Source organism: Neomonachus schauinslandi, chromosome 2, assembly GCF_002201575.2.
Source record: "Neomonachus schauinslandi chromosome 2, ASM220157v2, whole genome shotgun sequence".
NCBI classification, from domain to species: Eukaryota; Metazoa; Chordata; class Mammalia; order Carnivora; family Phocidae; genus Neomonachus; species Neomonachus schauinslandi.
Window position 1 is genome coordinate 77,626,919 of NC_058404.1, and position 72,089 is coordinate 77,699,007.

Below are 72,089 nucleotides of genomic sequence, written 5' to 3' on the forward strand. Positions count from 1 at the left end.
GAAATGGTCCAGTTTCATTCTTCTGCATGTGGCTATCCAATTTTCCCAACACCATTTGTTGAAGAGACTGTCTTTGTTCCATTGGACATTCTTTCCTGCTTTGTCAAAGATGAGTTGACCATAGAGTTGAGGGTCCATTTCTGGGCTCTCTATTCTGTTCCATTGATCTATGTGTCTGTTTTTGTGCCAGTACCATGCTGTCTTGATGATGACAGCTTTGTAATAGAGCTGGAAGTCCGGAATTGTGATGCCGCCGGCTTTGCTTTTCTTTTTCAACATTCCTCTGGCTATGCGGGGTCTTTTCTGGTTCCATAGAAATTTTAGGATTATTTGTTCCATTTCTTTGAAAAAAGTGGATGGTATTTTGATGGGGATTGCACTGAATGTGTAGATTGCTCTAGGTAGCATTGACATCTTCACAATATTTGTTCTTCCAATCCATGAGCATAGAACGTTTTTCCATTTCTTTGTGTCTTCCTCAATTTCTTTCATGAGTATTTTATAGTTTTCTGAGTACAGATCCTTTGTCTCTTTGGTTAGATTTATTCCTAGGTATCTTATGGTTTTGGGTGCAATTGTATATGGGATCGACTCCTTAATTTCTCTTTCTTCTGTCTTGTTGTTGGTGTATAGGAATGCCACTGACTTCTGTGCATTGATTTTATATCCTGCCACTTTACTGAATTCCTGTATGAGTTCTAGCAGTTTTGGGGTGGAATCTTTGGGGTTTTCCACATAAAGTATCATATCATCTGCAAACAGTGAGAGTTTGACTTCTTCTTTGCCGATTTGGATGCCTTTTATTTCTTTTTGTTGTCTGATTGCTGTGGCTAGGACTTCTAATACTATGTTGAATAGCAGTGGTGATAGTGGACATCCTGCCGCGTTCCTGACCTTAGGGGGAAAGCACTCAGTTTTTCCCCATTCAGAATGATATTTGCTGTGGGTTTTTCATAGATGGCTTTTATGATATTGAGGTATGTACCCTCTATCCCTACACTCTGAAGAGTTTTGATCAAGAAAGGATGCTATACTTTGTCAAAAGCTTTTCCTACATCTATTGAGAGGATCATATGATTCTTTTCTTTCTTTTGTTAATGTATTGTATCACATTGATTGATTTGCTGTTGTTGAACCAACCTTGCAGCCCAGGGATAAATCCCACTTGGTCGTGGTGCCTTTTAATGTACTGTTGGATCCTATTGGCACGTATTTTGGTGAGAATTTTTGCGTCCATGTTCATCAGGGATATTGGTCTGTAATTCTCCTTTTTGATGGGGTCTTTGTCTGGTTTTGGGATCAAGGTAATGCTGGCCTCATAAAATGAGTTTGGAAGTTCTCCTTCCATTTCTATTTTCGGGAACAGTTTCAGAAGAATAGGTATTAATTCTTCTTTAAATGTTTGGTAGAATTCCCCTGGGAAGCTACCTCGCCCTGGGCTTTTGTTTTTTGGGAGATTTTTGATGACTGCTTCAATTTCCTTAGTGGTTATAGGTCTGTTCAGGTTTTCTATTTCCTTCTGGTTCAGTTTTGGTAGTTGATACATCTCTAGGAATGCATCCATTTCTTCCAGGTTATCTGATTTGCTGGCACAGAGTTGCTCATAATATGTTCTTATAATTGTTTGTATTTCTTTGGTGTTGGTTGTGATCTCTCCTCTTTCATTCATGATTTTGTTGATTTGGGTCATTTCTCTTCTCTTTTTGATAAGTCTGGCCAGGGGTTTATCAATCTTTTTAATTCTTTCAAAGAACCAGCTCCTAGTTTCGTTGATCTGTTCTACTGTTCTTTTGGTTTCTATTTCATTGATTTCTGCTCTAATCTTTATTATTTCTCTTCTCCTGCTGGGTTTAGGCTTTATTTGCTGTTCTTTCTCCAGCTCCTTTAGGTGTAGGGTTAGGTTGTGTATTTGAGACCTTTCTTGTTTCTTGAGAAAGGCTTGTATTGCTATATACTTTCCTCTTAGGACTGCCTTTGCTGCATCCCAAAGATTTTGAATAGTTGTGTTTTCATTTTCATTGGTTTCCATGTATTTTTTTAATTCTTCTTTAATTTCCTGGTTGACCCATTCATTCTTCAGTAGGATGCTCTTTAGCCTCCATGTATTTGAGTTCTTTCTGACTTTCCTCTTGTGATTGAGTTCTAGTGTCAAAGCATTGTGGTCTGAAAATAGGCAGGGAATGATCCCAATCTTTTGGTACCAGTGGAGACCTGATTTGTGACCTAGGATGTGATCGATTCTGGAGAATATTCCATGGGCACTAGAGAAGAATGTGTATTCCGTTGCTTTGGGGTGGAATGTTCTGAATATGTCTGTGAAGTCCATTTGGTCCAGTGTGTCATTTAAAGTCTTTATTTCCTTGTTGATCTTTTGCTTAGACGATCTGTCCATTTCAGTGAGGGGGGTGTTAAAGTCCCCCACTATTATTGTATTGTTGTCAATGTGTTTCTTTGTTTTTGTTATTAATTGCCTTATATAATTGGCTGCTCCCATGTTAGGGGCATAGATATTTACAATTGTTAGATCTTCTTGTTGGATAGACCCTTTAAGTATGATGTAGTGTCCTTCCTCATCTCTTATTATAGTCTTTGGTTTAAAATCTAATTTGTCTGTTATAAGGATTGCCACGCCAGCTTTCTTTTGGTGTCCATTAGCATGGTAAATGGTTTTCCACACCCTCACTTTCAATCTGGGGGTGTCTTTGGTTCTAAAATGAGTCTCTTGCAGGCAGCATATTGATGGGTCTTGTTTTTTAATCCAGTCTGATAGCCTGTGTCTTTTGATTGGGGCATTTAGCCCATTTACATTCAGGGTAACTATTGAAAGATAGGAATTTAGTGCCATTGTATTGCCTGTAAGGTGACTGTTACCGTATATTGTCTGTGTTCCTTTCTGGTCTATGTTGCTTTTAGGCTCTCTCTTTGCTTAGAGGAGCCCTTTCAAGATTTCCTATAGGACTGGTTTTGTGTTTGCAAATTCCTTTAGTTTTTGTTTGTCCTGGAAGCTTTTTATCTCTCCTTCAATTTTCAATGACAGCCTAGCTGGATATAGTATTCTTGGCTGCATATTTTTCTCATTTAGTGCTCTGACTATATCCTGCCAGTCCTTTCTGGCCTGCCAGGTCTCTGTGGATAGGTCTGTTGCCAATCTAATGTTTCTACCATTGTAGGTTACATATCTCTTCTCCCGAGCTGCTTTCAGGATTTTCTCTTTGTCTATGAGACTCATAAGTTTTATTATTCGATGTCGGGGTGTTAACCTATTTTTATTGATTTTGAGAGGGGTTCTCTGTGCTTCCTGGATTTTGATGACTGTTTCCTTCCCCAAATTAGGGAAGTTCTCTGCTATAATTTGCTCCATTATACCTTCTGCCCCTCTCTCTCTTTCTTCTTCTTCTGGGATCCCAATTATTCTAATGTTGTTTCGTCTTATGGTATCGCTTATCTCTCGAATTCTGCCCTTGTGATCCAGTAGTTGTTTATCTCTCTTTTTCTCAGCATCTTTATTTTCCATCATTTGGTCTTCTATATCACTGATTCTCTCTTCTGCCTCATTTATTCTAGCAGTTAGCGCCCCCATTTTTGATTGCACCTCATCAATAGCCTTTTTGATTTCTACTTGGTTGGATTTTAGTTCTTTTACTTCTCCGGAAAGGGTTTCTCTAATAACTTCCATATTTTTTTCAAGCCCAGCTAGTATCTTTAAAGTGATGATTCTGAACTCTAGATCTGACATCGTACTAATGTCTGTATTGAGTAGGTCCCTGGCAGTCGGTACTACCTCTTGTTCTTTTGTTGAGGTGATTTTTTCCGTCTTGTCATTTTGTGCAGAGGAGAATAGATTAATGAGAGAACAAAATGCTAGCAGAGTAAGAATGTCCCCAGAAAATATACTCTAAACAAATCAAAAAAGCCCTGAAATAGTGGGAAAAGAAAGGGAAAGAGAGAAAAAAGAAAAAGAAAAAAAAAGAAAAAGAAAAAGATTAAGATAAAAACAGAAACAAACAAAACAAAACAACAACAACAACAAAAAACCAGAATGTGATCAAATATGATCAGGCTGGTATATAGATCAGTGCCACACACTAGATTTGGTGTGTATTTTGGTCTTTTAGAAGAAAGTCCCTCCCAAAATTTTAAAGAAAGAAAAACTTATATATGTACAAAAATAAGGGTTGATATGATGAAGGGATGGAATATGACTGTAAGATGGAAAGTATAAAAAAGTTTATAAAAGGAATTGATAAGAAGTTGTTTGAAAAAAGAAAGAAGAGGATTTAAAAAAAGAAAAAAGAAAAAAAAAGGGAGAGGATGTGATCAGTCAGGGGAATAGAAAACACCATATACTAGAGATTTAGGGTATATTTTAATCTGTTAGGAGAAACTATCTCAAAATTTTAAAGAGAGAACAACTTATATATATAAGCCAAAAATACGGGTAACTACTATGAAGGGATAGAATATGACTCTAAAAATGAAAAATAAAAATGTTTTTTTTTAAAAAAAGGGATTGATAAGATGTTGGTTGAAAAAGGGAAAAAGAAAAATTCAAAAAGAAAAAAAAAGAAAAAAAGACAGTTAAAAAAAAAATAACTTTGAAAGACTAAAGAATCATGGTAAAAAAGCTATGAATTCTATGTGCAGTATTCCCCTAGCGCTGGAGTTCTGCCGTTCTCATTGATCCATAAACTTGGTCTTGGCTGGCTGTTTTCGCTGGTGTTCTGGGGAGGGGCCTGTTGCCGTGGTTTCCAAATGTCTCTGCCGGAGGCGGAATTGCCCCGCCCTTACCCCCTCCCGGGTAAGTAATCTGCTCGGGTTTGCTCTGCGGGGCTTTTGTTCCCTGCGAGCTTTCCGTACAGCTTTGGAGGCAGAGAGTGAAAATGGCGGCCTCCCAATCTCCGCCCCGGAGGAACCGAGAACTCGGGGCCCCGCCTCTCAGTGAGCCCCCAGTGAAAAGCAGTCAGTCACTCCCGTCTCCCCGGTCTCCAGCCACACTCCGTGCTCACCCGGCCTGTGACCGCGCGTTTCTATCTCTGGCACCTGACCCCGGGTGGAGTCTCCAAACCCAGCAGATCCCTGCGGTGCACTCCCGTGCAGCTCCTCCCGGGGGAGGAAGGTGAGTCTCCCCGGATCTGCTGCTTGTTGGGTCCCTGCTGGAGGAGCAGTGGCCCGACTGTGCCGTGGATCACGGTTTAGGACAACCCCGAGCTGAGAGCCCGCGCCTGGGCTCCGCCTCTGCAGCCGGCTTCCCTGCTCCATTACCTGGGAGCTCTGCCACACTCAGGCACCCCCGGTCTTTCTGTGACCCTGAGGGTCCTGAGACCACACTGTCCCAGTGAGGGTTCCACCCCTGCTTAGCCACCAGAGTGACGTCCCTCGGTGGAGCAGACTTTTAAAAGTTCCGATTTTGTGCTCCGCGGCTCTATGACTTGCCAGAAGTGGCCGCCGGAGGCCCCTCCCCCGCCATCTATCCTCCCGAATATCGCCTCGGATTCACTTCTCCGCACGTCCTAACTTCCAGAAAGTGGTCGCTTTTCTGATGAGAGAGTTGTTGCTCTTCTTTTCTTCGATCTCCTGTTGAGTTTGTAGGTGTTCAGAATGGTTTGATCCCTATCCAGCTGAATTCCTGAGAGGAGACGAAATCCAGGTCTCCTACTCCTCCGCCATCTTGCTCCACCCCCTCCTTTAGGATTTTGATGGACTCCTGTCTCACATTTAGGTCTTTCAGCCCTTTTGAGTCTATTTTTGTGTGTGGTGTACAGAAATGGTCCAGTTTCATTCTTCTGCATGTGGCTGTCCAATTTTCCCAAAACCATTTGTTGAAGAGACTGTCTTTTTTCCATTGGACATTCTTTCCTGCTTTGTCAAAGATGAGTTGACCATAGAGTTGAGGGTCCATTTCTGGGCTCTCTATTCTGTTCCATTGATCTATGTGTCCGTTTTTGTGCCAGTACCATACTGTCTTGATGATGACAGCTTTGTAATAGAGCTGGAAGTCCGGAATTGTGATGCCGCCGGCTTTGCTTTTCTTTTTCAACATTCCTCTGGCTATGCGGGGTCTTTTCTGGTTCCATAGAAATTTTAGGCTTATTTGTTCCATTTCTTTGAAAAAAAGTTGATAGTATTTTGATAGGGATTACACTGAATGTGTAGATTGCTCTAGGTAGCATTGACATCTTCACAATATTTGTTCTTCCAATCCATGAGCATGGAATGTTTTTCCATTTCTTTGTGTCTTCCTCAATTTCTTTCATGAGTATTTTATAGTTTTCTGAGTAGAGATTCTTTGCCTCTTTGGTTAGATTTATTCCTAGGTATCTTATGGTTTGGGGTGCAATTGTAAATGGGATTGACTCTTTGATTTCTTTTTCTTCTGTCTTGTTGGTGTATAGGAATGCCACTGATTTCGGTGCATTGATTTTATATCCTGCCACTTTACTGAATTCCTGTATGAGTTCTAGCAGTTTTGGGGTGGAATCTTTGGGGTTTTCCACATAAAGTATCATATCATCTGCAAACAGTGAGAGTTTGACTTCTTCTTTGCCGATTTGGATGCCTTTTATTTCTTTTTGTTGTCTGATTGCTGTGGCTAGGACTTCTAATACTATGTTGAATAGCAGTGGTGATAGTGGGCATCCCTGCCACGTTCCTGACCTTAGGGGGAAAGCACTCAGTTTTTCCCCATTGAGAATGATATTTGCTGTGGGTTTTTCATAGATGGCTTTTATGATATTGAGGTATGTACCCTCTATCCCTACACTCTGAAGAGTTTTGATCAAGAAAGGATGCTGTACTTCGTCAAAAGCTTTTTCTGCATCTATTGAGAGGATCATATGGTTCTTGTTCTTTCTTTTATTAATGTATTGGATCACATTGATTGATTTGCTGTTGTTGAACCAACCTTGTAGCCCAGGAATAAATCCCACTTGGTTGTGGTGAATAATCCTTTTAATGTACTGTTGGATCCTATTGGTTAGCATTTTGGTGAGAATTTTTGCATCCATGTTCATCAAGGATATTGGTCTGTAGTTCTCCTTTTTGATGAGGTCTTTGTCTGGTTTGGGATCAAGGTAATGGTGGCCTCATAAAACGAGTTTGGAAGTTTTCCTTCCATTTCTATTTTTTGGAACAGTTTCAGAAGAATAGGTATTAATTCTTCTTTAAATGTTTGGTAGAATTCCCCTGGGAAGCCATCTGGCCCTGGGCTCTTGTTTGTTGGGAGATTTTTGACTACCTCTTCAATTTCCTTAGTGGTTATAGGTCTATTCAGGTTTTCTATTTCTTCCTGGTTCAGTTTTGGTCGTTGATATATCTCTAGGAATGTATCCATTTCTTCCAGATTATCTAATTTGCTGGCATAGAGTTGCTCATAGTATGTTCTTATAATTGTTTGTATTTCTTTGGTGTTGGTTGTGATCTCTCCTCTTTCATTCATGATTTTATTTATTTGGGTCATTTCTCTTTTCTTTTTGATAAGTCTGGCCAGGGGTTTATCAATCTTTTTAATTCTTTCAAAGAGCCAGCTCATAGTTTTGTTGATCTGTTCTACTGTTCTTTTTGTTGTTTGGTGTTTTAAATAGCACCTTAGTCATCTGAAAGTGTTAATGTACCCTTTAAAGATGACTAACTTACATTCAGGAAAAGCTTATACACTGAAAATATGAAATTTAGAATGGTATAAGATATAAAATCTACACAGTCTACCTGATTTCTCATTTTTGTATAACTGCTTTGTCCAATCTGAAATTATTACTATAACTTTATCATTATAATTAATATAAATGCAATTATTTGAGAAATTAAAAAAAGCATGGTGTAAGTGGACTGAGTAGCCTTTTATTGGAAAGATTAATTTCAATGTAACACATGTTTATTAAGCAATTAAGCATGTGGATGTGCCATCCACGGTTCTAGGCATCTGGAATGCACAAGAGAGCCAAAGACAGTGCTCCCTACTATTGTATAGGTTATGTTACAATAAGAGCAAACAGGCAATTAAAAATATACATAAAAGTGAACTTTAGAGTGTTAAAAAATAATATATACTATTGACCAAAATAAAATTGTAGCCCATAAGGTAGATTGTGGTGGGGATAGTGCTCACTTGGGTGATCAGGTAGGCCTCATTTAGAAGGTGATATTAAGCATAATTGAAAAAGGTTTAAAAAGGTAAGATGTTTCTGCAGACATTTAGGTGGAGGGAACAGGTAGTTCAAAGGCCTGAGGTCAGGAGCATGCTACCATAGGTGGGTGTGGTGAGGATGCCTGCAGGTCTTGAGTGGAATGAAAGGGAGCAGTAGGTGACGGGGGATGGAGGCAGAATCAAGGAAGGACCAATGAGAATTTGACCCTTTACTCCTAGTGAAAGTGGAACCATTACAGGACATTGAGCAGAACAATGACATGGCCTGCCTCACATTTTAAGGGGATCACCCGTGTGGAGCATGGACTTTAAGGAGATGAGGGCCGAGGCAGTGAGACAAGCAAGGTAGGAGGCTGCCACATCCCTCAGATGAGAGCCTCCAGTAGTAGCAAGGAGTGGTCGAAGTCATCAGATTCTAATAGACTTACTAATGAGAACTGCATTGCCCTATGAGGGACAATTTAGCAGGACATTATAATTTTGTGAAAACAAGAGGTAAACATAATAATATAAAAAAAGACAATATAACTAATGTTGAAACATGAAATGGCACTAGTTTTTTGGGGTGCATGTATGGTGGGGTGGGGAGTAAGTAAACAAACATTTAATGTCCACTGGACACACTGTCCCAGCTGTGTCATTAACCAGCTGATTTTGGGCAAATTATTTAAATTCTTTGGGCCTCCTTTTCTCACCGTATAAAATATTGGGCTTAGATCTAAGGTCACTCAGTTTTGCCACTGACTCTCCTAGGTTACCAATACAAGGACTTCTAGTGAAGGATTAGTGGAACAAACTACATTCTGTCCTGCTGCAGTTGGCCCTGAGACTAACCGATATTTGTATTTATCATTTTTCTCCTTCACCACCCATTTTATTATCTCTTATCCATGGCTAGCTTTTCTGCTAATCTATCTGATTTGCCAAGTAGGGCAAGCAAAACCTTTAGGGCGTCTGAACTCATGATTAAAGCTCCAAGGGTCAGGAATGCTACAATTCCTGGTCACAGGAATGGGAGACACAAGAGCACTAAAAGGGTCACAGTGAACAGATTTCCCAGGCTCTAGATATACTTTCTAGATACACCACTTTCCAGACACATTATATATTAGCAGCCCTGTCTTACATGGTAATTAGAAAGGATGCCACTGGCAGTCCAATAACTTCCTTCTACACTTGCGTAGTCTCTTGGCATTAGAAGCCCAAAAGGGGTTAGTAGAGTCCTTAATGCGTCACCTGTGGAAATATCCTCCTTCTGAGAACCAGACCCAATCTCTGCTAGTGGGTCATGGTGTGGTGATGATGACAAGAGTCGCTCTCATTTCCACCCTGTTTCCCAGACCAAATGCTCTGTCTTTCAAGGACACAGTACCATATAATGGCTACATGAAAATATAGGCCACATCTTGAAAGACAGGACCCCAACCTTCCAGGATGTTATCTGTATGCTGGCATTTTAGCTGTACCTTTAGGTACATTTCAATGTTTTTGTATTTGGCTGTTTTAGGATGATGTGGTCATGGTAGGAATAAAGGATTCCACAGTCATCTTCCCACTATCACACATTCTTCCTCACAAAACTGGTATAAGATAATGTTGCACAGCATTCTTTGATGATAAATCAGATACTTCGTGAAAACTTGTATAGTAGGGCTGACTGAGACAGTGAATGTAAGAAAGACAAACTCATACTCAGAGACTAAGTTAATTTTAACAATTCTGAATCTCTATCCCTTCCAAGAAGGAAGTGGTTCAAAGTAGTCAACTTTCCACCAAGTGATTCTTTGGTTTCTTTGAGGGATACGCCATATTGAGGGCTCAGTGTCTGCCTTGGTCACTGACAGATGGGCTGTTCAGCTGCTCAGTAGCTAGGTTAGTTTTGGTGAAGGGCAGTCCATGTTACTGGGTCTATTCATGGAGTCAAGTTCTGCCACTATGGCTACTCTGTTCATAGATCCATTGTGCAGACACTGAAGTGGCCAACAGCAGAGGCTGGTTGACTTCCGTAGGAAAAGTCAGTCTGCCCATCTGGTTGCTTAGTGCCTTTTCTTCAGAGAAGTTTGGCAGGCATTGTTGTGAAACACAAAGAACTGCAAATTCTGTGTGTATTCCCCTAGGTTCATTCACACACTTCTTCCTTAGACTTCTTTGTCTCTGATTTTCCAATCTTTCTCCTTACAGGCCTTCTTTTTTTTTTTTTAAGATTTTATTTATTTATTTGAGACAGAGAGAATGAGAGAGACAGAGAGCACATGAGAGGGGGAAGGGTCAGAGGGAGAAGCAGGCTCCCTGCCGAGCAGGGAGCCCGATGCGGGACTCGATCCCGGGACTCCAGGATCATGACCTGAGCCGAAGGCAGTTGCTTAACCAACTGAGCCACCCAGGCGCCCCAGGCCTTCTGATGAAGCAACCAACCAAGCCATTCACTGCTGCCCAAGCTTATCCACAACTCACAAAGCTGATGACTAGGTGTACTTCTTGAAGCTCTGCCCACTGGAATACTGTCTCTCACCATTGTTATTCAGGACCACTGCTGAGTAGGGCTCTATGTAGTGCATTTATGGTCCAGTTTTGGTTCTCACAGTCATATTAAGCCAACCCATCTGTGAAACAAACTGTTTTTTTTTTTTTTTCCTTCTCTTCTATTAACCGGTCATAGGGAATCCTCAACAAAGCCATGAGTGTGAGATAAGAGAAAGAAAGTTAGGTGCAACTGAGGTAGGTGACATGATAGAGTGGGCACCTGTTCACATACTGACTTTTGTCTTCCCTATGTGCTTAAATCCAATCCCAAATAGACATTTCCATTGCATGATGGGTTGCTGCTGTGCCCATCAACCTGATAGGTCTGGCTCATATGGGAGGCTCCAATTCCATAGTCACTCTACTGAGGCATAATACATGCTAAGGTCACTTTTTAAACATTGAATAGTTCTTCTGTATAGGCAATATGGATTTGCTCCAGAAATCTTGGGGAGTGCATCATGACTTTGCTATCAGGGCTTGCTAGCGGATCCCCACGGCATCCTTATCCACCATGGATACTCCCTCTAATAATGTGGAATCTTCCGTGTCTTGTGGCCAAGGAGAAGTGTTGTGTGTATTGCAGTCTGTATCTGCTGCAGAACCTTCTTTTGCTCTGGGCCCCATATAGTATCAAACTTCCAAATCACTTGATAAATGGATCAGGGCAACATTCCCAAGTGTTTTATGAGCTACATCCAAAATCACATTCTGCACAGCAACTACATTGGTGGCTACTATTTAGTTATGTTTTCAGCCTTTAGCTGTTTGCCATGATCCATCTGGTTTTCCAAAGCACCAAATTGTTGAATTCAATGCGGATATGATGGGGACCACTACTTCTACATTATTTAAAATCTTTGAAGGAGGCAATGATCTCTGACACTTCACTGAAGATGTGTTTTGCTTCTCATTTGAGATTTCAGCTGGGTCTGGGGCTATTTCAGGGACTGTCACCTGGCTGCTTTTCTACCTGCTGCTATGGTTCTTAATTTACAGATTAGAGAACCAGTGTGAGGGTTCTGCAAGCTGTTAATTATATCCATCCTGATTGTGCACTCAGATGCCAGGAAAATAACCCTCTAGTAGGTTCATGGACATTATTTTTCACCAGGCCTCCCTAGACCCAGCTCTAATAAGGAGTCCTGAGGATCTTTTGAATCCTCTTGTTCCCAGTATTAGCTCATACACTTTATTCAACAATCCTTGAAATATATGGGAACAATTCCTCTGGGAAATGTCTATATGTCTTTTTTGGGGGTAAGGAGGAGGATTGGAGAATAGATATTGTATATATTTATTCTGGCATTACAGGATCATTCCTGAAGGAGAACCTGCCTCCTCTTCAGTCAATGTTCATTGGGTCTGATTCATGTTTGGTGGCTGGTAAGATGGTTTTCTATTCTGTTGGCTAACACAGACTTTGCTCACCTGCTCTTGATATATCTTGGCTTTGAAAGTTAAGCAACACCCTTTTAGAGGCCTCTCACCTCTCAAAACATCATGGTCTATTTGCCATAACTACAGGTATCTCCTGCGTATTATGGTAATATATCCACTTTGCCTCCAACAATTAAATAATATTACTTGACCTCCATTATCACAGAGTCCTATCACCATCATTGGTAACTTAAGGTCCAGTTACTTAGCTGTCCTACAAAGGACAGCCTCCATTGGATTTCTTAATGATACCAGTGCCATCCCTCCATTAACCCAGGCCTTATCATTTGAGTAAAGGGATACTCCCTTCAGCTGTCCTGCAAAAAACAGTCATCTCTGTCTTATAGGATAAGTCCACTCTAGCATACATTCCTCTTTGACCCTTTTGGCCCCTTCCTCAATACTGTGGCAGAGCAGTTCTGATAACCTTACCTCAATTACCACCATTTCTTCTGTGCTTGGAAGAATCAACCCATCAGTCTATTAGAACTGGCCACAGGTGACCTTGCCTGGTCAGTAAATCTTGAGTCATGATAAAGTGCCCCACATCAATGAACTCTCTCTTATTCAACCTTTTATTCTGCACCCACTGGGCCATCACTCACAATATCTATTCTCAGGCATAGTCTCCTATCCACCTCCCCCCTCCCCCCAGGATGTTTTGGTCAGATCCCAAAGCTATTTTGGTGATAATCCTTTTCCTCCCATAGCAAGGACTACCCCCCCACCCCAATCTGGCCATGCTGAGCCTTAATTCTAGTTATTGGTTCAGAAGTACTGAGAAGAGGGGGTAGATTTCACAGGGGCAGGCATCATCTTGTGAGGCAACTCCATCAGGTGAGACATTTACATGTCCTCTAATGAAAGGAGATTGGTGTTCTCTAGCAAGGGGATGGGGTCCTTTTCTGTCAGTGTAGTGACTTAGGAGTCTGCAGGTTCATGCATCTCAAACATATTCATCCAAATGTTCTGATTTCAACAACTTTACCAGGAACTCTAACTCTGACTTTGGCATGGGAAACTGGTCAGGGCTGGAGTTTCAATCTATTGCACTTAGTAACAGTCCACCTACTTTAAAATTCTTTTTTTTTTTTTTTAAGATTTTTATTTATTTGTGAGAGAGAGAATGAGAGACAGAGAGCATGAGAGGGAGGAGGGTCAGAGGGAGAAGCAGACTCCCTGCCGAGCAGGGAGCCCGATGCGGGACTCGATCCCGAGACTCCAGGATCATGACCTGAGCCGAAGGCAGTCGCTTAACCAACTGAGCCACCCAGGCGCCCTACTTTAAAATTCTTATAATTACCCATCTGTTAAGCTTAGAGACATTGTATAAGCCAGTGTCTTCCCTTCTATCTGTATCCGTCCCAATTCACCTCACACAAGAACCCAGTGATTATAGTGTGGCAGCAATATCAGGAATTATACCCATGTCATGACCAGCAATGGTATCCTTAATTGCTGTCTGATTGATAAATGACTGAGTTTCAGAATACCGTGTTGAGAGATGGCTTTCTGAGACAAATTCTCTTACCAGCTATCTTAGTTTTAGTTCCTTCAGAAGCAGATCCTGAGCAAGGAATTAAGTGCAAGGAGTTAATTTTGCAGGTGATTTCAGAAAACGCAGGTGGAGGAGGGATGAAGTGAGGCAGAGAGGGAAGCAATGAAGGGTGAGTTAGCAAGTGTGTTGCCACCATGGACAGCCAAGGCTTAATTCCCCAGGGACCTCTGGGACACCTCAGACTGCTAAAAAGGCACAAGAGGACTGGAGCATTTACCCACCAGTTTCCTATGTATCATCGGATGATGGACTTTTTTGGATGCACATTACCTCTTTGACACCTTGGAGTTGCCTGCATACAGGCCCAGGGGCGGGAGAAGCTCTCACGGAGAGAGTTGCAGGTCTCAAATAATTACTATTATTGAGGCACTTTCGTGTCTTGGCTTCTATGATCACACACTCTACTGGCTTGAGGTACTACCGACTCCCAAGTTTATTCTTCTAATGTAGACTTCTCTCATGTTCCTTAGACCCTCTGCCTGTTAGATATTATTACTCAGAGGGCTTACATGCATCTGAAACCCAGCATATCCAAGACTCAACTCCCACCTTCCTACTTTCTAAAATGGTTTCTCTTTCTGGATCCCCTGAATATATGATTGGCACCTTCCTACTGGTTGCCTAAATCAGAAAACCAGGGTTATTCTAGCCTTGCCTCTTTCACTTTCTCTCTCTCCACATTCACCACTCAAAAATGCCATTATGTCTTCTAAATACCTTTTACATTTTCTTTTTTCCCTCCACCCACACTGCCATAGTGCAGACCATTATTATTTTTACTTGAATTCCTGTTACAAAAGCTTAATTGATCTCTCTGCTTTCCACTCAATCCATTCTCCACAGTGCAGTCCCTGTAATATTTCCAAGGATAAGTTTGATAAATTGTTCCTATACTTAAAATAGTTTCTCGTTGATCTTAAAATGAAGACCAGTTCCATTAAGGCAGTGATTCAGGTCCTTTAGATCCAGCCTCTGCTTCTCCCTATCCTCAATTCTTTTCATTTCCACTCTTAAAGGCTAGACTCCGGGGTACTAAACTTTTTTCAGATCCTTCCTTTTCTGGATTTTCACACATGGCTTCTCTGCCTGTAATACTCCCTTTCCACTCTCCACTTTTCCTTAACCTTGTAACTGCTTATAATTCTTTACGTCCCAACTTAGACATTTCTTCCTGGAGGTCTTTACTCCTTGATTCCCTTGAGTGGTTTGGTTGGCCAGTGATGTGCTCCTACTAGTAGTAATCTTCACCTCCTTGTCAGAATTTATTATATTTCATTGCAATTATTTTTAACTGATTTCCTCTTAAGTTATACTATATGATCTGTGGGGGCAACAATCATGCCTTTCTTATGCACTTTTAAATTTTCAGCAACTAGCCATAGTTTCTAGTACATATTAGGTCCTTAATAAATGTCTGCTTATAGACAGATTATTTATTACCTTTAGCTCTTTAAAACATACTGTATTTCATAGATGTTTTACTTGATCATCTCTGTTTCTTCAGTGCCTAGTACAGTGCTCGGTAAGTAGAGGCATTTGTTAACTATTAGTTAACTTAAGAAATAAAGATCTTATGATATGGCTTAGTAATAGAAACAAGCACATTACCGATACCAGATGAAAATACCTAATGAGAATCACTAGTACAATCATGTTTATGCTCAGGATGTATAAGTCATTTTCAGTTTACTAGTGTTATCCCTCTTCATAATTACATATGCAGTGATACCAAGCAAATGTTATTTCTAAATTAATTCAGAATGAAGGAATACTTGTTAAATAGTATCTGTGAATATTCCCCTAGTTATTCTGGGGTAATAAATAATTCACATACTCAAACTTGAAAAAAAATTGACAAATCCCCATAAAAGTAATGAAAATCATTACCATTCCAAGATTCAGTGGTGTATTTTAAGATAAGAATTGAAGAGGCATCCTCAGGGAATTACCTTAGCAGGGAAGCCAAAGAATTTCCCCTATAAACTTTTCGCTCCACAGAACTAAATGTTAAATAGCTTCATGGTTAGAAAATGTATTCTCCCTTCCACTAGCTAAATATTTCTCTGTGGCTTGGATTATCATTTCCTAAATCTGTTATGACACGCTCCTTCAGAGTGCAGCTCAAAGACACTTCTGCAGCTTTCCTTCATCCTTGTGAGGTATGTCTAATAACTTCCCACCAAATCCTTCATGTCTTTGTTTTCCATCCTGGAAAACATATGGTCTATTTTATCCAAATAGAGTTCCTGTCAGGCAATTGGGAGACCAGGATATCCTGTTTTAAATTGGGGTTATCTGGAGGGAAATGTCACTTTTTGAAAGTATCTATTATTCTGTGTCTTGTCATGGAGATATTAATAAAATTTGATGGAATATGGTAATGCAAGTTTGTTTGTTATTCTTCACCATGCTGTGGTAACCCCGGTCTTTCTCTCTCCAAAAGAAAGAAAAACAAATGACTCTCTGGAAGGTTTCTAAAATAGTACTAAACAAAAATATTTCAACATGATTGATAAAGTCTTAAGACTTGGATATTGGTGATTGGAATGGCTGAGAGGAGTCAGTGCTCCTGAACTAGTCTTTTAATAAAGTGGGCACATATTGGAAAGATATATTTTTGACATTTTTCATAAGGCAAAAAATCAGCAAGCTTGACTGAGCAAGATTGTCTGCTGTTAGATACAGTGTAGTTCTTTCATTAACACTAGATTGAATTCTGGACATGGTCCAAGCTTGATGGAGATCTACATGAAAACCTGATTTACATTTGTTGAGTTTTCCATGCATTTCTGAAAAGCTGCCAGATCTGGTATCAATGGAAGTACTGTATATTAAAAGAAAACACAACCAACTATCTTCCATTGAGTTGGATCATCCTGATTACCTTGATATTTTTGTCCAATTGTATCAGATACTCTGAGAAAAGCAAAACAGTATCCTTTTGTATGTTGAACTTATTATATTAATTTTCTTCATGCAAACTAATGGAATTGTAGAATTTCTGTGGGGTCCACATAGGGTATTTTCAAATGAAATCACCTTATCTTAAAAGCTGTTTAAGGTAACATACTATGTAGAGAGAATGATTTTATATGAAAAAGTAAATGTCAATACGCTGGCAAAAAAATAAAAGGTTTCACATGGTGGTACTTTTAAGAAAGTTTTAGTTTGATTTTAAATTTGTATTTGATTTTAAATTCCTATAACCTGCAGCTTTTTATATTATCATGATTACATTGTTCTTACATTCAGAGTTCTACTGCCCTCCAAAAGCACCTGGGCATATATCCAGTTTGTGGATTACCTTGAATTTGGTAAGTTAATATTTTTAGAGAGCTTCAGAGAGTCTAATTCACTTCCTGATGTAATATAATATCAATTGCTAATGAGAGATAATTACTGTTTTAAGCAGAGCTGTGATGTTAGCTTTTTCTTTTCTGTTGCTCTTATTCTTTTTTTTAGTGTATGCCTTTCAAAATACCAATACCTTTTATTTTTTCACTGTGAAATTGAAATGTGTCCACTGATATACATTAAACTTTAAATTCTACTAATTCATATAGGTGTGAGCAATGTAGTCATAAGTCAAATTTCCATATGACCCTTCCACCTCAAACAAAACATAAATGTCATTGTGTTTTTATGCTAATGTAAATTGAGATGTGATAAACTCTTCCCTTTTTTTCCCATTTTCTTTTTCTAATTTTAACAGCAACACCTGCTCACTTATTCACATACTCACATATCTCTGGCATCGCATTTAAAGTGTATATGTTGCAGATTGAAATTCAGTATATAATAGGGGAGGAGAAATAGTTGGGTGACAGAGATTGGAGAGGTATCTTATAATTTACTAAGAAAGTTATATCAGCACCACAGCTCTCTTTCTTCAATGTAAAACCATTGCTAATGAGCATAATTTTTTTTTCTTCTAAGATACATCCACTAATTCTTAACAATGCTCAGATAATTCAGTATATGTTATTGGTTAATAACATGAATAGAAACATTTTTGATAATTTAAAGATATGCATGCTAAAGATTTCTGTCTTCAAATATATAATTAGCTTGCCATAGGGAAAATTTTGGTTAGCACATTGATTATATAGGATTATAATAGATATAATTTTTTTGATGTCCTCTAAAGTCATCTATTAAACTTAAGAGATTCACACTGGCATTTATGTGCTGTATTTAATAAATTTGTTGTCAACTTGAAGATACCAAGTTTAAAATTTTCCTCTATTTCCAAATTTATTCCGTAGGAAAGTTATTGAGGAAAATATCTCACATCAACAATGTAGACTAAAACTATCATGTTATTTACTTTCAAGGGAGATAGAAGAATGGATGAATGTTTTCAGAACTCTTTCAAGTATCTGAGAATCATGCTTGGTTCAGAATATTTATTTGAATTCAGACAGAACAAAGAGGTGATATTTATTTACTTCTATAGCATATGTATATGTCAATGAAAACTATAGTATAATATACAAAGAGAAATTCTGAGGGAAAAAGTACCTCAATTTCTGTATTGTCATACTTTTTGACTTTAAAGAGGTGATTCATTCCTTTAAATTTCATATAAGAAAGATGTTCAGCGTCTCAAACAGCTATCCTTGTTGATCAGTTAAAATTCATACCATAATTACAATTAAAATCGATGACATATTTATTTCTTGTGGGGCTTATGTGGTAGACACATACCTTGAACTTCTTTCCTCACGTAATATTTTAGAGTATTACAGCACAGTCTAGGAATGCTATTCATTTCAATAGGAGCATCCTAACAAGCTTGACCTCAGAATGATCCTGAAGTTTACAATCTAGATTAAGTAATTATATTCTAATCTTGGGACTAGGACCAAAACTATATAGAGGTACAGAGGAAGATTGTAGTTTCTTAGAAAATACTAGGCACACATAAAGTTAGATTTCAGTTGTGCTCACAGCTATTGCTATTTGACCTTGGAATTACAGTCTATGACTGAATTTCAGCGTAGGGGGTACTAGAGAGTTCATCTCAGTATGGTTGGAATGCTATTCAATTTTACCTCATTCTGTGTTCTTTAGGCTAATAGTAAAAGAGTACCTGAGAGATGTTTTTCCCCTCCTGACATCAAATATATGCTTTTTTTTTTTCTCAATACCATTTCTTTAAGTCTCTGACACCAACTAGGTGTCCAACAAGTCAGTTCAATTCTGACACTAATTACCTGGAATTAGACCCCATAGCCTAGGGGCTCAGTCCTTCAAGACTGCCCCCACTTCAGATGTCAGTCACAAGTCTTGAGCCACCCGTACTTCTGACTGGGCTGGCTCAGGTTTAATAACTTGCCGAAACAGCTCACAAAACTCAGGAAGACACTTTGCTTACATTTACCAGTTTATTATAAAGAATACGAATAGGGCGCCTGGGTGGCTCAGTTGGTTAAGCGACTGCCTTCGGCTCAGGTCATGATCCTGGAGTCCCGGGATCGAGTCCCGCATCGGGCTCCCTGCTCGGCAGGGAGCCTGCTTCTCCCTCGGACCCTCACCCCTCTCATGTGCTCTCTCTCTCTCATTCTCTCTGTCTCAAATAAATAAATAAAAAAATCTTTAAAAAAAAAAAAAAAAAGAATACGAATAAACCAGAGGAAGAGGTACAAAAGGTGATGTCTTGGAGGCTCTAGAGCACAGCACCTTGTGGGTGTACCACCAGCCCTGCACATGGATGCATTCATCAACCCAAAAGCCCTCCAAACCCTGTCACATAGGGATTTTTATGGAGATTTCATTAGGTAAACATGGTTGATTAAATCATTGGCCATTGACGATTAACTCAATCTCCAGCCCCTCTCCTGTTTGCAGAGGCTGGGGAATAGGGTTGCAAGTTCCAAGCTTTTAATCAAGGATTAGTCTTTCTGGTAACTAGCACCCATCCTGAAGCTGTCTAGAGGCCAGGCAAGGGCAGACTCATTAGAGCTTAAGACAATTCTGTTACTCTTATCATTCAGGAAATTCCAAGAGTTTTAGGAGCTGGGAACAAAGGAACTGGGGACAGAGACCACATATCTTTCTATAATATCACAATACCTATTATAAACCAAATGAGTCAGTCATAGGTAAAAGGGAATTAATTGAAATTGCTTTTAGCTTTCTATATGATTATGGTTTTAAGTCACTAATATTGAATACTGATTTTGTATATTGCAGACACTGTAGTATTTTAAATGCCAGGGCCTCTGGGCATCAGGGAGTTTCCACCCTCCTCAAAATGAGACTAAATTGACAGATGCTTCTTATGTGTCATTTTGTCAGTTGACTCCTATGACATTAGCCGTTACCCTCTGCTTCCCGTAAGGCTTTATGTATCTAGTCCCAAGTCTCTCCAAGTCTCACAGGCCTCTTCTGTGTTCCCTGGACCCATCCTTCCGGAGTTACCAGCTTTTCTTCATATCTCAATCATTTCTCTGTGTGCTTCCTTCTCCTTATGCCTCACCAAAGCCTGCCTTGGCCCTAAGGACCTAGTTTCTGCTGGTGGCATCTCAAGAGGTAGCACTTTATTCTCTCATTTCCCATATCCTTTGGTCACAAGAGGTGGGGTTTCATTTCCTATTGTTCCTCTTTGCCACTTCCAAACCATTACCCCTCCACTCTCGCTAACATTTGTGTGTTACTCCTCTTCTAGCTCTTCCCTTTCATACTCAGGTCTACTTATCTTTATTCATTACAGACATGAGCAAACAGTTACATTCTTCTCCAAATAAAATTCAGCTAGAATCCTGTGAGGTTGCAGCATACCACTGGGACTGGTCACCAGAATAGTGAAATTTCCAGTCCACTGATGCCACTTTCTCTCATTCAAATCATTGCAATCTCTCCTTCTTCCTGCTCTCTTTTCCTACCATGGTCTTGGTTCTGATAACACTCTTACTTATACCTTAAATGTCCAGTTCTTCTGGTTTAATTTGTTTATTTACATTTGAGAATTTATCAAAGTTGCACAACAATTACATCTTCTACATAGATCACACCATCCATGCATGAAGTTGCAGGAGAGATACTTTTTTTTGCTAAGTACACATTTATCTGATATTAATGTTGTAGCCCTTGCTTTTTTGTGCTTACATTTGCCTATAATATTTTAGAGCCTCCTAAAGTGCTCTAAGGTTCAGTGTAATCACTGTAAAATTTTACCCATTCATATATACTGTTTGGAGAACACAAGAAAGAGGAATTTTTAAAAGGCTGAATACTTAGCCTTGTCCATCAAAGTGTTTAGTGATTTTAATATGAGAACAAAATATATTACTCTTTTCATACTTTAAAAAGTGAGATTACATTGTGATAATCTTCTATACTTCTTTCTCAGAAGCAATTTACACTAAGAAAAACAGGGTCCAGGGCTGAATCTCTTCTGTCTTTCATGCCTAAGTGTAACTCAGTTGGATGACTAAAAAAGAAATCCCTGGTTTAAATAAACTATCGTTGGAAGGGGAAGACCTAGAGATTAGATCTGGTCCTAAGAGAAAAAATGACAGTAGCAGAAAGAATCTTCTAGGGGAAAGAGATGATCAAGCATCAGGGGAGGGGCTTGATTGGGGTCCGGGAACCTTCCTATCATCCCTTCTCCACACTGTTCTCTCCAACCCTCCTTCCATGGGCTTCTCCCATCCTCCTTAAAGCCCTTTGGGGTCTTCCAAATATAGAAGAATTCCAAAATGGCCTCACAAAGAAACAGAAGGAGACAATAAGTATAATACGCTCAACCTCATTGATAAGGCAAGTACTTGGAATAAAAACAGTAAGATGCCCTGGAAGTGTTTTAAACAATGAAGAATGTTTTTGAAGGAATATACTTTTGTTTCCAGTTGAAAACTTAATGTAACATATAATTCTCTAGAAGAATTTTAATGCAGAAATGATCTAGATTTCAAATTTGTAAAAAAAAAAATATCAAAATAGTATTACAGCAACAAAAACACTGTTATTTTGGTACTTAGTAACACATCAGTATTCTGGCATAATGAAATACCAGAAGCCAGCATTACCCTATCTGCTGGCATGCTATATAGGGCAGAGTTTTTCCCAAACCACAGATTTAAACAGTCTGGTCTATTTAACAGTGTCTCTAGATATTGCAACAATGTCAAATTTTGAGCAACCTAATAGTGGCACTTTTGATCATCCCACTCTGATTTTATCTTGCACCTCGCTCTCAAATGATAACCAATAGTGCTTCAAAATTATTCAAATAAAAGTATTGAAGTTGAATGATAATCTTATCCAATGGATATCTCTTTAAATGTTTAATTATAGCAAAAGCATAGTGTTTAATCAATATCTTTAATAAGATGCAGCACATGTTTATACCAACAAGAGCGATAAAAATACACACGTGGTACACAGTAAGGAGAATCACATGATGAAATTCAGATTTTGTCTAAACAAGGAAGGACAAGGTTCTCAAGTACTCAAGTACATATATATCTAGGGCACACATATAGTAATTCAAAAAGCTTTCTGGTCAATGAGTGCAGAAGCTACAAAAAACTGTCAAACCTGGAAGGGCCAGATACTAGAACAATATCTCAAACCTGGAAAGGGAGGATTTTCCCTAGAAGGATCAAGGTCAATGTTTCTTCGGACTAGCAGAATTGGGGGAAGGAGACCTCCAAGTCAGAATTGATTGGCTACTATTTAAAACGTTTTGTAACACAAAGAAAGCAAACTGACTCCTTTCCGATTTCTATTATAAGCCCATAATGCTGATCTAAAAAAAAGTATAAAAAAGAAAACTAAAGACCAATCTTACTTAGAAATATTGATGCAATTCCTAAATAAAATATTAGCAAATAGAATCCAGCAGTACATTAAAAGAATAACTCACCATGGCCAATTGGGATTAAGTCCAGAAATCCAAACTGATTCAATATTTAAAAATGTATTACTAATATTCAGCACATTAATAAGCCAAAGGAGAAAAAAACAAATGATGGTTTCAACATATGCTGATATGACATTTGAAAAATTTCATTACCCATTGCTGATTCAAGAAGAAAAACTCTTAGAGAAATAGCAATAAATAGAAATTTCGTTCGCATGAAAAAATATGTATGCTAACTAAAAGTGTCATGATAAAGAACAAAGCAGCTGAAGTATTACAATTAAAGTCAGAAATATAACAGTGATACCCACACTAATTGGTAGTGTTTAAGATTAATGAAGAAACAAGTAAAACATTGCTATGAAGGGGAACACATTATTTCATCCATTCTATTCCACAAATATTGATTGAAAGCCAATAGGTGTCAGCCATATAATATGGCTCTTAGGATATGCTGCTATGGAAATATGGATGGGCTGCACTCTTGGAGTTTACATGCAAGGAAGGTAGATTTTTTCGCAAATTATATTATGACTGCATGCCTGGAGGGGAAAAAGCCCAATATCAACTGCATTTTAAAAGTTTAGTTGAGAACTAGTTAAAAATTACTTTACAAATGTCAATAAGCAGGTAGCAAAGATGATTGAGTAAATATATTCCAGTTAAAGAAATAATAATAATAAAACCCCCTAGAAATGTAGAAAAAATACACAGTACCTCTTTTTAAAAAATGATAAACTACAAATGTGAGAAATAATGTCTTTTAAAAGGGGAGACGGTCTTTACTCTTGCATAGGAAAATTTAAGGATATAAATTTCTTCTTAAATTAATCAATAAAGTAAATGAAATCCCAGTGTGAATCATAACATAGCTTTCTTTAAACTTCAAAAATTTCATCTAGATGTATAAATATCTGAACTTAGATGAGAGATTCTGGAAATAGGAGGAAATATTCATATCAGATTTTAAAGTTTTTATGAAGCTACAATAATTAAAATAATGTAGTACCAGTAAAAGAATAGATAATTCAATGATGCAGACTAATGAATAAATAGGTTAAGACCTTTATTGGAATTTACTATGTAAGAAAGATGGCATTGCAAATCCCTGGGAAATGATTATTCTCAATCACTGATGTTTTGAACAGTGACATAGCTATTAAAAAAAAATAGAATTGGATTCCTACCTCAAAGCTTAACACCCAAATGAATTCCAGATGAGTTAAAGTTTTAAATGTCTTTTTAAAAATGCAATCATAGAAATATTGGGATGAGATACAACAGAATATTATGATAATCATAGAAGAATTTCCTAAGCCTGACACAAATTCTAGAAGTCACAATGAAAGGAACGGGTTCACATTTAATACATCCTAATTTAAAACTTCTACATGAACAGAAAAACTCCCAAAATACTAACAAAATATATTCATAGCATATAGCACATAAAATAGGGAACATCCTTCAAATAAAAGGTGCCCGCTCTTATATATCAATGGGATAAAGAAAAAAAACACTTTTTCTAAATGGTCAAAGGGTATGCACAGGCAACTCACAGAACAGGGGATATAAAGGCACAATATCAAATAAAATATGTTCAATTTCATGGAACAAGCACAAATTAAAGTAACCAGGAGATGTAACTTTTTACCTATCCGACTGGCAAAAGACAAAACGACTGGTACTATCCAGTGTGGGTGAGAATGAAGGCACTGGGTACTCTTATACAGTACTCTTTGGATTGTAAATGAGTTCAGTGCAAACTTTCTGGGAGCAATTTGCCAACATATGTCAATATTTTAATTGCTAGTACCCTTTTAACTATGGATTCCAATTTTAGGAATAAGCGCTGTAGAAGAAAACAGCGTATAAAGCATGCTTGCATGCATAGGCACAGTATTTATGTTCTTTTAACTGCATAAATTTGGAAAAAACTAAATTTTCATCTTTAGGGATTGGTTAGATAAGTTTTACTACAATGCATGTACTAGAATATTATGCAGTGGTTGAAATAATGAAGTAGATCTACATATTCTGTTTTAGAAAAATGTCCATGGTATGGGGCTCCTGGGTGGCTCAGTCGTTAAGCATCTGCCTTCGGCTCAGGTCATGATCCCAGGGTCCTGGGATGGAGTCCCACATTGAGCTCTCTGCTCGGCGGGAAGCCTGCTTCTCCCTCTCCCACTCCGCCTGCTTGTGTTCCCTCTCTCTGTCAAATAAATAAATAAATAAATAAATAAATAAATAAATAAATAAATAAATAAAAGAAAGAAAAGGTCCATGGTAAATTACTAAGTGAAAGGGTAATAGAATGTTCTCTGTTGTATAATCTAACTACTGTAATTCGATTGGATATGGGATATATATTTGTAAACTCACATACATTTGCATAAGGCTATACAACAGATTGTTAAAAGTTTTTATCTCTAGAGAATTAAATTCAGAGGAAGAGAGCAGAGGGAAAGGAGAGTAGGACATATTCTGTATATTCTTCTGTATTGTCTCAAATGTTGTTTTATATAGGGAGCATGCATTACTTTTATAATAAAAAATAACTACAAAGATTTAAAAGTTCTTTGCTGAAAATCAATCTGAAAATAGAACTCTATGTTTTCCATGTTTCCTGATTTTCTTTGAGAAAAAGTTCTTTCATTTATACTGGCATACTGGATTTCTAGCAAAAGTTAACTTTATGAACAAGTTAATAATCTATGTTTTGAATTATTTATATGCACTTTGAAGCTTTAAGGCAGAGAGGGCAAGCTCCATATTTTCCTCCCCTGCAGATCATAATCCTCCCTCTGACACCACGGTCTTGTCCATATTGATGAGGTGCAGAGAGCGGAAAGAATGTTAGATTTCAGATGGAAGCTGTGCTATGCCTTCTTATCTGTTACCTTCCACCAGATAACCATGAAGGGCAAAGAAGTGAATTCAGCTGACAAATGTTTAGCCATTCTGGGGCTTAGTGGTGATGCAGCATAGAAAAGTAAATTTATAGGTATTTGTAGGAGGGATTCTTGATTAAGGATTTTTTTTCCTGCTTTGGCATAGGTTGAAGGATATGCTTCACCTCCAACCCACCTCCACCCACCAGCCTTAGGTTTGGTCCTTGGGGAAATCTGGGATTTGATTCTAAGTCCTGAAGAGGTCTGTCTTTGGTCCTGATTCCTACTCAGTCTAGAAGTCCATTTCGAATTTAAAGTCACACGAGAGGAATTTGTGTGTTGCAAGAAGAAAATACAGGATTTATTTTGGCCAGTTCCTGCAGAGTTAGATCCAAAGAGCACTCGTACGGATTCAGTCCTCTGATGTGATTTTTGTTTCCCTGGATTTCTTACAAGAGACCTGGAATTGAGTGTCACGTCAGACCAGAAGTGCAGCCCACACAGGCCCAGAATCCCATAGGTACCATAGGTACCCAAGAAAGAATGTACCTGTACTTCTGTCTGTTGTGATACTAATATTTGCCACCAATTTTTAGAGTATGTATTTCGGATGTATAGAGTATTGAGGAGAGTAGCTTTATGACTTTCTTTTTCCTAAACTGTGGCTCTAATCTATCAAGTTTTGTTTTGTCTGTGTGCTGAGCAGTTCTCAAAATAACGCAGTTTTTAATATTTTCTGAACATTCTCATTGTTCATTCATCACTATTCTGTCAAATATTTGGCACATTCCTTGACCAAAAATCTGGCAGGTGTGAATGGCATTGGTTTGAGTTATTTCCCCTATAATCCCTTGCCAGAGCTCTGATACTGTAAGGACCATTACACCATGTCTCATCTGTTCCCTGTATTTCTAAAACTCATTCTTCTAGGAGAATGACCAAGTTCTTCCGAGGCTGGAAAAAGAATTCAATGCTTCATTTCAGACATGATCGGGAAACAATAAAGACACTAGTAGAAAACAGGAGAACCAAAAAGGCTTTATCTGGCATGGCTTAGCATTTTGCCATGCATATTCTGTCCTTAATTTGGAGACTAACCTGCTGGAGGGGCTGTGTGCTTCCAGGATGAAGGAGAAAAGACGCATAGACAGGAAGGAACAAATTCTATTTCAGCAATACACTTTGTTACTGTGGTCACATAGCAGATGCAGTCCTCTTCGCCAACACTTTCCTAGATTCCAATAAGCATTTAAATATAGAAAAGACACCTAAGATTTTATCTCTGGCAATCTGAGAGCCTTGAGCCACAGGAAAGTCATATAAAATAACACTTTTTGGATCAAATTTCCTTTTTATTTTTTTCCCTTTCCTTATCTGAAAACCCTTAACAGTTGATTTAGTGCAGAAATCATTTGATGGATTTATCTTGAAGAAAGAATAATGTAGCAAAGGTTTATATATTTTCTTTCTGATTTCTGAAGATCCTGGAAAACTCTCAAACTTTTATGCTGAGATGAAATCTTCCTGGAAATGAGAACAGTCCTCTTATAAGAGTAGCATAATCATATTTAAGGAGAGGGACACATGACCACAGCATAAGGTTTAAGGTGGTGTATGAGTCTATTCAGGCTGCCATAACAAAATACCATTGACTAGGTGCCTTAAACGACAGAAATGTATTTCTTCACAGCTCTGGAGCCCAGAAGTCCAAGATGAAGGTGTTGGCAGGTTTGGTTTTTCTCTTGAGGTCTCTCTTCTCGGCTTGACAATGGCGGCCTTCTCCCTATGTCCTCTGAACATGCACATCCTTGATGTCTTCCCCTCTTCCTATAAGGACATCAGTCATATTGGATTAAGGTTCCACCCTAAGGACCTCATTTTAACCTAATCACCTCTTTAAAGAGCTTATCTCTAAATATGGTTACATTGAGGTACAGAGGGTTAGGACTTTGACATAGGAAGAGTGGGAGCACAATTCAGCCCATAACAGGGTGTGAGAGAGCATGCTCCAATAAAAGGTCTATAAACAGAAGGAATATGCCATGATGTATAGCAACATTCACAGACACTATGGGGAAACTATAATGACTGATTAGAGCCAGTGACCTGTAGAAGGAAATTCCCGGGTTTCTCCGATGGTAATACTGGCTTTCCTACTAGCTAGGATCCTTGGGAATCCCTTAACCTCCCCAGAGTCATACTAGAGCCTTCATCTATCTGAAAAGTAAAATAAACATGACCACTCACATGAACCATCATGTGAGGTTCAAATAAAATCTACAGGAGTATTTTTTCTTAATGCAATCTATAAACGTAAAATATTTTTATAACCAAGGATTCTCTAGGAAATTCCTTGGTGAAGGTGAGTGTGAAAGACCATTTTGAAGAGAGGAGAAATCTGCAGAAGGAAGAATACATTTTCCATGGGAGGATGATCCATGTTCATAAGTATTTTTTTTAAAGATTTCACTTATTTATTTATTAGAAAGAGAGAGCATGAGCAGTAGGAGGGGCAGAGGGGGAGGGAGAAGGAAAGGGAGAGAACCTCAAGCAGACTCCTTGCTGGGGCTCCAAGGGGCTCAATCCCATGACCCTGAGATCAGGGCCTGAGCCAACACTAAGAGTCAGACACTTAACCAACTGAGCCACCCAGGTGCCCCACTTCATAAGTATTTTTTAAGTGAAGGATGATTTAGAAGATCCAATTCTGACCAGCTCAAACAGAACAAATAGTGTAAGATAGACTTTACATCTCTTCCCTGGACCTTATAGTTTTAATTTTTTGGGTTTTTTTGGTTATTTTTTGTTTGTTTGTTTTTCTAATTTGGGGGGTTGGACCTATAACTGGCTATATGGCCTTAGTCACTTCCATATACTTTATGGTGCCTTAGTTTCCACATGTGTAGAAGGGCGAGAATAACATCTGCTTAGCCAATTCTCAGAGACTCAATTCAATAACAGATGAGAAACTTCTTTGACATGGTTAAGAAGACACTATTCAGTTAGAAATTGATGATATTTTATATAACAAACTAGTTTTTTCTAGCACCTAGCGCATGACAGGAGCTGAATTAAGGGCCATTGCCTGACAATGATAGTTCTAAACAAAACACTAAATTGTTCAGGAGAGTATAATTCCAAGATGATACTTTTGGAATTCAGTTCTCAGTATTGCTGTAGGAAGGAGAAATGACAGAAGCAAGGTGGCCGACTGAGATGCATACCAGGTATGATTTGATGAGGGTCTGTCCCCGAGTGTGAAATGGAGGGGGAAGGGATAACACACTCTAAAAATTGGTGGCATCAGCAGATATGTACAGAATGGGAGGAGGTGAAACACACACAGTATATAAAGCAAGTTCTTCCTTGTGGAATTAAAAAGTCTGGTTTTACAGGCTTTCTTTAAGTGCTTATGCAATGCACAGTACATTGCTTAGTCTGCAAGATTATTCTATAGAATAATAATCTTTACTCTTAGAACTTGCATAGAATTCTGCCCAAGTTTTCTTTTTCTCAATTTCACTCTCCATTACTCCTAGTTATACCCTATGTAACTACACAATGGAGATCAAAGTGCTGTTTATTTTCCTTAGCACTCAGCTTTTTTTTTTCCATCTCTTTCTGTCACCACCAACAAAAGTGTCCCTTTTTGTATATTTAGATATTTTCCCATACATTTTCTTATTTTTGCCTCCAAATCTTTATGATCTCTTTTTTGTGCTGAAAACTAACAGAGTAGCTTTCTGGGTCTCATAAAATGGGTATGGTAGATTGCTTGAAAAACTGGCTATATTATGCTTCTTCCTATAAACATACCCTTACCATGTTGCTTAGCAGTTCTTCCCATCAAGAGATGGATTCTACTCCCCTACACCTTCAATCTGGGCTGATGATTGCTCTGGCCGATAGACTTGCTCTGGCCAAGAGCCTGTGGCATAAGTGACAGTGTACAAATTCCAATTCTAGGCTTCAAGAGAATCGCAATTATCTGCTTTGTTGCTGTTGCAAAATTCTGACTATCCAGTGTGTGGGCTAACATGGCTTGGGAATAAGACCTCATGTTGCAGAAATGACTTACCTAGCTGACTGGAGATGCATAAGGCCAGCTGAGCCCAGAAGAACCAGTCATTTGAGCTTAGCCTAAATTGCTGGCCCATAGAATCATAAGCCAAATAAATACATTTTGAGAGGCGGTGGGTTATATAACAAAAACTATTACAATGGGCTACTTAGGAAGTTTGTGAAGTCTCCCTCTCCTTTGATGAGAAATATTCGCAGAAATTTGATACAATCCTCACACCAGCATGTTACTGTATAAAGGATAAACAGTAAAATAGTCGAGGACATTTCAAATTCTTTAACTTTATAATATATATTAACATTAAGATATATTCTTTTTTTCGGATATATTCTTTATTAATGACATTTGGAACATTCCAATATTCTTAAATGTGCCAAAGCAAAAAGTCCAGAAGGTGTACTATTTTCATTTAACTTCACTCTTCTAACATTTCCTGTGATTTCAGATCTGAAGAGGATCTAGCAGTAAGCAGAATCCAGAAAATGTTAATTTTCTTGATGCTGTCAAGGGGAGAACATTGGCTTGGTGCCATTGCTGCTTTGGAGTCATAGCCAACCTGGGAATGAACAGCTGTTGTTATTCAGAAAAATTCAGATAATATTTGGGAAGACATTAATTTAGGGGGAAAAATTAAGAGGAAAATGGGAAAACAACAAGGTAAATAAAAAGAGCATTTTTTAGACTGTAAAAATATCTAATGATTCTAGAAGTGTTTAATATATCTTCCAATACAGTCCAGAGGGGGGTGAAATAAGCAAGATTTGTAATGAACCTAGCAAGGCATTTGAGAGGCAATGTGGCATAATGAAAGCATATGGGATTTGGGGTCAGAGTAGACTAGTTTTTTGGGCAAAGGCAATTTTCACGTGTTCTCATTCATATAGAAACAAATGTCTTTTGGTTCTGTTTATGAATCTACAACACACCCCAGTTTAAAACATATTAATTTGAATCCTTAGATACAAATTTCTTTCTCCTATTCTGTAAAGCAGTAGTTCCCAAAGCATAGTCTGAGATCCTAGAGGCCCCAGAGATAAGAAACTATGGTAAGAATCTTCCATTAAGCTGTACATTAAGAGATTTGGAAATTAAAACAATTCTATTCTTCTGTTTTCTTTGACTTAGAAAATAATTTTTATTAAAACATTATTTGTGTTAATATGTAATGAGTTTGTTGTTATTGTGATTTTAAAATGAGTTAACAAATACTGATATGTGTTCTTCATTTTAATTTTTAATATTATGAATATTAAACATAACCCATATAAATGAAAATCCTTTGGCATTCTTAACACTTTTTAAGAACATTAATGGGAACTGAGACAAAAAAAATTGAGACCCACACTGTCCAGTAAGTTGGATCAGGAATTATTACACCCATTTAATAGATTTGGAACAAAAGAATTAACAATGAATTTACTTGAAGGTGATTTATTGGATGATGATCTAGAATGAAGAATTTTTATCTCAAAATTTCTTTCACATTTTAAGTTTACTTTTTACCAATGAATTTTTCATATTTAGACATTTTTATTGCTCAAATTTAAATGTAATAAAAATACACTTTTTTAGAGTATACAATTATCTGAATTTTAACACAAGTATGGATTTATAGAACCATCATTCCTGAAGGGTACCAGGATATGCCATCCCAAAATATGGCTCTTTGGCATATGGATTATTTTGAGCTAATGGTCATTGAGAACCAGTAGGTACAGGAAAAACTCTAAAAACAGGGCACTACTTTTCCTTTTATAAAGGAAATTTACATTTATGCAGGAAGTTTTCCTTTGTAAAAATGTCTCTCTCTCTCCCATAGCAGGAAGAGGAGGACTTTTAAGTCTCATCAAGGGAAGACTTATCAGAGGAGAACTCTTAGCAATGGAGAAGGCACTGACTTAAATCTGCATAACAAATCTTAACTGAACAACTCCCATTTACCATACTTTTCCTGGACCACCTTCCCATAACTTCTTTCCTTTGCCCAGAAACCCTAAATCCCCTTTCCACTGTTTAGCCTAAAATGCTATTTAAGTCCAAATTCTAACCATCCCTTTGGGTTACTCATCACTGGATGTTCCCAAGTGTACATGTACTATGTACATGTTAATATATTTGCTAATCTGTCTTTGGCCAGTCTACTTTATAGGGCCCTACCTGGAGTTTGGTAGGTAGAGCTGTAGGTAGAGAAAAAGATTTCTTTTCCTCTTCAATACCACCATAAAGGTATAAAACAGTTCTATATCTGTAAAAATTTCATCATGCTATCCTTATGTATGTCAGAACCTCTCCCAGAACTGTAGTTTATCTTTTTGAGAATGTCATATAAATGGAATCATGCTATATGTAACTTTTGATATTGACTTTTTTTTACTCAGCATAATGCCTCTGAAATACCTCTAAGTATTGTGTACTGAGGTTCATGTCTCTTCATTAGGAATAATGTTCCATTGTGTGAATGTTCCACCGTTTGTTTATCCACTCACCTGTTGAAGGACATCTTGGTTGTTTCCAGTTTGGGCCTATAATAAATAGAAGGGCTGTAAACATCTGTATATAGGTTTTTATATGAACATAAATTTTCAGTTGTCTAGGATAAATGCCCAGGAGTGGTATTTATGGGTCAGATTGTAAATGTATGTTTAATCCTACAAGAAAATGGCAAATAATTTTCCAGAACAGCTATATATATATATTTTTTTTTTGGTTAAGTATTGATTCTAGTCTTTTCCCTATTTTTAAATTGGATTGTTTTCTTATTGTTGAGCTTTGAGAATTCTTTACACATTCTGAACTCAAATCATGTTCCAGATATATAATTTCCAAATATTTTCTCCCAGTCTGTAGTTTATCTTTCATTCTCTCAATAGTGTCTCTCTCATACAAATGAAATGGTTTTAATATTGGTGAAATTCTATTTTTCAATATTTTCTTTGATGGATCATGCTTTTGGTGTCATGTCTAAGAACTTGCCTAAAATGATTTTGCCTCATATGATTTTCTTCCATATTTTATCCTAAAAAGACCTTATAGTTTTATGTTTGACATTTAGATCTATAATCTATTATGTACTAATTTTTGTTTAAAGTATAAGGTTTAGGTTCTTTTACTTATTTATTTTTCATTTGATATACAATTCTTCTAACACCATTTATTAAAAAGATGATTCTCTCCTCATTGAATTACATTTATAATTGAGCATACTTATGTTGGTCTGTGTACTCTCCACCCTGTCTCATTGATCTATAGATCTATCCTTTCACTAATAACACATTCCTGATTACTGCCTCTTTATAGTAAGTCTTAAAAATGGAGAGTATGAGTCCCATGATTTCCCCAACTTTACTCTTCTTTTTCAAATTTGCTTTGGTTATTCTAGCTCTTTTGCCTTTCCACATACACATTTTGAATTAAGATACTTGTCTGTTTCTATCAAAAATCCTACTGAGATTTTGATTGGAATCATGTTAAACCTATAGATCAGTTTCAGGAAATTTGGCATCTTTACTATGCCAATTCTTCTTCTTTTTAGAAAATTTTATTTATTTAAGTAATCTCTACACCCAACATGGGGCTCGAACTCATGACCCTGAGATCAAGAGTCGCATGCTCCTCCATCTGAGCCAGCCAGGCGCCCCTATGTCAGTTCTTCTAATCAATGACCACATGACCACCGAATGTCTGTTAATTTAGGTCTTTGTTTTCTGTCATTAGTGTTTTGTAGTTTTTAGCATATAGATAGATACACTACAGTTTCATTAGATTTACATTTAAGTATTCCATTTATTGGAGCTGCATTCCATGGCATTATTTTTTAATTATTTAGTTGTTTACTAAATATAGAAATATGACTGATCTTTGTGTTTGCCTTCTACCTTATGCCTTTGCTAAAGTCATTACTTTTAGGAGGTTAAAAAAAATTCCTTGGGGTTTTCTACCTATACAGTCATATTGTCTGAATATAAAGGCAGTTTTATCTCTTCTTTTTTGATTTGTATGGCTTTAAGGTTTTTTCTTGCCTTATTGAACTAATTAGGACTTCCAGTTTAATATTGATTATGACCAGTGAAAGTAGAAATGCCTTTCTTCTCAGCCTTAGTGGGAGAGCACTCTTTCACCACTAAGTACGAAATTAGCTGTAGGTTTTTTATAGATGCTCTTCATCAAGTTGAAAAGTTCTCATTTATTCCTTGTTCACTGAAAGTTTATATCATGAATGAATTTGGAATTTTGTCAAGTGCTTTTTCTTCATCAATTAAAAATCATGTTGCTTTTCTTCTTAGACTGTAACACGGTGGATTACATCAGTTGCTTTTTGAATATTGAAACTGTCTTGCTCTCCCAGGACAATTTCCACTAGGTTGTGGTGTTTATTCTTTTTAAATATTGCTGGATTGGAATTGCTTATATTTTGTTGAGGATCTTTGTATTTGTTAATGAGGACTATTAGTCTGTAATTATCTTTTCCTGTTGGTCTTCATCTAACTATACCAAGGAGGTGCTGACCTCTTAAATTGGGTTGAGGAGTGTTCTATTGCTTTCTATTTTCTTTTAGAGATGGTGCAGCATTGGTTTTACTTTTTCCTTAAATGTATGGTAAAATTCTCCAGGGAAACTGAGTCCAGAGATTTCCTTTTTGGAAGGTTTTAAAATACAAGTTTAATTTCTTCAATATTTATAGGGTGAGTCTGCTTATCTCTTTCTACTTGGAAAGTTTTGGGAGTTAGTAGTTTTAAAGGATTTGTATTTCTTTTAAGTTTTCAAAGTTATGTGCCTAGATTTTTATAGTATTCTTTCACTGTCGTCTTAATGTCTTCACAGTCTATAGTGATATAACTTCTTTTACTTCTTTATTGGTAATTTTTGTCTTTGCGCTTTGTTAGTCTTGCTGGAGGTATATCAACTTCATTGATTTTTTCAAAGAAACTGCTGTTGTTTCATTGATTTTTTTCTCTATTGCTTTTTGTTTTCAATTACATTGATTTTTCTTCTTTATTTTATTCTTTCTGCTTGATATATTTTGCTCTTTTTCTTAAAGCAGAAGTTTATTATTAAGTTGAAGACTCTCTTCCTTTTCAATGTAAGCCCTGAATGGTATAAATGTACAGCTAAGCATTGATTTAGCTGCCTCTCACAAATTTTGATATGTTCAAATATATAGATATATTTAGATTTCCTCTTTGACCCATGGATTATTTAGAAATATCTTGCTTAATATCCAAATGTTTAAAAATATTTCTGTTAGCTTTCTGTTATCTACTTCTAACCTAATTCTATTATGGTTAGAGAACATACTCTTTACGGTTTCAATCATTTTATATTTGTTAAGATTTGTTTTATCACCCAGGATATTGTTTATCTTTGTCAATATTTCAGGTACATTTGAAAAAAAATGTGTATTCTGCTGTTGTTGGCTGTGGGTTTTGTAACTATCAAAAAGGTCTAGTTGATTGATAATGTTTTTCAGTTTTTCTCTAGCCTTGTTAATTTTTTATCACTTACTGAGATGAGTGCTGAAATTGCCAACTACAACTGTGAATTTGTCTAATTCTCCCTTTAGTTCTGTCACTTCTTATTTCATGAATTTTGAAGCTCAGTTTTGGTGCATAAATATTTAGGATTGTTATGTGTTCTTACTAAATTTACTTAATCATTATGTAATGTTCTTTTTGTTCCTAATAATTTTATTTTCTCTGAAGTCTATTTTGTTTGATATCAACATAGCCATTACAACTTTCTTTACATTGATATTTGTCTGGTATATCTTTTCCAATCCTTTTACTTTTAACTTACTTATATAATTATATTTGCAGAGGGTTTTTGTACACACATAAAGTTGGATCACCTTTTCTTTTTAAATACATTCTAATAATCTCTGTCTTTTAGTTAGCTTTTTAAGGCCATTTTTGTTGGATGTAATTCTTGATATGTTGGGACTTGGGTTACCACTTTTGATTTATGTTTCTTCCTTCTCTTATTTGTTCTTCTGCATCTCTTTTCTTGCCTTCTTTTGGGTTATTTGACCAATATTTTTAGTATTCTGTTTTACTTTCCTCTATTTTCCACTCTATTTCTTTGTACAGGATTTCAGTGGTTGTTCTAGTGACTATAATATATATACTTAACTTTTCTCAGTCAACTTATAATCAGTAGTTTACTACTTCAAGGAGAATGTAGAAACTTACGACCATTTAGGTCCTTTTAACTCCTTCCCACTTTATGATATTAATAGTGTTATGTAATGCATTTACATACATTGAAAACCATATTTGAAAGTATTATAATTTTTGCTTTCTGGTGTCAAACATATTTTAAAGAACTCAAGAGAAGAGCAGTATGTCATAATATTTACTCAGTTATTTACATTCTGTTGTGATTCTTTTATTCTTTTTTTTAAAGATTTTATTTATTTGACAGAGAGAGATAGACAGTGAGAGAGGGATCACAGCAGGGGGAGTGGAGGAGGGAGAAGCAGGCTTCCTGCTGTGCAGGGAGCCCGATGTGGGCTGGATCCCAGGACCCTGGGATCATGACCTGAGCTGAAGACAGAAGCTTAACGACTGAGCCACCCAGCGGCCCTGATTCTTTTATTCTTTACCATCTGTGTCCCTCTTGTGTTGTTCCCTTTTCTCTGATGAACTTCCTTTGGAAATTCCTTTAATCTTGGTTTGCTGGCAATTAATTCTTTTAGTTTTCCTTTATCTGTTAATGTCTTTATTTCACTTTCATTTATGGAGGATATTTTTGCATGAGATAAAGTTCTTTTTTTTTTTCTCCCAGCATTTTAAAACTGTTGTTCTACTTCCTTCCAGTGTCCATTTTTTTTCTTATCGGCAATATGGGCATTCAAATCACTGTTGCACTCTAAGTATTTGAGTATTTTTCTCTTGTTCTTTCAAGACTTTTTTTTTGCCTTTAGTTTTGAAAAGTTTAATTATAAAACATGTGTGTGAACTGCACTTCTTGAATCAATAGGTTTATGTCTTTCTCCAAATATGGGGAATTTTTTTTTTTTTTCAAGATTTTATTTATTTGACAGAGAGAGACACAGCGAGCGAGGGAACACAAGCAGCGGGAGTGGGAGAGGGAGAAGCAGGCTTCCCGCGGAGCAGGGAGCCCAATGCGGGGCCCGATCCCAGGACCCTGGGATCATGACCTGAGCCGAAGGCAGACGCTTAACGACTGAGCCACCCAGGTGCCCCCAAATATGGGGAATTTTTGATATTAATTCTTCAAATGTTAATCAGGATAATGCTCTTTTCCTTCTCCCTCTGTGTCTTCAATGACAGAAATTTTAAAGTTTCTGGCATTGTACAAAAGTCCATGAGACTCTGGCCATTAATTTTAAAATCTTACTCCTCTTTATCATTCATATTGGGTAATTTTTATTAATCTATCCTCAAGTTCACTCTTTGTTTTGTCTTTTCCATTCTGCTATTGAGTCCATCCAGTGTTTTCTGCTCTAAAATTCTGTGGTTCTTACTTATATCTTTTATTTCTTTAGTGAGACTTACCTCTTTTCATTCATTTTAATAGTGTCTGTCTGACCTTACTTCTTAGAAGACTTTTACAATATTTGCTTTCAAATCTTTGTTAGATAATTCCAACTTCTGTGTCATCTGAATTTGGCATCTGTTTGTTGCCTTTTCTCACAAACTGACATTTTCTTGGTCCTTCATATGCTGTGAAAATTTGGATTGTATCATAGACATTTTGAATATTATGCTAGGATTCTCTAGGTCTTGCTTACATCTTCTATTTTTTTTTTGAATTTTATTATGTTATGTTAGTCACCATACAATACATCATTAGTTTTTGATGTGGTGATCCACGTTCCATTGTTTTCGTATAACACTCAGTGCTCCATGCAATACATGCCCTCCTTAATACCCATCACCGGGCTAACCTATCCCCCCACCCCCCTCCCGTCTAAAACCCTGTTTGTTTCTCAGAGTCCATAGTCTCTCATGGTTCATCTCTCCCTCCAATTGCCTTCCCTTCATTTTTCCCTTCCTTCTCCTAATGTCCTCCATGCTATTCCTTATGTTCCACAAATAAGTGAAACCATATGATAATTGACTTTCTCTGCTTGACTTATTTCACTTAGCATAATTGATGTGTTCTTGTTCTTAAGGGAAAGGCTCTCAGCTTTTCCCCATTGAGGATGATATTTGCTGTGGGTTTTTCATAGATGGAGTTTATGAACTTGAGGAATGTTCCCACTATTCCTATACTCTGAAGAGTTTTAATCAGGAAAGGATGTTGTATTTTGTCAAATGCTTTTTCTGCATCAATTGAGAGGACCATATGGTTCTTCTCCCTCCTCTTATTAATGTGTTCTATCACATTGATTGATTTGCGAATGTTGAACCACCCTTGCATCCCAGGGATAAATCCCACTTGGTCGTGGTGGATGATCCTTTTAATGTATTGTTGGATCCTATTAGCTAGGATTTTGTTGAGGATTTTGGATGCCAAGGAAATGTTGAAAAAGAAAAACAAAGCTGGGGGCATCACGTTGCCCGGTTTCAAGCCATATTACAAAGCTGTAATCACCAAGAGAGCATGGTACTGGCACAAAAACAGACATATACACCAATGAAACAGAATAGAGAACCCAGATATGGATGCTCAACTCTACGGTCAAATAATCTTCGACAAAGTAGGAAAAAACATACAATGGAAAAACGACAGTCTCTTCAATAAATGGTGCTGGAAAAATTGGACAGCCCCATGCAGAAGAATGAAACTCGACCATTCTCTAACACCATACACAAAGATAAACTCAAAATGGATGAAAGACCTCAATGTGAGACAGGAGTCCATCAAAATCCTAGAGAACATAGGCAGTAACCTCTTTGACATTGGCCACAGGAGCTTCTCTCAAGGTACATCTCCAAAAGCTAGTGAAACAAAAGCAAAAATGAACTTTTGGGACTTCATCAAGATAAAAAGCTTCTGCACAGCAAAGGAAACAGTCAACAAAACAAAGAGGCAACCCACAGAATGGGAGAAGATATTTGCAAATGACACTACAGATAAAGGGCTGGTATCCAAGATCTATAAAGAACTTCTCAAACTCAACACCCAAAAAACAAATAATCAAGTCAAAAAGTGGAGAAGATATGAAAAGACACTTCTCTGAAGAAGACATACAAAAGAAGACACATGAAAAAAATGTTCATCATCATTAGCCGTCAGGGAAATTCAAATCAAAACCACATTGAGCTACCACCTTACACCAGTTAGAACGGCAGAAATGGACAGGGAAAGAAACAACAAATGTTGGAGAGGTTGTGGAGAAAGGGGAGCCCTCTTACACTGTTGGTGGGAATGCAAGTTGGTACAGCCACTTTGGAAAACAGTGTGGAGGTTCCTCAAAAATTTAAAAATAGAGCTACCCTATGACCCAGCAATTGCACTCCTGGGTATTTACCCCAAAGACACAGATGTAGTGAAAAGAAGGGCAATATGCACCCCAATGTTCATAGCAGCAATGTCCGCAATAGCCAAACTGTGGAAAAAGCCAAGATGCCCTTCAACAGATGAATGGATAAAGAAGATGTGGTCCATATATACAATGGAATATTACTCAGCCATCAGAAAGGATGAATAACCAACTTTTACATCAACATGGATGGGACTGGAGGAGATTATATAACTGGGTGTTATACGAAAACAATGGATCGTGGATCACTACATCAAAAACTAATGATGTAGGGCGCCTGGGTGGCTCAGTTGGTTAAGCGACTGCCTTCAGCTCAGGTCATGATCCTGGAGTCCCGGAATCGAGTCCTGCATCGGGCTCCCTGCTCAGCAGGGGATCTGCTTCTCCCTCTGCCCTCTTCCCTCTCGTGCTCTCTGTCTCTCATTCTCTCTCTCTCAAATAAAACAAAAACAAAAACAAAAACAAAAAAAAACTAATGATGTATTGTATGGTGACTAACATAATAAAATTAAAAAAAAAAAAGAACAAGAACACATCAAGGATGCCCACACTTGGCACTATTGTTCAATATAGTACTAGAAGTCCTAGCAACAGCAATCAGACAACAAAAAGAAATAAAATGTATTCAAATTGACAAAGAAGAAGTCAAACTCTCTCTTTTCGCAGATGACATGATACTTTATGTGGAAAACCCAAAAGACTCCACCCCCAAATTACTAGAACTCATACAGCAATTCAGTAATGTGGCAGGATACAAAATCAATGCACAGAAATCAGTTGCTTTCTTATACTCTTGCTTACATCTTCTGAAGAATGTTGACATTTTCAGCAGCCAAGTGGTCTGGTTGGTTTCAGGTTGCAAGTTCTGCCTTATGGGAATTGTAGTCTTAATGTCACTTTCTTTGTCAGTGCCTTTGTAGTATTATTTGGATCTGTCCTATGTGTGTTCCACCCTGTAGACATTCTGAGTCTTGGGTGCTGATCTACCCTGCAGTTTAGTTCTCAAAGTTGACGGTATGTTATTATGTGTCAAAGCACATACAAACAAAAAGATGTACACGTGCATCTTGGGAGTGTTCCCAGGACTACATAAACTACTTTTTCTGGTTACTGTCCCAATTCTTTTCTTTATGTGACCTCCCTAGAACTTTTTGGGCTCTCTGGGGCTCTTCTTTTCAGTTCAGCCAGAAAACTGGGGCTTTATTTTCCCAGTTTTATCATGTACTTCCTGCAATTGTAATCATTTCCTGAGCTGAGATGCAGCAAGAAAAAAAGCATCAGGTGCTTACCCCACTCTCTTGGGGCCTAATCTCCTCTGATTTGTAAGGAAGCTTCTACTTCCTCACTGTGCCTCCCTTAGCCATCATGGTTGCTGTTGCTTCCACTGCCACCACCAGTTGCACTGGATTGCTTGAGGACTGGGAGAAGAGAGAAAGGAGAAAAGAAAACCACAATAACACAGGGGTTTTTATCCCACTATCTTTGACCGTTAGAAGATCTCTTTCCCCGGGGCGCCTGGGTGGCTCAGTCGTTAAGCATCTGCCTTGGGCTCAGGTCATGATCCTGGGGTCCTGGGATGGAGCCCCGCATCGGGCTCCCTGCTCAGCGGGAAGCCTGCTTCTCCCTCTCCCACTCCCCCTGCTTGTGTTCCCCTCTCTCGCTGTGTCTCTCTCTGTCAAATAAATAAATAAAATCTAAAAAAAAAAAAAAAGATCTCTTTCCCATGTTGCAAGTCACACGTTGACAGCTTCTCCTGGAATTCTTTCTCTCTGTGAGAATGCCCACTTCTGGGTTTCAGGTGACTTTGAGACCAAGTCTGGAGATATCAGAGCCAAAATACGGTAAGATCACTGGTGATTTAGTGGCACTTAGAATTATGTACATCCCCCCCCATCCCAATCTGCCTGTTACTGTTTACTTTTCAGAGTTCTCAAATAGCTGCGCATGCATTCTGTCCATATTTTGTTATGCATTCAGTGGCAGAATGTTCTTATCCCATCTTACCAGACAACAGAACCCCAATAAACTTTTTGTAGTCATGTAAAAGTGCTGAAATACCTAAGAAAAATCTTCAGGGTTCGTATTAGGGAAATGTGATGCTTGGACTTTATAGCTTCAATTTGTGATCTTTTACTTGTTATCACTGATATCTCCATACTGGCTCAGGAGGAGCTGCTCTTGTCTTAACCAGAAGTGCATTCTTCCCTCAATTTCTTATAGTACCCTTGAGATATAATTGGAATGTTTAAATAAAATTGTATTCAAAATGCATGGTCAAGAGAATGAGAAGACAAGCCACAGACAAGGAGAAAATATCTGCAAAAGAGACAACTGATAAATCACAGTTATCCAAAATATACAAAGAATTCTTCAAAATCAACAATAAGAAACAAAGTGATTAAAAAATGGGCCAAAAATCTTAACAGACACCTTACCAAGAGATAGTTATAGATGTCAAGCAAGCATATGAAATGATGATCCACAACATATGGGAAATGCAAATTAAAGCAACAGTGACATACCACTAGACACTTAATAGAACCTAATCTAAAACAAATCTAAACACTGATGATACCAAATGTTAGTGAGGATGTGAAGCAAAAGGAACTTTCATTCATTTCTGGTGAGAATGCAAAATGGTACAACCACTTTGGAAGATGGTTTGTCAGTTTCTTACAAAACTGTACATATTCTAACCATACAATCTGGCCAAAGAGTTGAAAATGTACATCCACATAAAAACCTGCACACAGATGTTTATACATGCTTGATTTTATAATCGCCCAAACTTGGAAGCGACCAAGATGTTCTTCAGTAGATGACTGGGTAAATAAAATGTTATATATCTAGTCAATAGAGTATTATTTATCATTAAAATAAAATGAACTACCAAGCCATGTCAGGCCACGGAGCAACCTTACATGCATATTACTAAGTGAATAAAGCAAATCTCAAAAGGCTATGTAATGTATGATGCCAACTATATGACATTCTAGAAAAGGCAAAACTAACGATATAGCAAAAAGATCAGTGGTTGCCGGGGAATGAGAGAGGGAGTAATGAATAGGTGCAGCATAGAGGATTTTTAGGGCAATAAAAATACTCTATATAATACTAAAGTAATAGATACATGTCATCCAAATATTTATCAAACACATCAGATGTATAATACCAAGACTTAACCCTAATGTAAAGCATGGACTTCAGGTGATTATGGTATGTTGAATGTAGGTTCATCAGTTGTAACAAGTGTACCACTCTGACAGGGGATGTTGACAATAAGGGAGGCTATGCATGTGAGGAGGTAGGAATACATGGGAAATTTCTGTACCTCCCTCTCAGTTTTGTTGTGAACCTAAAACTGCTTTAAAAAATAGTCTGAGGGGCGCCTGGGTGGCTCAGTCGTTGGGCGTCTGCCTTCGGCTCAGGTCATGATCCCAGGGTCCTGGGATCGAGCCCTGCATCGGGCTCCCTGTTGGTCGGGGGGCCTGCTTCTCCCTCTCCCACTACCCCCTGCTTGTGTTCCCTCTCTCTGTCAGGTAAATAAATAAAATCTTTAAAAATAAATAAATAAACAAATCTTAAAAAAAAAAAAAAAGTCCGAGAAACAAACAGGGTTTTAGAGGGGAGGGGGGCAGAGGGATTGGTTAGCCTGGTGATGGGGATTAAGGAGGGCACGTACTGCATGGAGCACTGCATGTTATATGAAAACAATGGGTCGTGGATCACCACATCAAAAACTAATGATGTATTGTATGGTGACTAACATAACATAATAAAATTAAAAAAAAATTTCCAAAAAAATAGTCTTAAAAAACGAATGAAATTCTGACATATGTTACAACATGGATGAAATTTTAAGACATTATGCTAAGTGAAATAAGCCAGACACAAAGGGGTAAATATTGTATGATTCCACTCCTGTGAAGCACCTGCAGTAGTCACATTCTTAGAGACAGAAAGTAGAGCAGTCATTACAGGGGCTGGAGGGGTGAGGGAAAGGGGAATTGTTGTTTAGGGGGTATAGAGTTTCAGCATGGGATGATGTAGAAGTTCTGGAGATGGATGGTAGTGATAGTACAAAAACGTCCATGTACTTAATGCCACTGAACTGCACACTTAAAAACGGCTAAAAAGATAAATTTTTTGTAATGTATACATCACTATAAAAAATAAAATAACTTTTATTTTAAAAAGTACATTAAGAAGTAGGGAGAAAGTAATACATAACTAGATCATAGGTCGGCAAACTATGGTGTGCCCATGAGCCAAATCCAGTCATACCAATTAGTTTACTTACTGCCTATGGCTGCTTTTATATTATAACAGCAGAGTGGTATAGTTGTGAAAGAGGTTGTCTGGCCGTCAGCACCTAGAATACTTACTATCTGACCTTTACAGGAAAAGTTGGACAACCGTTATTCTGAATGGTATGGTACAGATCATTATGGTCATCTTGGGATTCCCTAGGAAGCATCTTTCAGCTGAACTTCAAGCCTGACCTATCTCTGAATAGGAGCATATCTTTTGCAAAGAAAAAGGAGTAATGGGAAGTTCTCTTCTCCTTCTAAAATCTTACTTACATTTATTTAACTATATTAGTAAGTTAAATATTTTTTTCCAGGCATTCTGCTAATTGCTTACGATACACTGCTAAAAAAAGACACCCCTGCCCTCATGAAGCTGTCAATATAAAGCAATTTTTGCAGATAATTGAAAGCCGTCTCTCCCTAACAGCCCCTTATTGATCCTATATCTATTTTACTGGGCAACATAAATCAAATCTGGCATCTCTTATACATGATAGCATGTCTGAACAAAAAACATTTTTCAGGCTTTCTTAGAATCTTCTGTTGCCTACTTAAACATTTGCCCCTTCATTTGGAATCAAGAAATGATGCTAAAAATGCATTTCAAGTCACAGATATGTATGCTTGTGGTACAATTTTTGCATCATCTGCAAGTGTCGAGTAAATATGCCTAATTTTCTAGTATATTTGCCTACAGCAGACATAGAGCATTGTCCTTGACAATGAATGAAAAACTCCTTTAGTTTCAGAACTTGAGGGACATGATCCAATACAATTGTATTTCTGTTTACTGTGTAGGGAATAAATTTATGACAGGTTTTTTTTTTCAATAAGACTTATTTAATGTAGCTCCAGAGAAGAAATTTGGAATGATGAAATGGAAGATAAAGAAGCAGTTATCACTCAATATATAGAGAAAGATAACAGAGTTGAACATACTTAATAGTTCTATGAGCCAATAAATACATATAGGTCATACATATATCAAATACTTATAAATTATTTTTTAAATCTGGGGGTGATGTTTTTATCTTTCTTTAAAGAGAAGAAAAGTGAGGAGTTTGGAGGAGCTATAAATAAAAGAGCTATTAAGTGGTAAGCAGCCTCCCAGTTTTCTCTCCCATCAAACCATGTATATAATTGGGTTTCTCCAAGAATGGAGTGAAATGTCCAACATATCCACCCATGATCTTGGTTTTCTTATGTGCAAAGGAAATGCTGAAATGCCTCTGGCTCCAAAGAATATACCCCATTGCTTCATGTTCTGTTGAATTCATCACCTATTTGTATGACACCGAATTAACCAAGATTGTATTCACATGTTCAGTTGATATATTTAAGTGTATTAATAATTTTTGTTTAATTTCTTTTTTTCCAAGTTTTTATTTAAATTCTAGTTAGTTAACATATAGTGTAATATTGGTTTCTGGCGTAGAATTTAGTGATTCATCACTTACATATAACATCCAGTGATCATCACAGCAAATAACCTCCTTACTACCCATCATCCATTTAACCCATCCTGCTGCCCACTTCCCCTCCAGCATCCCTCAGTTTATTCTCTATAATTAAGAGTCTGTTTTATGGTTTGCTTCCCTCTCTTTTTTTTTCTTCCTTCCCCTATGTTCATCTGTTTTTTTCCCCTGAATTCCACATATGAGTGAAATGATACAGTATTTGTCTTTCTCTGACTGACTTATTTCACTTAGCATAATTACTCTCTAACTATAACCATGTCATTGCAAATGGCAAGATTTCATTCTTTTTTATGGCTGAGTAATATTCTGTTGTATGTGTATACCACAACTTCTTTATCCATTCATCAGTCAAGGACATTTGGCCTCTTTCCATAATTTAGCTATTGTTGATAATGCTGCTATAAACATTGGGGTCCATGTATCCCTTCAAATCAGTATTTTTGTATCCTTTGGGGAAATACCTCATAGTGTAATTGCTAGATCATAGGGTAGTTCTATTTAAAATTTTTTTTTATTTTTTTAAAAAAAGATTTTATTTATTTATTTGACAGAGAGATAGAAAGAGCCCGAGAACACAAGCTGGGGGCGGGGGGAGGGGGTGCAGTAGGGAATGGCAGAGGGAGAGAGAGAAGCAGGTTCCCTGCAGGGAGCCTCATGTGAGGCTCAATCCCAGGACCCTGAGATCATGGCCTGAGCCGAAGGCAGACACTTAACTGACTGAGCCACCCAGGCGCTCCTATTTTTAATTTTTTGAAGAATCTTCATATTGTTTTCCAGAATGGCTGCACCCATCTGCATTCCCAATAGGGTAAGAAGGTTCCCCTTTCTCCTCATCCTCACCAATATCTGTTGTTTCCTGTGTTAATTTTAGCCATTCTGACAAGTATGAGGTCATATTACATTGTAGTTTTGATTTATATTTGCCTGATGATGAGCAATGTTGAACATCTTTTTATGTGTCAAAAGACAATGAATTTATGATAGTCTTTAAAAAGAAGTAGACATGAAGTACAATTACACACAATTTAAAGTCAGTTATTTTGAAATTAGGAGGCAAGTTTATCAAAATTGTTGCAAGTTTATCAAAATTGTTGCATTGATTTACTCTCAAGTGATTGATTTATCTAATCCCAGGAATCCCAGGTAATATCTGTGTTTTTTTAAATTTTCCATGGACTCCTTTTGTCTTTCATTTTCTTCCCAACCATAAAAACATAGTATTTTTTTTCTCTGTAGAAAATATCCATAATACAAATCAGGAACAAATTAATACATATTTTAATTTCAGAAGTGTTATAAAATTACATAAATAAATAGAAAATTGTTACAGATTTTGTTGTTGTTGTTAAATGTAAAAAATAGTGTGTACCAGGAAAGCCTAGAAACCATTTTGTTGAAGTGTTGGATTCTAATGTAGCAAGACTATGATTTATTTAATGGTTCAAGGGTTACAAAAATGCCAGCTAGAATCTGGATTGGTAACAACTCAGTGTCAAGTAAAATTCTGACAAAAAAAAAAAAAGCTGTAGGAAACAGCTGAAAGGCGGTCTCTCTAAATATATTTCATGTTGTCTGTAGTGCCCAGCTGAGATACCTAGTTCTAGATGGAGACATTTTTCAGAACTATAAATAATTTTTTGGTAACTGTGAAGTTTGATATTGTGGCATATTGCTCCAAGGGGAAGCAAAATTTTGGTCAATAATGTAAAGAAAACAAAACAATTGGTGTGAAGTTTCTTCAATATGTTTATCCTGTGACTTCTTCAAGAATTCTCAGTGCCATTACATATTGAAGCCTACACATTACATGGACTTGAACCCTATGTATCCAGAGGCAGAGCTAAACATTACCAGATTTTGAGACATGAAGCAATATGGATTTTTTCCACTTTTCAGTGTGCCAAATTTTCCTCACCGGCTCATTTGCACTATTTTATAGATGGCTACATTTCTCTTTTCATAATCTCCAACCATTTATTTAGCAGGTTTTACTATTATTGATGGTCCAACAGGATTAATCAGAAATGTAGCATCATATTTTAAATTCATTTATTTATTCTTAGAATGAATGCTTATTTTATAACAACTCCCCTGTTGCTGCAAATTCCAGGAATATATGGGATTATAAAAGTTGGAGCCACATGTAACAGTTTTCTTAGAAAAATTAATATGAACATAATTATGGACATAATAAAGATGTGAAAATAAAGAGGAGTTCATAATAGGGCTGACATGCACTCAATTGTGTTAACTAAAACATATGCTTTCCGTAGATAACACTGCCATTCATCATGCTTCCTTGTTCTGATGATGTCCAGGAAGCTCAGAGGCAAACTTGGAGTTCAATTGTACAATTGTACAGTTGAGTTAACCCTGCCATTTAGGCTACCTGTGTTCTTCTTTTTTCCTTATATCTTATTTGCTGATTTTTTTTCCACCCAAATTATTATACTTGTTATTGTGTCTCTTCTATAAGTTGCCTTAAGCCATTTTGTAAAGAATAAGGTTTAGATAAATACAATGTTGAAAAAATACACAATGCCGTATCATCACAAACTTGTGATTTGGAGGCCTTGAGTGCAATCATTTATGTTGTTGTTTTGAGAAATATTCCTAGCTACTCTTACAAGTTTTATAATAACCAAAGTTCTCTCTCTTCAGACAAATAAAAACAAATATACATATACATTGTACAAAATACATCTGTGAAGGATGATCTCAGAGCACTCATAAAATTTTCTCTGAGAATAATGCAAATGCTAGGCAAACAGAAAGTACCAGAGCAAAATCCTATGACCCTATTGGTAACTTATCTGGTTTAATTACCTGGGTAAGAATCTATTCATAAACGAGTGACCAGAAATGGGGAAATGGCAAGTGAATAATAGTAAAATGGACAGCTCATTTCATTCCAACATTTCTAATAACTTCTGCCTCTATTGCCTATTAGACCCAAATGATGACAGTCTAATAGCAGGAAACCAGTTCAAAAAGCAGGATAGCAAGATAGTTGTATGGACTTTATAGTCGAAATGATGAGGATGAGGGTTCAAATCTTGGTTTATCTCTTACTTGTCTTATGCCCCGGGGAAGTTTTCAACCCTTGAATGTAAGTTTTCTCACTGTTGTAGAGATAATATTATCTGCCTTCATAAAATTGTTATGAGGATGAAATGAGGTGATAGGTGGATACATACATAGAAAAATAGGTAGGTAGAGAGAGTCCTCACTATCACAATTACAAGTGATCCATAATATTAGCAGCAGTCGTTGTCTGTAAATATCAAGAGACTTAGCCCATTGTTTGCTTATTTTAATGGAATCTAAAGATGTCATTTTGGGCTACAAATATAAGAGCAAATAAAACAAACAGTTCTATATGATCAATGGCAGAGATGACTGTAGGTCTGAGGGACCGCACAGGTCACAGGCTGTCAGCATTATTGGTGTTGCATTTACCTGGCACTAACAGAGAGACTGATTAAAATACCGCCCCCAAATTTAGTAGACAACAAGGCCACAAGGAAATGGAAGCTTACTTCTCCTGAACTCAGATCTCTGAGGAAACTCTGATGCCTTTTAAATCAGTGTGTGTCTCAGTGTCTGCAATGTCTAAAATCAGTGTCTGCTAAAAAATAATTCCAATAATTTGCTGAATTTTTTAAAGAGGGTTTTTTGTTTTTTTTTTTTTTGACTGTGACATACCTAGGATTTTCCAGTAACTAATAGAAAGGCCCAACCGATATCCTCCCACAATATCCTCCCACATTACTCTCAGAATCCTTTCCTTTCTCTACACGTTCCCTCCCGTCCCCTGATCCTGATAAATGTAAGGTTAGAAGCTAGAGTTACCCTCTTTTATTTCTGAAAGCAAACATAATAATCTTCCTTGCTGGAGCTTCCTGGCCAATATCCTTTCAGAAAGAAGTGTTCCAGTTTGAGCTCACGGGTGAGCTACTTCTGAACAGTCACAGGTTGATGCATTTTACCTTCACAGTCATTGTGTTACCTTATCATTCATCTTGCTAAAAACACCTGCCGAGAACTCGAGTGTGAAAGGGGCAATACAAAACTCAATATTATTCTTTCTAGAAATATCACTAATTATAATTTCACAGGAAATGAATATCCAGCCACCGTGAGTTAAAAAGAAAGAAAAGATTGGAAGGATCTATCGAGTAGAACAAAAAAACCTCCAAAACCTTTTTTTTTTTTTAATAGAAAAAAGCTTTAAGTTCTTTGACACAATGCAATATGACAAACCAGGTCCACCAATTAAATAAAAACTTCCCATGATAAAGCCACAGATTATTTACTAAAGTGGCAGAACAGGCTCATCTATTTACAGGGAGCTATGATTCTGGTGTATGTTTTCCCAACAGTAAAAAGGAGAGAAGAATCTATTTTGGTGCTATTAGTTAGCTCACAGCTGCGTTTGATAAAGAGGGGTGTCTGGGATATCTGATGTGGTCTGTAAGACAAACCCAGGGGGGCTGATTTGACTGTGGTCTGAGGCCAGAGGCAACAGAGAGAATGACCTGTGGGAAATATCTATTTCATTCGAGTCCCAGAGTCCAGGGAAAAGGTTATGGCATAAGAACCCACACTAATCTGAAGAAAACTTTTAGTCACAAATCAACACGTTCTCTTTCCTCCTCATGTTTTCTTATTAAAATAATTGGAATTTGCTAGAAAGGCACAAACTATCTGAGGAAAGGAAGAAAGTCAGAGAGATTGAAGGGAAGGAATGGGGCAGGAAAACAAATAGGTAAGAAGAAAGGGTAGACAAAAAATACATCGGCTTTCTTCTTTTAGGAATTTTGTTCATTTAGCCAACATGCAGGAGCCCCTTAAGTAATGGGAACAAATGAGGGAGTGCTCAGCCTGGGTTCTCTGAGTTTGAGCTGCCGAGTACTATCTTTAAAAATGTGGTTTTACATTGTAGAGCACACAGTAACTTGAATTACAATAGTAATTCTGGAACAGAGATTCTAAGATGCCTTATGCTATTGACCAATAAGAATCATTAACAGTTAACCATATTAGTTATTTGTATTAAAATATTTACTCCTGTTTCCTTGAAAAGTTGATCTTTGTAGCTAGAATACTCCTCACAACTCCAGCAATCTCTTGCTCTCTTTAAAAAAAAAAATCTATTGACTAGTTTAACAAGGTAAACTTCTGTTCTGGTCTTAGAGAATTATCAAAAATTACCATAATTCTCCTCAGATTATACTTTGCTATTCTGGTTCTCAATTACCTCATCTAGTTGAAGAGCAAAATGTTGTACCTTTAAAAAATTTTTTTCTTGCACTTAGTTTTTCCTGTTTTCTTGTCAAGAAGCTTGTGCTTCTATCCCTGCATCTGGTTCTCTGAGGCTGCTCGGCTTTATATCTTTTTGGTATAAACAGTGATTAAACATCCCTTCCCCCTCCTAGTTTTAGGCAGACCTAATCTAATCTGTGTTATGTGACAAGACCAATTAGTCTCGCCCACTCTCCTGCCTTCTGTCCCTCCCCTCTCAGCTGCTACCCTCTTGGCACTGCATCTCTTCTAGGAAGTAGCAGTAGGAGCCAAATTTCCAAACTGAATTCATTAGATGAATATGCAAGTCCAGATTGCATAAATGTGCTCACATCCTCAAGTAGAACTCAGACTCAAGACTTCTGACTCTTTTCTCTCATTGCATTTTGTTTGTCAGAAGATTTCTGACTTCCTCACTGGTTAGAAAGAAAGGGAAGGTATATGGGCTAGATACGGGCAAATGGAAGGCCCAGAACTGGACTGAACAAAATAAAGGCAGAGAGTGCCATCCTTTTCTTGGATGTGTTATTTTCTACCAGCTTTCACAAGGAACAATCTGCCTACCTCTGACACGTATAGGTGGCCTGCAAAGCCCAGCTGATGGATGGGCAAGGCATGCCATTCATAATTCACGCTCAGAGCACTTGCACCACAACTAGTTGGGTCATTTGGAATCAGAAGGGGACCCTGAGGACAAGACATGGAAACACGAACAGCTGGTGGTGTGCAATTCTGATGAGTCTCTCCCATAGCCAGACTGTAGCCACCACAGCTGGGGACAGCAGGTGCCAAGAAAGCTTGACCCATTGGATCTTGAGGGACCAAAGAGATAAAACACTTAAGCTCACTTCACTTTGTTTCTATCAAAAGTATTTTTTTAGATTTTTAAAAATCTAACTTTTTTTTTAAATACCGTAACTGCTAATGGGGGGCTGGACATTCTATGATAAGCTATTTCTTAGCTGGCAGCTTACATTTCAAAGCTGACAACTATAGATACCATGTCATGTTACCCGATTGAAAGTCATAAGTAACTCTCTGGGGCAATTGCTAAAATAGGTATCGGACTTTTAAAAAAAAATTTCACAGTATCCACCAATAAAACCTGAGTCCCCCTGCAAATATGCCTGCTAGTAAGTCTTCATTAGAGAGTAAGATTGGAGACTTCCTGTTGTTTTAAAAGCACAGGCAGCTTCTCTTGGATTAATTGAAACTTTCCTTATAAAAGTGTAAATGTGAGAGACAGAAAGAGGTAGAGGAAGGAACAGAGAAATAAAACAAGTATCAAAGCCTTAACAACAGATTTCCCTTTCTAGGCGTTTGAGATGACAATATGATGCTGTTTTTTGTGTGTTCAGTTTGTCCCTCACTGCAAATTCCTGCAGCTCATTGTCATCTGCTGCCAAGCCAGCACCCTCAAGAAGCCTCAAGGTACTTAATGTGGGCTCTCAGTCCATGTCCGTTTGACTAAGAAGGCCTGGGCTGTGACACTGCTTCTGTGTTCGCGCCTGCCCTACACAGAGACTTGGATCACTGGTATCATCCGTTAGGTGGAAATTCCCACTAATATAAGCTGGAAAAGAAAAAGATTAATAGAGGATCCCTTGATCAATTTAGATGTGGTCCGAGAGTACAAACATGACTCCTTAGACAATATAACATTTCAGAAAGCTCCCTCTTTTTCTGGGATGCTTGACAATGGAAACAAGAGTCAGAACTATTTTCTTTCTTTGCATCTTCAAATGGATTTTAATGTCCTGTCGCTTCAAGTTTAACGTAGTAAATTCTAGATAGTACCCGTGCAGCAGTTTGTATGTAATCCCAGCACAGTGCAATCAAGGGTAGTGGTCTGTGGGGGGAGGAGTTCTCCTGAAAGGCCGCCTACGTTAATTCGCCATTTTTCAGCATTCTCCACACTGTGATTTGTACAGAATTATAGGAGCTGCTGAAGCCAGCTGGCTCCTTTGTCTTCCCTTGACTTCTGGCCAGCCTCTATTCATATTGCTTCGACCAGAAGATAAAAAGAAAGAAAGCAAGAAAGAAAGAGAAGAAAAGGAACTCATAGGTTTAGGAAGTGACTTAAATTGTGGCAAAAAAAAAAATGTATCTGAGGTATTTACCAGTCAACTAGTGCCTAGTAAGCTTTCAAAGGGGTCAAAAGTGCAAAGCACAGAAAGAAAAACAAAAAATGTATCCAATCAGGTCTTTGCTGAGATAGAAGTTTCTGCAGTTGGTGAGTTGGAGAAATAGTCCAAATTTATCACGCCTTTGAGCTTCAGTACAAGGGGAGACACATGTCTGGAAGCCTTAGAAAGTTACATTGCCCACTTATGGGTGTAAAAACGGAGTCTTTCTGGAAAACGATCAACTTTTATTAAGGCTCTTAAAAATGTTCATACTTTCTAACAATCCCAATTCCAAGAAACAAATTTAAAAAACACGATAAACAGAAAGAATTATACACAAGGAGGGTCATCATAACACTACTCAAAAGAGTAAAAAAAAAATAGCAAGAAATTAAATGTCGGATAATTAACAGGACAAGACTTAGACCAACGTTATCCTAACAAAGGCAGAAGCCTTTCTGTCAAGCCTGGATTTTGCATAAGAAACATACAAAAATATGAATTTAAATCCTTACATAATCTTTCATAACATGGTTTTACATATGAATTTTATATTTAGGATCTGGCCTAGGGTGAGGCAAAAAAGTCCTTTGGTAGCAAAATTTAAGGAGGTGATCACCCTCGGGGGCTTGCAAGAGCAAGCCATGAGAATGAGCGGTTCCTTAAATCACGTGCCCAGAGCACCTGTCTTGCTTCCCCCTGTCCTAGTCCTGCACTTGGTATCTTCCAGATACACTGTAATAGACACAAGCACTGCTCTCTGGCAGGACGTTTAGGTTATTTTTAATGTTTTGCTGTTATAAATAACACTCTGATAGATGTGTATATGCAACATTATAGACGTTTGATTTTATCATTGGAATACATTTAGAGTGGTGGGATATCTTCTTAAAAGGCTTAAGGATTTGATCCATATTGACATATTTCCTCCAGGAAATTGATAAGCCTCTACACTAATTCTTTGAGCAGTATTTGAGAGTTTTTAATGCATATTTTTTTTCTACTCATTTTAATCTTTGCAATATGGTAGAAAAAACTCAGTTTCTATTTTCATTTTTTAGTGTTAGTAATATTAAATATTTTAACACTATTTTTCCTTTGTGCATGTCTATTGACTGCTTATGTGTCTTAGCAATTTTTCCATCAGGGTCTTTGTTTTTCTTTTTTTTTTTTAAATATTTTATTTACTTATTTGAGAGAGAGAGAGAGTGCAAGGAGGAGGAGCAGAGAGAGAGGGATAAGCAGATTCCCCCCGATCCCAAAGCCCGACTCGGAGCTCAACCCTAGGACCCTGAGATCATGACCTGAGCTGAAGTCAGATGCTTAACCAAATGAGTCACCCATGTGCCCCCTGGGTCTTTGTTTTTTCTTAAAGATTTATAAGTTTCTCATAAATTAAAGCTATCTAATCTGAATCTCAGATACGTTACATTTGTTGTCATCTGTATTTGCCATGTTTTGCTGTGCTAAATTAAAAATGGTAAAAAGCACTTTCTGTATGTTTTCTTTGTCCCAGGTACTGTATTAACTCTTTTTAATCATTAACTCATTAATCCAGATAAGAGGTATGTACATTTATTCTTCTTCATTTTACAGTGGATGAAACCAAGGTATAGAAAGGCTAAGAGGTACATAACATGCCCCAAATCATTCAGCTACTTAGGGGTGGGTGAGTTTTCTTACTGAGGAAGGCAGTGTCTTACATCTAAACTCTTTCTCTCTTTTTTTTTTTAAAAGATTTTATTTATTTATTTGACAGAGAGACAACGAGAGAGATAACACAAACAGGGGGAGTGGGAGAGGGAGAAGCAGGCTTCTCACCGAGCAGGGAGCCCGATGTGGGGCTCAATTCCAGGACCCTGGGATCATAACCTGAGCCGAAGGCAGACGCTTAACGACCGAGCCACCCAGGCGCCCCAATGCATCTAAACTCTTAAATGTTGCCCTACACAACTTCCTAGGACAGAATAGACAGTAATAAAATGATAAATCAAATCTATTGACCATTTTTCACTATCTCTAGTGTTATGCTATTTTGTTTTAGGATTTTCTCTATGTAAGTCAGTATATTAAAGATGAATTACCTATACATGATATTTGAGATCTCAGATATTGGGGATATTTGGTAAATTAATATTTAAAGATTCAATGTCTCTGTCATATTATATACCAAAGTTTATTCCAGAAGGATTAGAGTTAAATGTTAAGAAATTAGATAATTCATGTTTGCTAGAAAATTATATATTGTATCATTTAGCTAAATATAGTATTTTCTTATGATCTTTTGTGACCTATTTGTATTATATACTTTTCCTAATTTATATTGTTTTGAATGTTTAAATTTTTCATCCAGGTTGTCCAGCTATTATTTTTTTCCTTTAAAAAATAATTTCAAATAACTGACCCTTGGAATTATACATTACTGGCTGAACTATCTTGAGTTGCTTGGAAAAATAAGTGTTGCTAAATAAATCCTGGATCCTATCTACTCTATAGCCTGTTACACAGATTTGTACAGGTAAGAAGGCAAAGCAATTGTAAATCAACATCGGCACTTTAGAGCATCTGTGTGTGTTCAGAGACAAGTCTCCATGGGTTTTCCTCATTTCTGAACATATTGTGAGCAGAGGCATGGTGGCCTTTGTCCTAGAATACCTTTTCAAAGAGCAAACAGCCATGGAAGATAAAGATATTGTCTCCCTTTGGAGCAGAGGGCCGATCTGTTTAAGGCTTAGCATAATAGAGATAATATCTTTCTTTGCCATCAAGGTCAAGCAGGTTTGCTTACAGTCCATTACAAAAGATTTGGGTTCCAACTCAAGGCTCCTCAGCTGTGATGCAAATGCGCTGGTGCCCAGCCACCATCTGGCCCACTCCACATCAATCCTCCTGAGCTTGGGTGCAAGAGGAATTAATATAAACAAGATACTCATCAGGTTTTTTTTGTCTCTGACCCATGGGTTTTGTGTCTTCTGCCAGCTTCATGAAATTATGGTGGGACAATGTGTTAATTTGGAAGTAGGGTAAATAGAATCTCATGCTCCTCATAGTTCTAGATGTTGATTTTTTTTATACTTATATGGATGTGTCTAGTTTGTTATCTCTCCTATTTTTAGCCTGTGGAGCACTCATTATGCCTCAGCTATGGTGTTTGTAAGATTATGACCTTCTCTTTTAGTTACTTCCATGGGCTCCCAAGGTGAAGTTTGTGTTTCCCTCCTAGTGTTTATTTGACAGCTGACCCTCTCAGTTGTCTTCAGGATGAGGTGAAAAATTCATCTTCAGTTTTAGCTATATAGAAATATTAAAACTTATTTCTTTGAGTGGAGCCACAGAATTTCTCAAACTAATTTTGAGGTGTCTACACACCCGATATTTTAAATCATGTGATACCAAACAGAATTCCATATATTATTAACATCTATAAAAGACAGTTTTTGAGTGATAAAATAGAAGGAATTTCTTTTATTTATAGATTCATTTTTTCCTTAAACTTGTTCACATATATATATCTATCTTTATTAATCCCTTTTATTTCTCCTTTCTTTTGAAAGATTTTATTTCTTCAAATTACATATCTTCATTTCTCCTTATTTTATTCAAAGTATTTCATGATGTAAATTTGCTTTTAATTTCATCTTTGGCTGGGCTCCATGGGGTTTAATATGCAGTGTTGTCATTATACTCCTTACGTATTTGATAAATTCAGTTTCAGTGTATTTAATAGTGTACAGTTTATTTAGAAGAGTATTTAATTTCCAAGTGTTTTATCAATATCAAGAACAAAATGGTATTCATTGGCTTCCTGTGATGCGAGATGAAAACATTGCTATACTTTAACTTCTCACCCAAATCCCAGTTTATTTTCATATAATTTAACATATAGTTCCAGTTTTTAAAACTCTCACAATATCACATATTTTACTTTTTAAAAATAAAATCGCCACTCTCACGACTGTATGTATAACAATTATTCAGACATTTAAAAATGGATTTGATGCCCACCTTCAGTCAATTATATTATGACTTTTCTGTTCTTTAAATATTTTGTTTTAGTGTTTCGGAGTCAAATGATACCGAGTTTAAAGCTTGGCTCAATGGCCACTTACTGTCTGTTTCCTTGTGTGAGCAAAGGCAGTCTCCGAAAGGGGAGCGTAGTCTCGGCACTGTCTTTTTGGAATGGTGAATGGCACCAGTTGTCACTGGGAGAGGATGCTCATTGCTCACCCACTGCCTTTTCAAGAACAGATCGGGGGCGCCTGGGTGGCTCAGTTGGTTAAGCGACTGCCTTCGGCTCAGGTCATGATCCTGGAGTCCCTGGATCGAGTCCCGCATCGGGCTCCCTGCTCGGCAGGGAGTCTGCTTCTCCCTCTGACCCTCCCCCCTCTCATGTGCTCTCTCTCTCATTCTCTCTGTCAAATAAATAAATAAAATCTTAAAAAAAAAAAAAAGAACAGATCGGTTTCTTGGAGGAAAATCCTACTGTGTGTAAATGCCCATGACCCTCTGTATAGCCTCTTAGTTTCTCTCAAATGTCCTCAATCCACAACTGCCAAAGGAAAGCCCTTTCTGCCCTTTATTGGGCACCTTTGCTTCTAATCCTCTGCTTTCCAAAATAGGTGGTGTTTATGGAGTCCTTGAGCTCTTCTGCTTGGATCTCAAAAGGCCATCCTTATCTCAGAGGGGAGTGAGTTGGAACATGTCTCTGAGTGTCTCTTCTCAATGTGGTTTTATTGCTATTATTTCTATCAGGAAAATCTTGAAAATTCCATAATGAAGATAATATCTTCCCCAAGTCTTTTTCTGCCGCAGATTCCTCACACTCCCCATTTTTACATACTCTTGGTCATTTCTATCATCAAGAGCAGTCACATGTTTGTATATACACACAGCATTCTACCCAGACCTGTAGGTTACTTTTATTTTTTCTTGTCTTTTGCTCTGTTTTAATTAAGAATAAATGCCTTATAATGAAAAAGGACAATATACATATTTTCTAGGTAACAATATTAGTGACTCTTAGGACCTGGGCACAGTACAAAGTGCTTTGTATGTACTATACGAGGGGATTCAAAACCACTTGTGGGTACATACAGCTGTCATTCACATTTAACAGATAGAGCAACTGAAGACTTAAGCAGTTGTCATTTGCCGAAAAGCCACGTAAGTAATAACTGGCAGATCCAGATGATTAAGGCAATAAATGGTAAGGAAGAAACAAGTGGAAGAGACAGCACCATAGAGATTTAAGAGGGAAAAGAGATTGTTGTGCAATAAAGTGATCTAGAAAAGGAAGTGGCCTTAAAATTGCACCAGCAAAGGTTAAGTTTGAAACCAAGAAATAGGAAGTGTTTAGACCTATTAATTCGACATAAGGGATAAGAAATCAGCTAAGAGTTAACTTCTCAGTAAAGAACGAATTAAGAAAAAAACCACATGTCACTCTGGCTGAGGAGAGACCTGGGCTAAGATTGGGAATCATGTTTTCTAATCACAGGGCATCTTGGAAGATGCTGGAGCTGGAAATGATGCAGTTTAGTCATGGTTAGCACAGACTAAATGTACAGAGTGAATTAGCCAGTAAAGACAAAAGCAGGGAAAGCAATGAAAAGGGTCTGAACCAAGAAAGAGTGGCCAAAACAGAGGGCGAGCCATTCTCAGGAGTCCTTGTGGAGTGATAGATTATGGGGGTTTTGCAGAAAGCAAGTATCAAAGATTGATTCCATAAAACACAAAACAATGATTGAAAAATGAAACAATCCAGCCTAATGCCTTCACTCGACAATAGAAGAAGCTGCAGTCAAGGGGAGAAATACCCAGAATCTCCCAGCCTGTTAGAAGTAAGGCTTCTTCCCTGCTTGTTCCTTGCCCTGCCTTACAGTCCATATTTATGTGAAAGTCATAGAGGCCCTTATGCCCAGTCAGTGACCCAAGTCTCACTTTGTCCAAGGTCCTGAATGTGGTGAAAAGAAGAGTTTAGAATTGAAATAATTCCCCCTTTGCCACATTTTTCACAGGCAACTTCAGCCTTCTCTGGCATCCCTCACTATATCCCACTTCCCACTATGCTTCTTTCTACAATGTCTCAAATTTTCGACTTACTCCTAACCATCAGACCATAGATATTTAGTTTATTTCATCTGAATATTGCCAGAGCAACCCTTTAACAACGTATGCAGAAATGATTCTGAAAAAATACACAGAATAAAAGTTTTTATTTATTTATTTATTTTAAAGAGTTTTTATTTATTTATTTGACAGAGACACAGCGAGAGAGGGAACACAAGCAGGGGGAGTGGGAGAGGGAGAAGCAGACTCCCCGCTGAGCAGGGAGCCCGATGTGGGGCTCGATCCCAGGACCTTGGAATCATGACCCGAGCCGAAGACAGACACCCAACGACTGAGCCACCCAGGCGCCCCCAAAGTATATTTATTTAGATACAAGATTAAGAAAATGAAAGTAGGAAAATTTGGGGCCACTTAACTAAGAGTTAACAGTAGGGAAATTATCTTCTTAGGTTTGTTGTGCTTACGGACAGGAGTTAAATACCAAATAATGGTATTATTTAGTATGATTTCTCAGATACAAAGAATAGAGCTGCGACCTCCCACACACCAGCCCTGGAGGAGGTCAGATAAAGTGGAACAATATTTAGTGCCCTAGAGTTTTCTAAGTGCACCCCAGTACGAGGTGAAAGTCTATGCAACCCACTCCACACAGGAACTCATTAAAATCAACAAATATTTATGGAACACTTGTGATGTGCAAAACATTTGGTGAAGTGCTGCAGAAGACAGTAAGGTACGTAATACAGAGCGTCTGTCCTAAGGGAATTTGGGATCTAGTTCTAGCCATTCACCAGAAAGGCCATGAGGGAGAAAAATGTGCTTCCAGAATTGACAACTAGTAATGGGCAAAGAATAAGCCAAGAGAAGGAAGACAGTATGTCTTCATGTGAATAAGCAACTTGGAAATTACTGCTTTTACTTAAAACCGTACTAATTTTCATAAGACCCTTAAAAGTGAATAAGGAGAAAAATATTTTACAGTCAGATACGTAACATCTCCCCAGTGTTAAAATGAAAACATCTCTATGATATTTCATTAGCCTGCTTCATAAGAATGAAAGACTAGGGAGACTTCACTACTTTATTAGGTAAGACTCGAGAATATAGCTAAGGCAATCAGGAGAAATGGCAAAATCTTGCAGAGTGGCATATAAACGAGGCAGTCATATTAATAGATGTTTATAAAATTGGATTTCTCTTCACTATCACATTTTTGTTAATTTTTCATGGTTAATTCTCTTTTTCTTTCTCTCTCTTACACACACACACAAGCAAAAGTGGTTTGTGGTCTATTAGCGTAGTCACGCAAAGAGAAATGGAAATGGGTGGTCTTGTTGGGAAAGGAAAATGCTGACATCCTCAAATACAAAGAAGCAAGATATGTAAGTGGTGAGAATGTGGCGGGGCAGGGTGCAGAGATTCTTGGAACGTTTTTGCAAGGCATCAGGAAGCTATCTCTATATTCACAATGATGTTTCTGTCTTGTCAGCATTTTTTCTTTATTTGTGTTGGGCTTTATGACATATCTAGGAATAATAAATAATTTATAAGATGCAATAATGGCCTGGTACATTTCTGGCAGATTTAAAAAAAATTCTTCTCCAATAACTCATTTGATAAACTCTTGAATTCTTTTCTCTAGAACATTTTACACAACAATGCTTTGTTTTAAGGGTTGTCTATCAATGAGTTGCAAAGCATTCATTATGCATTCAAGCCTGCTTTTTTGTCTATCCCTTTCTTGCCTCCTTTTATTTTTCCCATTTAAGTGCCATTTTTCTGGTAGTAATCTGATTCTTTGGGATGTAAAATGAAATCATGCTAGAAAAACAATTAACTCTTTAGACTCACAAGGACAATTGCAGTCTTTTATAGCAATGATCAAACTTCAAACTACAATTTGATTCAATACGTGTTCTTTATCATTTGCCTACTCATCCCTGCCCAGGTACATGCACACACACGGAGTGGTTAGACTGCTATGCTATGAAAAAGGAAAAATAAACAACACCATTGCCCATACATATTCCTAAGAAATAATGTTTTCTTGTTTTATCAGGCACTTCCTGAACATATATACTTAACTGGCTGTCCTGGCCATTATCCAAAATTAATACATGGTGTGATTTTTCTCCTCTGTTTGCTTTTATAAACCTTATGGATAATCCCAAAGTAGGTGGCAGGGGGATCAGAAAGGGTTCTCTATTCTTGATTATTTCTTGCCCACAATGTGGGTAGCTTAGCCTGTTGTCCTTTGTGATTAAGGTTATACTCATATCATACCGTCAGCACATCTAGTGCCAGGGAATGTGTTTCTAGAAGTAGAATTCTAGGTACGCTATGTGATCCACATTTTCTGTTCTTTCCTGGAACTCTTTATAACCAAGGATTTAATTTGCAAACTGGCCAACTGTTGTTTGGCTATGAATCCAAGATTTTACACATCGAAAGTAACTAGTTTTTATCATGAATGAGAAGGTTCAGGCAAAACATGAATGAAGACAGAAATAAGTGATCCAACTATATTTAAAGATGGCCATGAATCCCAGTGATAATGGGGGCACGGGAGAAAACAGATTAACATCTGAGAACAAATGAATGCAGGAAGAAGAGTGGGCAGTTGACTAGCTCTCTTTTAAACAATTCTTGCAGTTTTTTAGAGATGAATATGTTTTCTAGTCATAGCAAATACTCATTTCATTCCAGGGGTGCAATGTATCAAACAAAGAACTCTGCTCCTCTTTGGGAAGATGGAGATTCTTCTCCTCACATTCAACCATGTACTCTTTCTTGCAGACACGTGTAAACCAATTAGCAGATCTTTAAGTTAGACGTTTTGACTTGTGTTCTGGTTTCTCAATTCAAAGATACTATTTATCCTAAGATGTGCCATCAATTAACTCTTTTCACACACACACACACACACACACACACCAATAACAACATTAAATGTACACATCAAATGTCAGAGGTATGGTGATTTTGGAAACATTGAAATTAAAAAGTGTGCTTCTAGGAATCAAGAATCTCCAGGTACAGAATTTTAACTTGAATAGCCCCTATAGTAACTGTATAGACCCTGATTCATTCATGTAGCCATGCAGGCACACTCCTGGGACATTCTATAGGTCAGGCATTCTCTAAGTGTTGGGATTGCTTCAAAAATAAATTACACTTGATTTCCTTCCTTCAAATACCTTATGGCTTAGAAGAGGACAAAACACATTATGTTTGATTAAGTACATTCCAAAGTGGAGATGATACTTTAAGTATGGCTGAGAAAAACAAATACTTGAGAAATAAATGCTATGTTCTGAGTATTCATCTTAGGAAACCATTGATTCTAATTTGGCTGGGGAGGGGAGGGAAATGGATAAGGGAATCTTTCGAGAAAAAGTGGCATTTTTTTTTTTTTTTGCATATTGAACGATGAGTAGAACTTTGCACTACTTTTTCACTGTAATGATTCAAATTATCTTTAAAAATTAATTTCATCAAATCCTTTTGCATTACATGTTTTCAGCCTGAACTTTCACATAATTTATCAAGATATTGTTCATAGTTTATACTTGTGTTGCCTGCTGAGCACTGGGCTTCATTTTTATTATGCTATGTTATCATTAGATAAGCATCAAACCAGCATTCTGTAAACTCAGTTCTACTGAGCACCTGAGCATGCTAATGCAGCACTTGAGGTAACTGTTGTGTAACCAAATCCAAGATAGGACTCCTGTCCTTGAAGAAACTCAATCTTGTTTAGGAGTTTTGATTGCAAATTAAAAACATAAGCAGTGCCGCAAGATAGCATGTGCTAAATGAGCTAGGAGAATTGGGGAAAATAGTAAATGCTGTAGGAAGAGAAAGGAGAGAAAATTTTGTGTCTTCTGGGATGTCTCATAGACTATATCTTATAAAAATGGAAAGAGTTAAAAAGTAAAGAGGAATCAGAAACTCCCTAAAGGAGACATGGTAGAGGCCAAGCCACAGAGGAGGGGCTTTTCAGTGTCTGGAGATCAGAAGTTGAACAGCTGGGTTGGAGGTATGCTTATGTTGAGTCATAGTGAGAGAATTATTAAGGATCAACAATTTTGTATTGAGCACTTGCAGTTTGCCTGGAACAGAGGTAGGCCTCGGAGATAAAATTATTAGGACACTATTCTGTTCTTTAACCTCCAATCTGTTGGGGATGACTGCCAAATCAACAGATTTATATCAATATCTTAGGTAGTCAAAGTAGTACAAGGGGGCTACCCCATTGACAAAGAGTACCTTTTGAGGCTCTTGGGTTAGGGGAGACATTTGCAAAGCAGTTATTATTTGGAGCAGAAAGTGAATGCCAGATGTCAGAAAAGAGCTAGGGAAACTAAAGCAGAATCCATTTGTAATACTTATTTCTTTTCCCATCCATTAGACATGAACATTAATATATGAATAAGACATCCCATATATAGAATTCCAACTAAATACTGCCTTTAAGCTAAACAGCAAGCTTAATGGTCTGTTTTCAGCAGATAACTATTACTTATAAACCAACCTAGTAATGCTTACTCTTGGGGGATACATTTTCCATATTTTTGGCTGACATTTCTAGGTCCCTGAGCAGATCTTATTAGCTTGGTGATTTTAATCTCTGCCTTTTAAAAATGAAGGTCTTAGGCTCAAAATTTCTTCAGTTGATTTATACCATCCGTATCCTTTTCATCATGCTGCTATCTCCTCAGTGATATTAAGCGGTGATTACTGGGCTTGATCAACACCACACGCTTCCTTTTGATTTAACAGTTGAATATACACAGATTTTAGTGATCAGTTTAAAGTTCCTTGTAAACTGTATTTATATGCTGAGCTCTTGAAACAGAGTAAGCAATGTCTTCACCTTGAAAAGAGATGGATGCCACTGTATTTTTTGTCACTTTAGGCAATATTACTTCTAGGGTTTATCAGTGATGGCCATTACCCAACTAAAATTCATTTAGGGTCTGAAACGAGGCTCTGGAAATGGCAGTATTAGTTCTTCTCTGTGTCTTCTTTTCTGTGTTACATATTCCTAGTTTACAAATAAACTGACATTTATATTAATCACCTCTCTAGAGCAAATATAGCTGAAGAAGGGCTAATACATCATCCCAAAATTGCTACCTAAGTTCTAATTCCAAAATCTTTATTGCTGCTGATGATAAATGGCATAAAGAAAAAGGGAAATTTGGGGTTTTCAGTTGTGTGGTAGCTGTAGGAAAGAAAATGCTCTGCATTTTGAGATAAATTTTGAAATATATTTTCAAATGATTCTGATGAACCAATAAAGATTAAACATCATAATGCACATTTATCATTTTTCTCAGGAGGTTATTTTAAATGAATACATTAATAAGTCCCAGTTTTGTTCAAAGCTTTAGGACTCTTTGCTCAAGTCTAAGAATGCAAGCAACAGTATAGGAACCACTAAAATACTTACCGAAAGCATCAGGACCATACCCATAAGGTTTAAATAGGCTTTGAAAAAAAAAATGGCCCTTAAATTTCAATAGTTTCTCACAAGATAAAAAACCTCTGACAGAGTCTGAGAAATGTAGGCTTATACCTATAGATCACAATGAAGGTAAGACATGCAGTAGACTGATCTTCATTCTTTTATAGCACTGAAACTTGGGACTGTCTAATGATGTTAAAGCAAGATGCTTAAAGCTGTCCATCAGCCTCTGAAACATCACCATAATTAAATTTCAAGGCTGTACTCCATAAATCATTGGAACAGATATTAGGGTTGAAAAGGTCTCATTGATATGAATGGCATAAGTCATCTAGATGCCTAATAAGAGATGCCACCTTAAATATCATTCTTTGATTAACTCTGAAAGAAATACATCTACCAGGAGGGAGTGAGGGGCCACCTGAAGGTCTACTGAAAAGTAGGTGTTGCTTCTGATAAAAAAGCAGTTATAATGAGTAAATCCCAAGATGGGGCAGCTGAGCAAAACACAAAGACAGAGAGATGGTGTTTCATATATGTAAATACAAGGGTTGGGGGGAAAACAAGAAAAAAAATCATTTACTGATCTTAAGAACGCAGAACTATCTCCACCAAGTTTGCTGAGTCCTCCTCCAGATTCTACCAGGGGAGGCTTGGGACTGTTAACTTTATGAAGTACCACCTAATTCAAAAGACCACTTTCTGTTAAAGCTAAAGCTTCAATCTAGCTTCAACTGAAACTGCTTCATTTCATTTTAAGCAGAGGGAAACAGGGTCATTGTGAAAAAGACACACGGATTAGTAACAGAGTCTTTATTTGGGCTTTCCACACCACCATTATTTTAAGCTTTGTGAGCTTGAGCAATTTCTTTAACTTACCGGAGCTTCATTTCCCATATGTGAGAAAGGCATCTCGTGCATTAATAAATAAGAATAGGACTTTAAAAACTACAGTGTTATGCAGATTGAGTATTGTTCCTATTAAGAATCAATTTGTTTGATAAAGTAGTTCATTTTTATTGGAAATACATTAATTATATATTAGGAGTACTAATTAGGAGAATAATTAACAAATAACTTGATCTTCAACTTTGACAAATATTCCTAAAGATAGTCAGTGTATTTACTCATTTTCCATTGGGTTTACACATCAGGGTATGTGCCCTGGCGACTCTCTCGAGAACCCAGGGACCCTGTGTCTGAAATTTGCAGTATTTGCCACCAGATGGCGCTGTGTAGCAAGTAAGTACCAAGTGCCTGTGCCGCTGGTAGGTAATCTCTGGGCTCCTTCCAGCACAGGGAGAAATAATTTGTGGAAAAATACTCATGATGGGTGTTTGCATACTGTGCATGACATTTTAAAAAAGCAATCAAGGTAGAATGCTATTGAAACTAACATGCAAACAACCAATATCTTATGCCATGTTTGTGTTTTCTGCATCTTATCCATTTTTTCTGTGGTTTTAGGGCGTAAATGTTTTTGTGGTTAGCTCAGTGCCCAGCTTCTCAGTCATCTCTACCTTGAGTAAAGGTAGTTATTCACCTTCAAGGTAAGTCTGAGTGATCATAATTGAGATTTGTACGATGTAGAGTTTGTTAAATTCTGTTGTTGATGCTTTAATCTTAGAGGTGCAAGTATTTTCCCCAGTGCTTTCTTGTCCCCGTGTTAAGGCTTGCTGTCTATAATGCTATTCCAAAACCTTCAGTAATAGTATAAGCCTGTTCTGAATTCTCTTGTGAGCAGCAGCAAATGTGGGACCAGCAGGGGGTGAGGAGTATTTTCTTTTAATAGCAGCAGCTCCCCCAAACTCACTCTGTTCCCCTCAAAACTCAGACCCTCTTACCTCTCTTTTTATCTTCCAGATCTGTTTTGTTGTTGTTGTTGTTCCTCAGATAGTACCCTGCTATCTTAGGTAAATCTTAGGTTTCGTCTGGTTCTGCTTTCCTGGCTAAGCTCTACCAGCACTACAGAACCTAAGAGCTGAAGGATACAATAGATTCCTTTTAGAATGATAATTTTTTGTTCCTAACACACAATCTAAGTGATTATAGGTAACAAGTAATTACAAAATCCAAGTTGTTGGATTTTATGGTCAAGAAAGATCAATTAAGTCTCAACATCATCTGCAAGTTCATTTTTCCCACGTTGCCACATCTTCCTAATCCTGAAAATGGTCAGGAACAAGCTCTTTCTGGATCCTTTGAGCCACAGAGTTTTCCCCTCTTCTGGACTCTATCACAGTCCCTTATGATATGCTGCTTTGCATGGCTTAATTGCCTTTAACATGTGTATGTATTTTATGGCCTGGTTTTGCTTAAGGACATGTTTGCTGTAAGTAATAGAAAAGCTAGTTTAACTTATCAAGTACTAAAAGATGGAGTTTTTATTTCTTCTATAATGTGGACTCTGAGACACCAGGGGCAACAGCTCTGCAATTCATTTATAACTCTCTCATGGACCCTATTTTTTCTTCTACTGGCTCAAAATCAGATGTGATGGCTGAGTCAGCCATCTTGGATTGTAAACTGGTCTTAAGAAAGGAAGCCAGTTTTAGCAGGGAAACCAGATAGTAAAAGTCTGGGTTGCTGACACACTGTTGAGAATCCTATCAGCCTTTGGCTCTCTGCCTAGATTTTATAAGAGAGAAATAACCTTCTACTGTGTTGTAGTGGGTTGAGTTATGGCCTCCCAAAAAATCTGTCCACATCCTAATCCCTAGAACCCCGTGAATATAACCTTATTTGGAGAAAGTCTTTACAAATGTAATTAAGTTAAGGATCTCAAGATGAGATCATCCTGAATTATCCAGGTGGGCCCCATATTCAATTACAAGTGTTCTTATAGCAGACACGGTGAGGGGAGACACCACAGAAGAGAAGGCTCAGACACACAGGAGAGAAAAGGATGTGAAGAAAAGAGGCAGAAATTAGTGTGATCCAGCTACAAGGAATGTGGGAAACCACCAGAAGTTGGAAAAGGTAAGGAAAGAATCTCCATTAGAGCCTCTAGAGGGAGCATGGCCCTGCTAACACCTTGATTTTGGACGTGTGCCCTCCAGAGCTGTGAGAAAATACATTTCTGTTGTTTAGAGTCACTCAATTTGTGATAGTTTCATACAGCAGTACTAGGAATAAATACACTTGTTTAAGCTGCTATGTTTTGAATTTTTGTCACTCATGAGGTAACCTAATCCTAAATAATATTTTCCCAAACTGTCTTATAAACAATTTGAAATCAAAGATTGCATCTTATAATCACTCCTATCCCTCACATGGGCTAGGAGAGACAGTGCATGTGCGTGTGTTATTATTAGTGGTACCACATTTGCATTGCTACCGATTCTGAAGGGAGACTCAAATAATGCTTGGAAGAATTTCAGGAAGAGGCATTTTTATCATTATTACTGCCTAGCAAAACACGTAAGCTAAAGCAAACGATGGGTGAGAGGAAAGTCAAATCTGGAGTGGCGAATCAAAGTTTTGGGTATGCTAATATGTTGATGTCTATTGCAAGGTCTGTTTTACACTGTGAATGGAACAGACATTTCTCTCCCACTCACCAATACTAAATAAAGACCAGCAGTTGTCTGCTGTACTTACGTTTAACCTGCTTTCCAAGTTAATTGGTTTTCTTCCAGTTTTAGCATCTTGAAGACTTCCTCAGTTTTCTTTCATGCTGGTTTGTGGTTTATTTCACTTGAATGTGAACACACATATTTTCTTTGGGGGGGGAGGTTTATGATTGTACTTAATTGGATATTGAAATAATCAGAGCATCCTGAGAGTTTTCAGAAATGAGAATTAGAGTGCTCTACTGACTTACTGACCTTCATGAAGATCACATTAACCATGAGAACTTCAAAAGATTTGTCTTAGATTCAAAGCTTATTTTGCTGTTGAAGAGCTCTATGTGTTCCTAGAGATGTAAATTCATTAGTCAAGGTCTCAATTTCTATATAGGTAAGGGGGAGGAAGCATGTGCAAAATTGTTTGTACACACACATGCACACATATCCATGCCATATATATATATGAACCAGCTACTTTTCATAAATTACATTATCACATTCTTGCCTCTCAGTTCTAAAAGGTAGCTATTATTATATAGTATCTCCAGAGAAAACACAGTGACTTGTTTAAATGATTTGTCCATGATTACACACTAATAAGTATTAGAAAGAAGGTTCAATCCCAGGTCCAACTCCAAAGCGTGTCGTTGCAAATTCATTTTTAAAATTTTCTCTCAGAAAAACTTTCTTGATCCACCATTTTGTATAAAGAGAAGCTATGACAGACTTGATATTACTAGATAATTACTGGCTTTTTTACTCATTCTTTATAACTATCTCTGTTTTACATTTTGTCAATTTAATCAAACCTGCAAATTCTTGGGGTTTATCCTATTACTACTTATCTCTCATTAAAGAATGTAGAATATGATATTCGATGAATGCTACCTAATATTTGTGATTTTAAACATGGGCAACAATTAGTTTATGTATTTTCTTTTTTTTAAAGATTTATTTATTTATTTGAGAGAGAGAGAGAGAGAGAGAGAGAAAGCGCACATGCATGAGCAGAGAGAAGGGCAGAGGGAGAGAAGGAGACTCCCCGCTGAGCCCAGAGCCTGACTCAGGACTCAATCCCAGGACCCTGAGATCATGACCTGCTTAAAGACCAAAAGTCAGACGCTCAGCCAACTGAGCCACCCAGGGACCCCTATGTTTGTATTTTCTAATACATTTAATTTTTAAGGACTACCTGGGCATTTGAATCTGTCAAAGTCCTACTATTGACTTAACTCCCTTCCAAATACTCCCTTTCATGATAACAGGAGGAAGCTTGGATCCCATTATTTTCTGAAAGTAGATCCTTCTTGAAGTACTAGAGATTTTATTTCAAAGAAAAATGCTGGTTCGTTCCAGCCCCACTTATGCATCCAAACACCATCTACATTGAGATGCAGCTAGTGGAACTTCCATGAAATTAGATTCACCTTTTGTAGGAATGGGTAAGAAGCAATGTGGCTGACAGGATGTTATGGCAAATGTTGCGATGTCCCCTTCTCTTGGGAAACTCTCTGTTGGGCATTTCAGAAAGTGCATGTTATCAAATGCTAGCTATTTGGAGTACATCCATTTCCTTTCTGATCGTATTGGACATAACATGTAAGATGCTATTGAAAGTCAAAATTAATATTTAAATTGTCAAGAGATTCAAGAGTTCAGCTGTCAGCCTAATAATTGACATACACTGAACCAAGGTTTGAATCAATTTACATATTCAAAAAATAATTTCTTATGCCAGTCTAGATAGCTTAAAGTTTATAAAAAATTACACTGGAAAACACTCAAAGTCTTTAAATAAATAAAAACATTGACAGGGTTAGACCTATTTAAAAAGTAACATGGAGGGGCGCCTGGGTGGCTCAGTCATTAAGCGTCTGCCTTCGGCTCGGGTCATGATCCCAGGGTCCTGGGATCGAGCCCCGCATCGGGCTCCCTGCTCCCAGGGAAGCCTGCTTCTCCCTCTCCCACTCTCCCTGCTTGTGTTCCCTCTCTCGCTGTGTCTCTCTCTGTCAAATAAATAAATAAAATCTTAAAAAAAAAAAATAAAGTAACATGGAAACTAGTAAATAAGCAGAGTTCCCCGAATGCCTGGTTATTCCTGCATAAACGAGATGGTTTATTGGAAGGACGAAGAGCTGTCTGGGTAACAAGGAGCTCTCTTTGCCCTAGTGCCAAGCCAGTCTGATGGAGGGCTCTTCAGGGGAGCATTCATTCTTTGAGGCATTAGGAACTCATTTAATACCCTAAAGTGGACTCATTATTTCCTACAAGCAATGCTACAGCCCACCTAAAAAGTCTTTCATACAGAATCCCACAGTTTAAACTAATTAAATTCTGCATTATTTAGTTTAATGTACATCATTAAAGTCATTTTTCTTCCTTGAGGGTGTGGGGAATTCAAATAATAATAATAATGCCTTGTGTTTGTAAAGAACTTACAAAGCTTTTTTTTTTTTCGTTTATGATGTCACTTGATCTTTAAAGTAAGTATCCAAAGTTGCCTGTGCACACAGCTGACCCCACAGCCAACTCTCCAAGGGCAAGGACCAAATCTGTCTCCTTCCCGCATCTTGCTGAGGGCCAGGCATGATGAGGCAACTAACAACCATCCTTGCTGTTTGCCAGGGACTCCTCTAACCATTTGTAAGAATCAACTCGTTTCATCCTTAAAATTGTCCTACGGGGACACATGCAATTGTTCTTGTTTTACAGATGAGCAAAAAAAGGCAAAAAGGGACTGAGTAACTTACCTGATATTCTGCAGTGGGACATGGGTGGAGCTCTGGAGCCCTGGTTCTTGGCCACTATGTTTCATTTCACTCCAGTAGGAGTGTTCTTTGCGGTGGGACACAAACCTCTGTTGCATTTGTGAAGGAATGCAGGGATGCAGTGAGCAGGCATGATACTATCACCCCCAGTTGAGAGCTCAGAGGGAGAGCAATTTCCTCAGTCCTACAGTTGCAAGTTGTGCAGCTGGAACTCAATCTGACACCTGATTCCAGTCCAGTATTCTTTCCACTGTATGATTTCTGCTTTTTTCCTACTGGTTCATCTACAAGCCACCTGTTCTAGTGTTTTGTTTTTGACGTTTTAACTTGTGAGTCCGATTAAACTCATTCTGGGCCAGGCTTAAAACATTGGATTGTTATTCTACAGTGGCTGATGCCGCCTTCCTCAAGTATTAGACTAGCTCAGTGCCGAAGATTGCTCAGCATTCTTCATTCCTACCAAGTACGTTAGAATAGACCCAATGCTAGAATCTTCAGCCCCTCTCATTTGACGCTGTCTATATCTTTAACTCAATTCAATGTGGCCTGGAAACCAGAAATGATTATCACTTCCTGAAAATAAATGGAAAATTTAAGTTTATTTATCAAACTGTTTGCTTATCATTCCATTCAAAAGCAAATTTTTGAATGTCCGAATAAATTTGGCAATGAGAGCATCAACCACACGGTTTCCTTCACTGGAATTCAGAGGGCCAATTTCTAAGGTTGAGTTTGTTTACTTGGGAGGATGGAAGCTCCTTCTCTAGCTGAATATTTTACAAATCTACAATGGACAAAGGCAAGGGAAGCAAGGGCAAAAATGAACTATTGGGACTTCATCAAGATAAAAAGCTTTTGCAAAGCAAAGGAAACAGTCAACAAAACCAAAAGACAGCCGACAGAATGGGAGAAGATATTTGCAAATGACATATCAGATAAAGGGCTAGTATCCAAAATCTATAAAGAACTCATCAAACTCAACACCCAAAGAACAAAGAATCCAATCAAGAAATGGGCAGAAGACATGAACAGACATTTTTCCAAAGAAGACATCCAAATGGCCAACAGACACATGAAAAAGTGCTCAACATCGCTCGGCATCAGGGAAATCCAAATCAAAACCTCAATGAGATACCACCTCACACCAGTCAGAATGGCTAAAATTAACAAGTCAGGAAACGACAGATGTTGGCAGGGATGCGGAGAAAGGGGAACCCTCCTACACTGTTGGTGGGAATGCAAGCTGGTGCAGCCACTCTGGAAAACAGTATGGAGGTTCCTCAAAAAGTTGAAAATAGAGCTACCATATGATCCAGCAATTGCACTACTGGGTATACCCCAAAGATACAAAAGTAGGGATCCGAAAGGGTACGTGCACCCCAATGTTTATAGCATCAATGTCCACAATAGCCAAACTATGGAAAGAGCCAAGATGTCCATTGACAGATGAATGGATAAAGAAGATGTGGTGTATATATATACAATGGAATATTATGCAGCCATCAAAAGGAATGAGATCTTGCCATTTGCAACGACGTGGATGGAACTGGAGGGTATTATGTTGAGTGAAATAAGTCAAAGAGAGAAAGACATGTATCATATGATCTCACTGATATGAGGAATTCTTAATTGCAGGAAACAAACTGAGGGTTGCTGGAGTGGGGGGTGCGGTGGGAGGGATGGGGTGACTGGGTGATAGACACTGGGGAGGGTATGTGCTCTGGTAAGCGCTGTGAATTGTGCAAGACTCTTGAATCTCAGATCTGTACCTCTGAAACAAATAATGCAATATATGTTAAGGAAAAAAAAAAAAGAAGAAGAAGAAGAAGGTAGCAGGAGGGGAAGAATGAAGCGGGGGAAATCGGAGGGGTAGACGAACCATGAGAGACGATGGACTCTGAAAAACAAACTGAGGGTTCTAGAGGGGAGGGGGGTGGGAGGATGGGTTAGCCTGGTGGGTATTGAGGAGGGCACATTCTGCATGGAGCACTGGGTGTTATGCACAAACAATGAATCATGGAACACTACCTCTAAAACTAATGATG